At 45.9% G+C, this 71,311-nt stretch overlaps 3 protein-coding genes across 4 annotated transcripts in view; 2 read left to right on the top strand and 1 right to left on the bottom strand.

Moving 5' to 3' along the window:
* Positions 1-35,324: 35,324 nt before the first annotated feature.
* Positions 35,325-43,972, bottom strand: LOC108941987 (gliomedin-like). Its single transcript, XM_018764981.2, has 10 exons — positions 43,484-43,972; positions 42,114-42,165; positions 41,959-41,976; positions 40,176-40,274; positions 38,991-39,092; positions 38,608-38,739; positions 38,224-38,307; positions 38,014-38,139; positions 37,749-37,899; positions 35,325-37,117 (listed from the first exon to the last, which is right to left on the bottom strand). The coding sequence occupies exons 1-10, from the start codon at positions 43,814-43,816 to the stop codon at positions 36,652-36,654; spliced, it is 1,563 nt and encodes a 520-aa protein (XP_018620497.2). The 5' UTR covers positions 43,817-43,972; the 3' UTR covers positions 35,325-36,651.
* A 6,479-nt stretch (positions 43,973-50,451) lies between these two features.
* LOC108942040 (aromatase-like) lies at positions 50,452-55,373 on the top strand. 2 transcript variants are annotated; one of them, XM_029253336.1, is made up of 10 exons: positions 50,452-50,533; positions 51,182-51,368; positions 51,864-52,014; positions 52,144-52,298; positions 52,476-52,652; positions 53,339-53,453; positions 53,663-53,774; positions 53,871-54,033; positions 54,116-54,360; positions 54,610-55,373. In XM_029253336.1, exons 2-10 carry the CDS (start codon positions 51,206-51,208, stop codon positions 54,841-54,843), a joined length of 1,515 nt encoding a protein of 504 aa, XP_029109169.1. In that variant the 5' UTR covers positions 50,452-50,533; positions 51,182-51,205; the 3' UTR covers positions 54,844-55,373. The 2 variants fall into 2 exon arrangements, with proteins under 2 accessions (XP_029109169.1, XP_029109168.1); XM_029253335.1 differs by having other exon boundaries at positions 51,179-51,368.
* Positions 55,374-69,156: 13,783 nt separating this feature from the next.
* LOC108942057 (tumor necrosis factor alpha-induced protein 8-like protein 3) overlaps positions 69,157-71,311 on the top strand; it is a 15,304-nt gene continuing 13,149 nt past the window's right edge. Inside the window, exon 1 of the mRNA XM_018765111.1 lies at positions 69,157-69,409. Coding sequence (XP_018620627.1) covers positions 69,364-69,409 — 46 coding nt within the window. The 5' untranslated portion in view covers positions 69,157-69,363. The remainder of the gene's footprint in view (positions 69,410-71,311) is intronic.

Genomic DNA, 71,311 nt, shown 5'->3' with positions numbered 1-71,311 from the left:
GAAAAATGTGTTTTTATTGGAATGTTAATTAAAGGTCACCATCAAGTGCATATTTTTGTTTTACAGAACCGTCCTCATACCATAATAGAGAAGCACAGCACAGCCAGAAATAGCATAGCCTCTTTTTCAATTTATTTAATTAATTAGCAGATGGAAAAACAAACAGTGTGCCAAAATATTTAGAGAGTACTCAACTTTTGAACATATGTAATGAAAATCGGGCTCAGGGGGTCCAAATACCTGCTGAAGTGTGTTTAAAAACAAGTTAATGGCACCAGATGGAAAAGAGGATCTCCGGGCCGCTGGCAGAGAGGGGAGATGTTGTTGGTGGAGTCGTACCCTTGCGATGGGCAGACTACCAGCGCCGTGGATCACCTTCGGGGGGTTGGTCATCGCTTCGGTCGGTCACTTGCATAACTAGCCAGGGCCTCGCATCGGAGCAGATACAGCTTGTTCCTCAGGCGTCTCCTGGCTGCCTTAGCGTCCCCCGGCACCAAACGTGGCAAGTAGATGAGCTCACATTCAAGTCCCATTGCCAACACGGAATTAAAACATATTATAGCTGCTTTTCTGGTCTCTGTGGTGACAACTTTTTCGAAAACACAAAGAAAAACAAAGCGTCTTGCTCTTTACTCGACGTTTTATTAATCTTTCTAGGCACTTAAAAATCTAATTAGAGTTTAGTTGTTCTGACAATAAACACATCATTTTAAAAAAACAAGCATAAACAAAGTCCGATTCCAGATGCAACTCGGTAGCCTTCCCTACGAGTACACTGCTGCATAAATGTGTATTACGTCACGCTGAATTAAAAAAAAAAAACACGTAGCCGATGTAAAACACGTAGCCCTCATTAACCTAAAAATGACATGGTCCAAAAGGAAAGGAGGGCAGCTGATCTGCCTGTGCCGACAGGGTGAAGCTTTTTAATGCAGCCACTTATTAAATATAGATGGAGAGTATTGGTGGAAGCTGCTGGAGTGAGAAAACACTTCTCGTCTCGTCTTGATGCCCCACTAATGCAAAGTTCTCTAATGGCTCACGTGACCTCTGATGACCCCAATGACCAGCCCTAACTTACGTACTGTACTATTGTACAAGTCCGACAATGATCACACCTTCGATCCTGATCTCTTTCCTCTTTTTGGTTCCCGCTGTTATATAATCATCCTTGATGTTAAAATCTTTTTTTTTAAACCAACTAGACAAAAGCTTTCATTACCCTTTTATTACTTTTGTTCAGGGTTCTGCTGAGTAGGATCAATTTCATGGATTTGCGAATATGCTATTTTTCATTCTTTATGGAGAGAAAACCTTTCTAATCGCTAACCTTGAGAGGTAAAAATGATCAAATTAATATGGTACTCATTTTTGTCCGCTTAACTTTGTTCATTTTTCAGTTAATCTCCAGTGAGTACATTATACCGGATTCCTCAAAGACCTTAATTTATTATGGGCAATTAGTCCACTTTATCACAGGAAAACAATAGGGTATCTTTGTGCTGGATAAACTTCCCTGATTTATTGCCTTTTCAAACTGTTTACAGTCTTTTATCCGTGCAAGTCTACTCGTTTGTGTAAGGGAGCAGGGCACGTTCTTTCGCAAGTTAAACATCTTTAAAGCACCTGGAGTTCCAGCCCCACCTCTGTCAGGCCGTACCCCTGGGATTTTCAACACAGTGCCTCACTGGGTCACTTTTGAATGTTGAATTTTTGAAGCGGCTTTATAGTCTCTAAAGTCACCCTGGTGGGGCCCACCCCTGAAAAAAGAGATGGGAGTGAAAAAGTTGTAGTCCACCGTATTACATTTCATCTCTTTCAAAGTCCTTAGCTGGGAATAACCTAAGATGTGTGATTTTGTACCGTGGTGCTGGAATGGCTTCCCGAGATGCCTCTTGCCAAATAACGGCCAATAGCGTCCAGCCTTTTTTGGCCACGTCGCTCTGAAAAGTGTACATCAAGTATTGACGACTTTTCGTAAGACCGCTGGTTAAGAACCACTGATCTCGAGCTCCAGACGCATGTCCGGACCCCTTTCTTTTGTTTTCTGTCAATAGAAGCGATGGCAAAATTTGGGAAAAGAAATGCTTCCAGCGGTTAAGTGCCAGCTCCGAAAGGCAGATCGCATGGCGGCTTTGAGCAGAGCTCACGCTACCGGGTACCAGTGACCTTTGCGCTGGATCCAAGGTCAGCTGGAACAGTCGGTCAGTTGGAACGCGCACTTGCTGAAGTGCGTGCTGATTGTTGCAAGGAGCGCTCGCCCCTGGAGGACGGGGATGTGGGGGTGGGATGGAGGCCAGGGTTAGACGAGTGTATGAAACATTTGGTGCTCTTCAGGCCATAATGCAAGATGAGCTCCACCGACTTCCCGTGTGCTCCTCTGCACGCTGACATTGCCCGGGGTCAAGGAGATGAAACGGAAGCCATGGAACAGGGCAGCAAGCGGTAAGTGGAGGGGAAAATGCGTAAGGTGAAAGCCTCATTATGAATCAGCTCAGGCCCAGAGAAACGAAATGGCCCGGGTTTGGGCCGTGTGCTCCAGAGGTTATTGGAAACTGCTGCTGGTGGTTCAGCTCTGCTTTATATGTGGCACTAATTTTCAGGCAGACGCAGACAGTTTAAAGCTCGGGGACAACCCAAATGGGTGGGAAATGATTTCCGTATTGAGCGAGCGAAGATTTAATGCCCTCGGACAGCGGCGCTATGAGTCCTGTTAAAGGTAGACATTACGGCATAGACTTATTTTGCCCGTTGCGCTAATGGTAATGAACGCATCGGTAGGATAATTAGCCGGAGTCAGCGGTCCCCAGTCGAACACATTTATCATAGTGGCATTTCATAGTTTGACGCAATACGTTTTAATCTCATCCAGGGGACGTTAGCAGGGTCGGGTGTTCAGCGTGGCATAATGGCTTTTTCTCAGTTTTTAAAAACATGTTTAGTATTCTGCCCTCCTCTGCCACCTGGGCCACGTCGCTGCCGTACGGTGAGGTTTCGGACGACCACGCCCTCCGCTGGTGACCTGCTAGCCGTCGCGTAGATGCATGTACGGCCTGTGGGGGTGTGAGGCTTGGGGAGGAAGGGGAGACCGAGCTCTTGCCACGTGTGCATATCAGTACAGGGGGGTGTCCTGTGTCCCCAGGGCAAAGGTGGGACAGGTGGCTTTTTAGTGAGGATTCTGCACCATAGGGACACGAGTGTGCTTTCAGCAGGTAGGTCAAAGGCAATTGCACTGGAGAACAGCTTGACATAGTTATTATGTTGGATGCGGAGTAGCTGTTCAAAGCAGGTGTTCCATTCCTTAAAATAAATGTGTTAATGATTGGTATTTGGGTGCCTTTGTTTTCTTTTCCAGGAGATGTATTTAGTGCTCATTCTAATATTACTGTGATTATTCTTTGCATTTTTAGCTAATTCGGGAATATGAGGCCATTCTACTCCTGGCAGACTTTTTATCTCCGAAAGTCTGAGGTAAATCAGAGTAATTACCATTTTCCCGACCAGTGCGTCCACAGAAGGAAGTGGCCGAGAATTGTGGAATTGTGCCGAACTCATTTTCTTTACGATCAGTGTGACATTGCTTTGTGTTGCAAGAATGTCGGCTGCTCCCGACACAGCTGGATCAGGAGTGTTATTTACAGAGGGCCACCTTCAGCTTCCATTTACATTTATGTATTTAGCAGACAATTTTCTCCGAAGCAGCTTCCAATGAACTGTATGTAGTGTTATCAGCCCACACACCTTATTCACCGCGGTGACTTACACTGCTAGATACAACTACTTACACAGGGTCACTCATCCATACATCAGTGGAACACTCTCTCTGTTACTCACACACTATGGGTGAACCTGAACAACAGGTCTTTGGAGTGTGTGAGGAAACCAGAGCACCCAGAGGAAAAACTCACACAGACAACACGCAAACTCCACGCAGACTGAGCAGGGATCAAACCTAGGTTCTCCCGTATCACCCAGGTGCCGTGAGACTGCAGCACTACTTGCTGTGGCACCGTGCCACTCGCAGACACACCTTCACAGATTCATTTAACCTGATAACACACCCCAGCCCACAGCCTCTCGGTCCAAGAGCCCCTTCTGCGCATAACTATTACCCAAATATTAATGTCAGTCTTGAAGCAACAGACTTTTCTCTCGCCACTTTTTTCTCCAAACTCCGAAGTAATTTAAACATAGAAACAATATAATTGATTGTATACAGTGTACGGTCACTAATTCCGGAGGCTTTACTCATTTAAGGTAATTTCTACTTGGTTACATAAAAGTTACATAATTAAATAGTTTTAATACAAACATTTTCTCTTGTGTCTTTGCTTTGCAGCAAAGGGATTTGAAAAAGAAGTTGGAAGTGCTTTACAACTTCATGCTCTGGACCCATTCCAAAGTCTGCAAATTAATTTTACGCACCATGAGTTTAAAATTTAAATAAAATAGGACGAAAATGTTTTGAGTATAAGTACATATCTACGTTTAGACCTTTGTATGGTCAGAGAGCTACCAGTATCCCAGATTATGGCTTAGATGCAAGAAGAGAAAGTCCGAAAAAGAGAAGAAGGATGAAGATGGACCGGACGGGATGAACAATATGAGAGCCATTGTAAACTGGAGCGTAGTAAAGGAGCACAGTAAGGAGAACCTTGAGCTGTAATCGCGGACTGTCAATTTACAGGTATTTAGGGAAACATCAAAAGTCTCGTCAAGAGTAAACTTTGCGATGTGAGACAGACCGAAGGCAGACGTGGCACAGATGTGGAACCGTGTGGGACACGTACGGGGAATTGAGAACTTTGACAGGCGACGGACGGGTGATGGATAGGCATGTCGGGTTACAGACACTTGATTGACAGGTTAGAGGGAAGCATGTGTCAGGTGATGGACATGTGGCAGACAGTCGAATAACTTGTATTTATACGTCGGGTGAGGGACAGGCATATAAAGCATGGTGGGCAGGTGAAGGACAGGTGTGGGATAGGTGTGTAACCAGCATGGGACACTTTGTGAAATGGGGTGAAGTCCTTACTTTACATTTGCTTTTTTGGAGCTGGTTTTAGTATGGCAATTGTTCATTACTTATTTCTTTGCAATGTTTTGATGACCTTTACAGCACTAATGTGTTTCCCTGGCTTCAGTTCGTTGGGAGTGCTTCAAGTTTTTAATTGCATTTTGTCGCCGGGTTCTATCTTAGTAACACGGCCGAGCTTTTGCACCAGACACGCATAATTCATTTCTAATAATTTTTGGAGTGTAAAGTATAACTAACACTCTATTGCAGCATACTATTTACAGATTACTTCGTTGCAAGAGTTATATTTTACTATATGGGGACTAAATTTTTCCTTTTATTGCTCTAAGGAGATTGGCCTTCAGTAATGTATGGTCCTTCATTACTGCTCGCTATTTATGAAGGGGAAATCATTTAAAAAGACGTAATTGGTTGCACTTTAATATCAGAATTGAAGCTTGCCTCTGTAGTGAAGAGCAATTTCAGCATCTCATTTTCCACTACAGTGATTTCCACAACTCTTGCTGTCCCAAAGCAAATACTTAAAGCTAAATTTCAAGGCTTGGGAAATGATGCCTAAGACCATTATATTAAAGGCATTTTGTTCACAGTGGACCAGAGCTAATGAACAATTAAATCGGCCCTTCCTGGCTAGTCATTCATTGTGAATTCATCGTGAATTCAGTGACGGCAGATGCCTGTTAAAAGAAATATGTGTTTGGTTCTTAAAATCATTCTAAAACTATTGCGGACCGCTTTGAAAAGTATTTCGTGTCCGCGTTGCGTGGTCTTCTCGGACGTTCGTTTTGAGCACAAGCCTGCACACGCTCACGCGCAAATGCGTGCGGTCGTGTCACAGATGTTCAAGTTATGAATTTTCAAAGATATAGACCTTTCTCTGATTTTTTAATCGCTTTTCCTTTGCTCTTCCATTTCCAAAAATGTTTTGCAAAGTGAAGCCTGCCTTTCTCCAGGCAGATTAGACGGCGATTTGGCAGTACAATCACAAGAAGAGAATAGGAGTGTGAGCGAGCCTTAGTTCCGCTCTCGCCCGCGCTCCTCTCGCGTCTGGTGTTTGTGAGTGTCCATGATCCATTCCAAGAAGCTGAAAGTTGCACATTTTCAGGATGAATCCAACAAACGGGATCGAGTAAGGGTTTGCGGAGTGAGGGATTTCTTTTTTTTTAGTCATTTTAAATCATCCATCCCTTTTCTAGCCCGCTTGTCCTTCTTGGGTCGCGGTGGCAATAGGGAGAACAGAAAAGCCCAGACTTCCCTGTACCTTGCAACTTCCTCCAGCTCCACCCAGGGGATTCCTAGCCACTCCCAGGCCAACTGGGAGATATAATCCCTCCAGCGGGCCCTGGGCCGACCTCGGGGCCTCATCCCAGTGGGCTCTGCCTGGTATACCGCCAAAGGGAGGCACCCAGGGGGCATCCTTACCAGACGCCCGAACCACCTCAATTGGCTCCTCTCAATGCGGAGGAGTAGCGGCTCTACTCCAAGTTCCTCCCGGATGTCCGAACTCCTCACCCTGTCACGGAGAGTGAGTACCAGCACCCTGCGGAGAAAACTCATTTCGGCCGCTTGTATCCGCAATCTTATCCTTTCGGTCATTACCCAGAGTTCATGACCATAGGTGAAGGTAGGGACGTAGATTGACCAGTAAATGGGGAGCTTCGCCTTATGGCTCAGCTTCCCCTTCACCACTACAGTCCGGTACAGCGACCGCATTGCTGCTGCCGCTGCTCCCAGTCTGCGGCCGATCTCATGCTTCCTTCTCCCCTCGCTCGTGTACAAGACCCCAAGATACTTAAACTCCTCCACCTGGGGCAAGTTCTCTCCCCTTACCTAGAGGGGGCATGCCATCCTTTTCCGGGAGAAAGCCGTTTTAAATAAGTTTACATTTAAATTTGCATTTTTTCACGTGGCAGGCATTTTTCTCCAAAGTAACTTACAACTCAGCAAAAGCACATTTCACCAAGAGATGGAGAAACACAAATGCAGCCACCGATTCTCGAAGTACAGTCACTTTGTCAAGATGTCACATTTTAAACCAGTATGCAGCACTGAGTGACATTAGTTGTAAATTCACAAGATGACGTCTTTCGCTGTGCAAAGCATATCAACATTAGCTGAATTAATAAATAGTAATTATTGAATCTGCCGTTTGTTTTTAATATTGTGCTGGTGGCAGGAAGTGGGAGGTGACATATACCGCACACACATCCCTGACAACAGTATTCCGTTTATTGAGAATCTGCTACAAGAGCTTGTGATGATGCATGTTGCTTTCTTCTTTCTTTCTTCCACACCCTGTGCTTGTGAGGTGGACTCCAAATCATGGCGATACTGGATTAGACAACCAGTTATTGATAAGTGAGTGAATGAAAATAACATTAAAAGACAAGCAAGGAAGAAATAATATTTTGTTACAAATATATTAAAATGCAATATTAAAATAACATTGTCATTCATAAAATATATCTTTTTTGTTTTTAAACTGATTTTAGGTACACAGTTTTTCATCTTTTCAACTGATCATATTTTTTCCCTTGAGAAATAATGGCTATTTATTCCCTCATCACAGCAATTTGCCTAATGCGCTGATTTCAGCAAATTAACCTTGTTAAGCAAGGGATGAGCGCAATCGGTTTTGCCGTGCGACTTTGTGTTGCGCAGAGGCAAACACGTAGCAGGCAGTGAGCAAAATACCTCTTGCGGAAGTAAAATGGCGACGTATCCAAACAGAAATCCTTAATAATAACCCCAGTATATGAGAAAAGGACACTGCATTTTCATAGGCCTTTGTAGAGGTTTTTCATTGTATGGGACACCTTTGCCCGAAAGATGTTAATATGTAGCAGTGCTCATTTAAACTGAAACCCCCTGCTGCGGCAAATATATTAATAAAATTACACGTAATCATTTTTGCACAGCTCCCCAAAATATTAAAAATGCTTTAAAATATTTTTGGACATCTTGCCCAAAGAGAATAGCCTTGTACTTACAGTTGTTAGTCTAGTGGTTAGAGCTGTTTCCTGGGGTCGTGGGAGTTATAGGTTCAGATCCCACCTTGAGCAAGGTGCTTACTCTGAATTGCCCCACTGAAGTTATGCAGCTGTGTAAATAATTATAAGTCATTTTGGAGAAAAGCAGCAGATAAATGCTACCGTTTCGGGCCAAGCAGGAATGATCAGATTTTTGTTCATTCCTACTCCGTTAAAACAAAGTGCTAATTTAGCTCCAGAAAGGTCCTATGAAGTACAAGCACTACTGGTGCTGGTAAAGAATATGGAAAATATATTGAATTTTTCTAGTTAAAGGTGTGGTAGTGTGGCAGGTTTAGGCTGTACCTGCTGTGGGGGGGGTCTGGGGTTCGAGCCCTGCTTGGGGTGCCCTGTGGTAGACTGATGTCCTGCCCTGGGTGTGTCCCCTCCCCTTTTGGCCTTGCGCCCTGTGTTGCCACGTCAGGTCCCAGTTCATCGGGACATGCTGTTGTTTAGCTAAAAATGGGAATGTTCAATTTCAGGAAAGATTAATAACAGCTAGAAACATTCTTGTTTCTAAGCCTTCATCTAATCGCCTGATGAGTTTGAGTGTCGTTTCCATGCGAGATTCCGCGGCGTAACGGTGTCCTGCACTTCCACCGAGATTCGCAGCAGTGTGTCATGCATGTCGCACACACTCATGCTAGCTTCTAAGTGTTACAAGCCTGAGCAAAGCTGTTTAAGGCCCCGAAATGGAAAACAAATGAAAATGGCATTGCCAAAAGCTTGAGGGGGGATTTTATTAGTGTTGCCAAATTGCCTGCATGAGGTCCTGGCCTTCGAATGGGAGCTCCGACTTTCCCGTGGTCGGTCAGTGTGCTGAAAATGAATTTTCAAATTGCAACCCGTTGGGTCAACGACCCTTCTTCTGTGTCTGTGACAGGACCTCGATCTGACCCTGGCCTTACTCCAGCACAGCTCCCAGGCCGATACTGGCCATATGTTACACTCCACTTTCTGCTGGACGCTTTTACCGCTCGGTTCTAATTAAATGTGTTTGCGTGGCGGAGCACTCAGGAGCAAAGTTAGTGTATCACTAGGCTTTGCGTTGTCTTCGGGGGCAGCTGGTAGTGTAGTAGTTGGAGCTGCTGCCTCTGAGTCCTAGAGGTTGCAGGTTTGATTCCCACCTCCAGTTATAGTGTCCTTGAGCAATGTACTTACCCTGAAATTGCTTAGTAGCTTACCATTGTAAGTCTCTTTGGAGGAAAGCATCAGCTAAAGGAATAAATCCAAACCTTGCCCTATATTTTTTCCTTTTTTTAAAAAAAAGGACCTACCCCGGATGCTTTTTTTTAGAAGCCACGATTTGATCGTTATAAATGTGTCACGTAGATGTGTGAATTCCAGATTATTATGTACATGTGACTGCGATCAGATGGATAGGGTCAGGGTTTGGCACACGGGGGGCAGTTAAACACCCGGCGTGAGGGAGGACCGCACACGGTCTCCGTCCCACCATGCTTGCCATCAGCAGGCCGCAGCCCCCTGCGGCAGCTTAATCCTCTGGTCCGAAATGAGGGCTCGCGGCGACTGGGCTCGCAGCTCTCAGCTGAACCAGATGTCCAGCTCCTCTCTTGCCAGGTTCCAGGGTAAAAAAAAGAAACATTTAAAATCGCAATTAGTGCGCTGTCGTTGGGAACAGCTAAATCAATAGCCGGGTTTTACGTGACAGCTCTGACCTGGGATTGCCTCCAAATGCAGAGTATCTCTCTATGTGGAAAAGATGAGGTCAAAAGGTTGGAAGATGAGCCCTAATCCGCAAAGGTGACCGAGCAAATGTTTTTTTGTTTAGCCTACCGAAATTCTTTAATAAATCCTTTTTTAATCAGTTGTGGTGAAATTCAGCGAGCGCACAACTCAAACAAACGATTAAATCAATTAAATGCATGGCTCAACTTTAGGGAAACAAGCCCCCCCTCCCGTCCCCCACCTCCCGGCTCTGTGTCAGCAGAGATCACAGTCATTAATCTAAACAGGACAGGCTGTTCTCAGCGGAATTAATATGAAATATTTTTTTCCCTTCTCTGCACGGCTCTTATTTGGCGGGTTTCCATGGAGGCTAATGATGTGTCACCTGACAGGGTTTGCCGGTACCTGCTGCTGATTCTCCGCCGCACAGCGATTAAACTGGTCTCCCTCCCACAAAGATGCTATAGGAGTGTTTTCTCGGTCTTTTTCCCTGTTGATTGTACAGAGTTTCGACAATCAGTTGATTAGATGGAAATGCAAACAAGTTTGTGAATTACGGCGCGGTTATTTAAAGAAAAGTTATCAGATATACTTCCTGTGAAAAGCAGCATTCAGAAATAGAGCTTCCGAAATGAAACAGAACACGTAATTCATTATGCATTCTCTAGGACTCGGTGTTTGCAGTTGCCAGTAGAGAAGGAAAAAAGCAACGTCGCGTACGCTGCATACTTTGTAAATATTCTCCGCGATGTAATTACTGCTATTATTATTACCGTCATCATCATAATTTGCAAATAATAGCTTTCGGGCTCATTTCAAATTAGGAGACACAGAGTAAACTTGATTATCAGTGCAGAAAAGAAGGTGAGGAGATGTACATGGAGGGTTGCTAAGCAAGCAGGTAAACAAGCAAACCACAATTAGCAGAAAACGGAGACGCAGCGAGCGCTTTCCGTGTTTATAAAGTCTTTCTCATGCTATCATAGGTGAGAGCTGTGCTGGATAATGTATGGTGGTGCTTGAAAGTATGTGAAGCCCGAGTGCAATTATAGATTCCATTAGATTTACCACAAAATGGTTATTTAATGGGAAGCAGTCTTTCTCATGCGACATAATACGCTTAAATTCGACTCAAAGTCCACTATACTCCACTATACTCCACTATACTCCGCTTTAATTAGCCTTAATTGGCCTTAATTAGCCTTAATTGGCTCAGCTAACCCTAACCCTAACCCTAACCCCAAATTCGACTTAAATTCGACTCAAAGTTCACTATACTAGCCTTAATTGGCCTAATAGGTGTGTAACGACCAATTCCATATGTTGCTTCGGAGGAAATCAAGTGTGTCTTAGAACAACCAAAGTAGTGCAGGTGTAAAAATAAGCGAACCCCAAGTTGCATCGGTTACACCAAGTAGGTAAAAAGAATCCGGTGTGCAAATCACAACCATTTATCAGCTTATTTTAATATTTTATAGATGGGTAATGACCGTTCCGGTAGGGTTCGTATGCTTTCAAGCAGCACTCTATTTACTTTGTCCAATTTTTTCCAAACACTTACGGTTCCTGTATGGAATTAATCAATTTATGCTGAATAATGTATGAACCAGGGTGGGGCTACTTGCATTCCCTTAGGTCTGCTCTGAAAATAGGGTTCCGTTTATTTCGAGCGATCAGCATGTGACGAGACAGTTTAGGATTTCCTTGCCGATTTGTTCAAATGTTCGTTTGAGTTAGCGCGCCTCCGCATGCTGCGGGTAGCAAGTTGCCCTGCTTGACGCCAGGCGTGATTGGCAGGCGCAGGTTCCCACTCTGATGGGAGATGCACCACGGTAATGGGACACGTCGGCGGGCCTGCCTCCTTGCGACGCCCGCTTTCCTGTGCATATCCGATAAAGCTTTTAATTAGCGGGCATGGCGCCCTGCACCTTATCACCAAGCAGGGGCTGGCAGGGTGGCTTGCGTGCAGCCGGATCGTGGACCGGCACCGTTGCAAAGCTCTGCCCTCGTTTCGTTTTAATGCAAATCAGATTGGTCCACTGAGTGCAATTAACAGCTGGTTTGTAATTCGCCGTGTGAGGTTGGCGATGGTGTTGGTGGATGGGTGTGTGGGTGCACTAAGAAAGAAAGAGACATGTCCCTGCTGTCATCCGAGATGTGCGTCGTTGGGAAGCACAGACGTGAGGAAACGGAAAAGGTCAAGCGGACACGGCTGGAGGATTAGTGTGGTAATAACTAACGATCCTCCAGTAATAGCCTTGGTGAAGTCGGCATCCCACATGGAAACACGTGGAGCGCTGCCGGCGCACAGGGATCCCCTGGTCTAAAGCAGCATTTTCAACAAACAGGCTCAGGATTCGCGGATGGGAATTAGATTGCCGATGGATACCGAGTTAATTAGTTTGGCACAGTGGGCTCCCGCAGTTAATTGGGAATTAATTAGGTTGGGGTCCTAAAATTCGGGTAACCAGAAGAAGAAGAGAGAGACAGGAAACGGGAAGGTAACATAAGCTCTGCATGGATCACTTGTGATAGGCTGATCATCTGGCCGGGTGTCTGCTTCGTCCGCCTCCGAAACATCTGCTCTGGGGAGGTGTCATGTCTTCGCTCTAATTCCACAAAAAATTGAGCACCCGCCACTTGTCTTGATGGAGTCAGTTGCCCAAAAAGTGAAGCATCGCAGGGCCGCCCAGGGAGGAAGTGCCATTTTAACATGGCGCAGCATGGCCGCTGTCTCTTCTGAAAGTCCTGACACACTGTGTGATCTCCCCTTGTTCTTCCCAAACCCCTCATCCTCCGCCGCCTCCGTAGTTCAGCTCGTCGTGACCATGCCATCTTCGTAATGGGTGAACAACAAAGGAGTAATAAACGGAGTAGGGGGAAATCTTCCCTGCTGATATTTAAAAAGGCTCCACCAAAATAGTGCTAAAAACACTAAAACAAAATGTGTCTTTTGTAAATCCCTAACATCGTCCCAGCTATTCGGACCCCCTGTCAAAAAACATCAGAACCCATACAGGATTAAAGATTTAAAATCAAAAAGAAGTATTGTAATGACCCGCGTTACTGGTTTTGTGTAAATAGTTGCATTATGGGAAATTGTAAATAACATGTGTAACCACTGGGGGAACCTAGGGGGAAAATGATGGGAGTGACCGTGTTTCAGAATGTGTTGGGGGAAGGGTCTGGGGGTGCTAAGCGGGCTAGGAAGGCTGGTTGTAAGTGCAGGCCCTGGAAGAAATGGGGTTCTCAGACCGAGAGCATTATTTTCTTGGTGCTAGTGTTCTAATAAATCGTTTGTTGTGAATGCTGCTTCTGTGTCTTTCTTTGCTCCATCCAAACCCACGGTGCTATGTGCTACAGTATTAAGATGATTTCTGCAGTGTGGTGCAACCTTCTATTGCCTTTATTTCATACCAGCAGTGGCATTTGATCACATGCAGGGTAATTAGAAACAGGTCTTTTGTGGGTATCAGCAAAATAATAGCTGTATGGAATCGTGACTTCATGTGCCCCCAAACACAACTGTGAAAAGTTAGGGCAGTAGAATTGAAACAAGCCTCAGGTTGGATTAACACGTGCAAAATCAATTAGATTTCAGTAGTAAACGGAGTATGTCGCTCACAGATTAGTGCGCCCATGGTGTCAGCGAGGTGTTTCGGTGCTGTTTGAACTCTGTTCACATGCTGCTGGAGTCCTGGCCATGTGCAGCTCACATGCTGTTGAGTCGCTGTTCATGCAGTGTTATTATTATTAGTAGTATTTCTGTTGTTGTGTCGGGGCTTTCCTTCTCACCCGTGTTTTACTGGAGCCATCAATGTTAAGTACCGTGCCCGCATTACTGGGACTTTATAAGACTTTGTGCTCTTCGCGTCCTGCTTCGTGCACATGGCATGGGTTCGCGTGGTGTGGTCGCGGGAACTTAAATGAAGGTGCGATGGCTCGAGAATCTCAGATCTTGCTCAGGGTTTCATCCGCAGAACCCAGTGAGCCATCGCGTCCTCATTTGTACCGGGTGGGGCTCGGGCCGCCCTGTGATGACCAGCATCTTCCACCCTTTGATGTATCCGCATGACGCATCCAGTGTGAAAGCTCGTTTCCCCCCTTTCGTTTGCCAAGGTCGAGTGCCGCGGTCTGACTCACGCTGACAATTGGATTACAGATGGAAGCCCAGAGATTATTATTCCGGACAGCGGGCATAAGTTTGCATTTGTATTTGTGTTTCCGACAGATGCTGTTTATTTTTAGCCCTCTTTTGCCCTCACTGTTAAATAATTACTCCAGCAGATGTCTTTGAGGCTTTGTTAAAAATGGACATCCTATTTAAAAGAGTACTTCCTGTGTGTAATCCTGCATATTCGTAATAAAAAAAAAATCATCCATCTTTTTAGTGCAATTTGTTATAAGACATTTTGCAGTAAAGCAACACTGTACAGCGCAAACCAGTTTAGGCTGAAATAATTCACCATGCAAACACGAAAAGTGTATTCTTGGCCTCGGCTTGAACCATTTCGAAAGGAAGCCAGCAGTAGCCGTTAAATGTACTCCAGTAAAGTGACACACCACTGATTGTCTTCCAGAAGAATAAACCCAAGTGTTTGTTTGGATGCGCCAAGTGCTAAGCGGCCTTGGAAACCATTTAGCTATTGTCTCTTTTGTGTTTCCAAGCATGTAATTTCATTTTTAAATAATTACCGCCCTTCAGTTTTTCTTCATTTGTTTTAGCTGTTGAGTACAAGCTTTTGCTGAAATCGCTGGATGTCATCTCTCTGCCACACGCTTACGTTTACTGAACACGGGACACGTACGTGCTGTCTAGAGCTGTGATCCCTTCAGGATTACAAAGAGTGATCAGCATCCTTGATATGTCACACATTTGATCTGAGCGTCCCTCAAGACTCTCTGCTGTGTTAACATTTTTTTGCATGGTTTTTGCTTTCGACATCAAAACCAGCAAGCCTGGTTCTCTGGTGACTTGAGTGGCTGTCTTATGGCCAGAAATGTAATGCTTTGCATTCTTATTGTGGTTCCTTTGTCATGTCATGTTGAGCCACTGCATCGTGGATATTTAGGACGAGGTGAGTTGTTCATGCTAAAGGTCTGCCTGTCTTAACCAAGGTGTTATTTTACACGTTGTAATGATGACGTATTATGGTGGAGACTAAGGGGTTGCTCCTCCCCTCGCCCCTCTCTCCCGCGCGCGCGCAGGCTGATATACTTGGCCGTGTACACATTTTGTGCCTCGCACGTTTTGGAGTTTACTTTAATGTTGTTTATTTTATTGTAAAGACAGCTGTGTGAAATATGTCATCCATAGTTGCCTGCAAGATATTAAAAAGAAGAGCTTCCTTTTTTCCGTGTCCGACTGGGTTTATATAATTATACGCCTTTCTGGAATCCACGTGAGGATCTGGGCTAACTCATTAGCCAGATCATTACAACGTCTTAAGTCCAGGAGCAGAACTAAAATGTGCAGTTTCATGGCCTCAAGAAGGAAGCGGTGGAAGGAGGATGTAAAGCGTCGCCTGGTGCGAAAGCCAACGTAGGGTCTGAGAAGAAAGATCTGGAGACGTCAGCCGTGATGATCTGAGAATCATGACAGCATGAGGAGCGTGCAGCAACAAAACCCTTCCTGATATGGAACTGCGAGGAAAACTCCGAGCTATAGACGTGGTGCATTGTTGACGGGCAATCTCCATCAGAGCACAGAGCCCCCGCCACCCAGCAATCCCTTGCTTTTTTACACGGAAAATCAGTCCAAAAGCATGCTGGTCATTACTAAACATGTGTTGAAAACAAGAACACAAACCATGTGTACTAAATCTTCTTATGTCATCCCCAACCTCCCCTTCTTCGAAAGGTCAAAAAAGGTCAGTTTGCTTAATCTTCTTCGCCACAATCGCTGTTTCACGTATCTGCATGCGGCTCATGAATATGTAAGGGCACACCTATGTTCCGCTCGGGAGGCTCCGCCTTTGTACGGAAGGCATTAGGCATTCCGGCGTTTACCCAGCAGACTCGTTTGCTTGAAAGGGAGACAAATTGATGCGGAACCTGCTGAAAGGCCGTGCCGCTTCAAAATATGAATAACCGCGCATGGCGTGGCAATGTCCACTAATGAATCAGACCCCCTCGAAGTTCACGTCGGAAGCAAGTGTGAGCGATGGCTTTAATTTCACACGTTTCCTTGTCGTCTTGCTTCTGCGACAAGCACGGTCCTTTTCGTCACCAGGGCCCTGGCATTTACTGACGCGGGGTTGCAGAAGAGCTTAAAAGAAAGCGAAAAAAAATGGCTGTCACAGGAGAAGCAACGTGCCCATGCCACGGCGTTGGCCTGGTTCATCTCCCTGAGTGTGCTCCAGGCCGTCACCATCAGAGCACTGTTTGCTCTTTCAGTGACAGTCCATTCCTTCTCAAGTCCTTGGGTGGAGCTGTCACATCTGCATATGCGTTATGTTTCCACCGGGAGGGAAAGTGACAGGACTGGGAGAACGATGGAATCGCTGGGCTTTAGAAACTGCTGATAGTGTTTATCCTTCCACTTATTTATCTGTCCCCCTTCAGATGGGCAATTACCTGTGTGGCAGGAGAGGCCCGAGGGGCCGACACCAATCAGATGCTTGTCGAGCGCTTCCCCTCGAGGTAATAACATTTGTCTGCGTGGACGTAGGACGTCAATGAGGGACGCGCTCTGTCCACGGCGAAGGCCTCGTGGGCACGTTGTTTTCCCGCACAACCTCCATCCCATCGCAGGACACTGCAAACACCTCATCGTCCGGCGGACGCCGAAGCTGACGACCAGTCGGCGTTTTCTATTAGACAGCTTGCTGGTGAACGCATAACGCGGAAGAGACGGGCTCCTCCCGGCCGCGTGGAGCCGTTGAGTCACGGGGAATTACTTTCGGCTCATCGGCGCGCTGAGGCCCCTCTCTCGGAATCCCTCCATTCACAGAGTAAATTAAGGGGCGCTAAAATTAAAACTCTGCCACGTCAGCCTCGTGTTATGGCGATTCGGGGGCTATGAATAATTGACGAGCTGCTGTCCCTGACATCTCTTATTTATGAGACAAAACGACGGGCTGAATTTGACGCAGCACTCGCCGGGTGCCGCGTTTGCTCGGGGAGCCGTGCTCTGGCCCCGCGCGTGTCGTCCCGCCCGTGCTGAGCCTCCCATCCTGCACGCCCTGTTAAAATGCTCCAACACGACATCTCTGAATTCCGAAAGGCCCTTCCTGTCTTGTTCCCTGCCAGCATTTCCTCGTGATGCGCTAACTAGCCCTGATCTCGCGCACATGTGTTTAAAGCTGTTTCAGATGAATAATTCCAGGCAGCTTTTCCTCATTGTTTTCAACTCTTGTAGCTCACAGCTCGGCCGTCGCCGCACGTGTGTTTTCAATCTGTCCGTCCCGAGGTTTCGTTTCATGCCACATCCCCGGTAGAAACAAAGACTCCCAAAGACTCGTTGGATGGGCCGACAGAAATCCGCAAAATGTTGCTTTACTCATTCATTCAGCAAACGCTTTTTTCCGAAGCGATGCACAACTCAGAGTAAAACAGAAGCGCGTTCCATCAGCAGATGAAGAGACGGAGATGTAGGCATGTGATTCGCAAAGCACAGCCGATTAGTCCAACACCGCTGCTTTTGCCGGTTTACCTTACACTACAATACATGTTCATAGAGTTGATTGGAGATGAGATTTTTTTTGGACAGATGATGTGGTGAAAGATTACGGAGCAGATAGGAGATGAGGAGGAAAGTCGGTCTGAAAGAGATGTGTTTTGAGACCCTTCTTGACTGTCGATGAAGGATTTAGCACGGACTCCCCTTCTGTTTTGGGGCCAGTGTATAATTTACTGTATATTCTTCAAAGGTAGCTGTAGACCTACAGCTGTTTTAAATCCTAGATGTTGCGAGTGATCTGGACAAGTGGATTCAAATGCAGATTTTCTGAGTAACCCTCAAACCCAAAAAACACAACGGCAGTCATGTTTTTATTTTTTTGTAAAATACCCATCTGCAAATACCAGCCGAAGCACCGGGATGGATGACCTACGCCGAGCCCAGTCACTGATGATGCTTCTTCTGCTTTTCAGCCCAGCATCCTTGCTGCTTACCCTCAACCTCAGGCCTCTCAGTGTCTGACCGATGCCCGTCATAACCGTTTTCTTGGACCTCACAGATTCTGTCAATGCCTCTGCGCCCAAGTACCCTTCACAAGCCTGAGCATTTTTTTAAGTAACTCCAACTGTTTTATGCTTCTTTTGGGATCCTGTTTACATTTTTTACAGCAAATGTAAGTGCGGGTCCGATTTCGGCGTTGTTATTGGACAAGAGCGAGGGCAAAAGGACAATGGATGGGGAGCACCATGGTACAAGTTTGATGACTCTGTTTTGGGATGATGTGTTGGTACCATCAGCCCACCCCTGTATGCTGGAAGACACCTGTTGTCACGAGAAGGAAATATGGCTTATTGCATGATGGAGGCTCCCTCTGCGTTGACAGGTCATACCTGTTACTGGAGGGAAAACACATGCACGCATCATCTTAAACCACTTGTCCCGTATGGGGTCACAGGGAACTGGAGCTTAACCCAGCAACACAGGGCGAAGGGACACACCCAGGACGGGAGGCCAGTCCGCCACAAGGCACCCCCAGCGGAACTCAAACCCCAGATCCACCAGAGAGCAGGACCTGCTCCAACCCACTGTGCGACCGGACCCCCCAGAGGGAAAACACAGTGACCAAAACTTGACTATGATACTTGGAACATTTCTTGGCACCCAATGCTCTGCTTTAGCCGGAAGCTCTTACCATATTGACATCCGTCTTCTAGGTCTTAAAGTTGACCTTATACACCAGGTGACACGACCGCTCACTCACCCACAAACCAGGAAACGCTGGTACTTGCAGTCACACACACACCCATGCACCAGTACACACCGACCTAGTACACTCTCTCTTAGGCACACACTTAAGATCAGAAACTTTCACGCACTCGCTCATTCACAGACACACACACACGCATTTACTCACAGACACACAAATGCGCTCGCAAACACACTCAGCCGTCAGCTCTGCCCTCTTATGTGCCTGTGGCAGCTGAAGGCTTCTAGTTTCCACATAAATGGAGCCATTATGGGTAATTATCCCCTACTCTGAAAGGTCCTTCTTTCCTCTCTTGGATTTCTCCATGTACAATCAGTTTTCACTTTTAGCACAAAGAGAGAAATGCTGTAGCGTCGCTGAAGGAAGGGTTTTTGCCCCCACTCAAGTCTTTTTAGACCACAGGCGGTCTCGGATGATGCTAATTCAAAATATGAAGTATTTATAATCTTGGCCCAGATTTGCGAGAGGTCACATGCCGTACATACAGTATCCGATTCAGGGGAAAATCCTCATGTTGTGTTTTTGCTTATATTGCCTCAAAAATGTCATTTATCTGAATAAGGTAATTGTTTAAGCAATCTTAAACACTGACCCCAATGTAAAATATTTTTGTTGCCCGTTGTGTTGTTTTCTTTCTATTCTCCTTCCAGATGTTGCATCTAAAAATAGACCGTCGACAAAACCCAGGCATCACTGGCAAACAGCAGCGACCTCATTCGGATTAAAGGAATCTTCTCCAAAGCAAACGAAAGAACGTTCTTCTAACATCAATGTGCTGTAACACACACTGAAGGTAATTTGTAACGTAATGTAATGTTTATATGTATCTCGTAAAAAAATTATTGGTGATTAGAAATCGTCAGCATTCTGATAGTTTTATGCAGCTACTTGTGTGATGAACGTTGGTTCATATGGTGGAAAGAAACTAACTGTACTTAAGAATCATGCGGCTGCATCTAAGTCTCTCTGCTAATGTAATGAAAATGGTATTTTCTATGAGATGTACGTCACGTTGGAGAAAAGTGTCTGCTAAATGAATAAATGTAAATGTGATTTGGGAACAAGGTGCAATCGAACCCGACGCGCTGTGGGACCAACCATGGCTGTGATGACTGGGCAGTCCTGCCGTGGCCAGTGTGGCTAAGGATTACTGTGCAGATGTGTTTCTCCAGTTTTCTGTGTGCGGGATGGGGTGGCTATGTAGACCTGCTTCGTCCACCTTTCTACAAAGACATGTTAGCATGCCACCAGGGAGGAGAGGGACTATGTAGAAAAGCTGACAATTTTTTACTTATTCTTTCAGAAATGTTTTTTCCGCACTTGACAGCAAGGATAAAGGTTCTGGATGAAGTCCTTCAAAAGGTCCGAAAGGTTGAAGCTCATGCTGCAAAAATAAAAAAAAAATGTTCATATTTCATGGGGGGCGTGTAGTGGCACAGCAGGCTTGGCCAGGTCCTGCTCTCTGGTGGGTCTGGGGTTTGAGTCCTGCTTGGGGTGCCTTGTGATGGACTGGCGTCCTGTCCTGGGTGTGCTGGATTAGGGTCCGGCTCACCGCGACCCTGCTCAGGGCAAGCGGTTCCAGACAGTGTGTGTGTGTGTGTGTTGTTCATATTTCATGGGGGGAGCATAGTGGTGCAACAGGCTTGGCTGGGGCCTGCTCTCTGGTGGGTCTGAGGTTCAAGTTCTGCTTAGGGTGCCTTGTGATGGTGTCCTGTCCTGGGTGTGTCCCTTGGACCCTGTGTTGCTGGGTTAGGCTCTGGTTTGCCACAACCCTGCTTGGGACAAGTGGCTTCAGCCAGTGTGTGTGTGTGTGTGTGTTCATATTTCATGTCATAACACACTATATTCCCTTGTATAAGGAAAGGACTTGTGCCTTAAGACACTGGTTAGTACTGTGTGTTTGGTAATAGTTAATGAAAACCATTACCCCCCTGGCATCCCCTTTATCTTTGTCACCTCCAAGGCTTTTGACCAAAAGCCCAAACTGGCAGCTTTGGAAGCCCTCTTTGGAGATGGGTTTTAGCTGAGCTCTCATCTGAGACAAGGAGGTGATTGGCCACTTTCACAGACACAGAGTGTGTCAGAAAGAGTGCCCAATTATGGTGGATAAAAGGCTTTGTGCTGGTCCATGGAGAGCGGCAGGGAAGGGGGCCACTGCTCAGACACACGGAGTGGCTTGTGCAAGCTGGGGCGGTGTCGCTGCGGGAGGATACTGCGGAGCTCAGCGAGGTCCCTGTTGTGGCCTTTGCTTGGGTAACTTCAACTTCCTGCTGGGGGCAGGAGGGTGTCACAGTGGGTAGCGCTGGTGCCAGACATCATGTAGGCTGTGAGTTTAGATGTGGCCTTGAATCCATCTCGAGACATGGGAAGTTTGCATGTTTTTCCTGTATCTGCTTAGGGTTTCCTCCAGGTGCTCATGTTTCCTCTCATAGTCCAAAGAAGTGTGTTTCAGATGAATTAGTCCCTCGAAAATGCCCATATGCCCGTATGGATATGTCCGTGAATGAGTGCGTCGGTGTGATTGTACGGCAATAGGCGAGCATCTTGTTTAGGGTGTACTCTGCCTCACACCCTGTGATTCCAGGATAGGCTCCTGACCACTGCGACCGTCCAGTGCACAAGTCTTTATTCATGATGGATTGGTGAATGGGTGGATGGGTTGGTGGGTGAAAGAATGAGTGTATGAACTTTGAACTGTTGTAACTGCAATACTGAGATTGAGCAACCATTGATGTCAATGACCATGAAAAAATGATTTTGAAATGAACAATTTTACTGTAGTAAAGATAATGTTGATGATGACAGTGTTAACGCAGATGAGGCTTTTAAAAATTTTGACTTAAAAAACGCTGTCTGTTGCAGATGACAGTGGTAATAACTGCTGCTGAAAAATGTCAACGAAGCCATTTGCGTGTTTCCACCTTCTGGTCCCTCACATGCAGCACCCCAATTCATTATGGCTTTCAAACACCCTTAATGGGCCATTGCACTGCCATTATCTGTCAAAACCCATTGAAGTGATGCACATGGCAAGGGGCAAGTCTGTGCTCCTTCCTTCCCGTCCGCAAGCTGTGTTTACACAAGCAAAAAACATCTGGCATCCTGCAAGGGTCCAGTTACATGACCAAGCTGCCTGCCCCCTGCTTGTTCCCCTGCAGGTAGGCCGGGAGCCCATCAAAGGCACCCCTGCGTGAATAGAAGTGGCCCTGCCGACTATATTCTGTTACGGAATTGTTTATGGACACGAATCAGATGATTTGGGCCAAAATAATTTCTATATGTTTTTCCAGTTTTAGCCCTTTATAGGGGACAGCTGGTAGTGTAGTGGTTAGAGCTACTGCTTTCGGACCCAACGGTTACAGGTTCGCTCTCTGGCTGTAGTACCCTTGAGCAAGGTACTTGCTCTAGTAAAAAAAATTATCCAGCTGTATAAACGGGTAAGTGATTGTAAGTCTGTAGTAATTGTGATCTTAACATTGTAAGCTGCTTTGGGGAAAAGCATCAACTAAATGAATAAATATTATACAGCTGTGTGCTTACTGTTGGGTTCAGGCTAAGTAACATGAACTGCCACATGCAGGCATTCCTCTTTTTTCTGGTCACACGTCTATTTTCTCCATCACGTGCCACTTGCTGTCTACATCTGCTGCTTCGACTGGAATAGCACCATCCGAAACGTCCCCGTAGAAAGTGGAATTTTCTGAATTTGGCCGATCTCCGCCCATCGTAGCTGACCCATAACGCAGGGTAGCACAGATGTGTTCACGCGTGTGGGATCGCTTAAAGTGTAGATGGAGAAAACACACACTAGGAATATTTACTGCCACTGTAGCTCACAAGTTTGCAGGTTGGACTGAGTATGTTCCAGAAGTTTCCCTTCAGAGGTGCAATGAGAGACTGAGCTTTGCGGTCCAGCAGCAAAAGCACACGGTGGCCACCACACCAGGCCACGTGCCGTGTCCCAGAAGCCTGGGGTAAAGTGACCATCTCCATTGAGCCTCGATGGTTTTGATGTTCAGCTGAACCAGTTCCCAGGCTGTTCGGACCTTTATCTGTTCAACCGGGCGACATGTCGGTCTCTCGCATGACAAGTTTGAACAGACCAGAGATCAATGTGGTTTCTGCTTCTAACCCGGAGATTAAAGTTTCATGATGGCTTCAGAGCCAAAGTCGGGCAAGCAGAAATTGCATCAGGTTTCACTGATGAAAGAGAATTATTCAGGGGCAAAGAGAATAGACAAATACAGGTAGAATCGGTAACACTGGTGGATCTGGTGAAGAGGAATAGCGATTGAAAGGCGGCTAATGAGAGTCTTTCCTATGACAAAAATGCACAAGACGACTGTTGATCAAGGACTGTAAGTCAAAATGACAAGTTTTAAATGACTTTCCCCCCTGTACAAGATCCTAATGTAAATCACTTTGGTGAAATGTTTAACTCTTGAGTGAAACTGAAAGCCGCATGAATTGCTTAGGATAAATGCATCTGCCAAGCAGCTTAAATGAATGTGTAACATTCTGGATGTCCTCGGTAAGGCACGCGGCTGAATAAATTTACTTTTACCTGACACCTTCCTCCACTGCACCTAATAATGTTAATTGCTTTACAATTATTCACCTATTTAAATAGCTAGGTAGTTTCACTGGAGTAATTGAGGGTAAGTACCTTGCACAAGAGTGCTAGAGCTACAGGTGAGATTTGAACCTGTGACCCACTGCTCTAAAGGAAACAGCTCGAACCCCTCTACTAGCACCAGCCTGTCCCTATAGGCTCAGACTGACGCCAACTAGTGAACCTCAGAGAAGAAATGCTGATTTTGGCTCCCTGTGTGCAAGCAGTAACGCAGATGTGATAAACCGGAGAGCCCGAAATGCACACTTCGAGTTAGTCCCGACTGGGGGGTGCGGTGGCACAGTGGGTTGGACCGGGTCCTGCTCTCCAGTGGGTCTGGGGTTCGAGTCCCGCTTGGGGTGCCTTGCGATGGACTGGCGTTCCGTCCTGGGTGTGTCCCCTCCCCCTCTGGCCTTACGCCCTGTGTTGCCGGGTTAGGCTCCGGTTCCCCGTGACCCCGTATGGGACTAGCGGTTCTGAAAATGTGTGTGTGTGTGAGTTAGTCCCGCCGGGGAGTGCCGAGAAAGAGCGCCTGGACACCGCAGCGTCTGCCTTTTGAAATACAGCGAGGCCCCGGGAGCGCAGGCCGGCAGGCTGCTTGGGAAAGCGTCGGGGCCGTTTGTTCGTTAATGTGGCCATTAGGAGTCGAGCCTCACGTGTCACCCGGAGACCTCTGTGTGCCAGGCGCACAAACAGCGCGGCACGGCGCCGGCTCTGCTGCGCATTTGATCAATGCGCAAAGACGATGATGAACAACACCAAGAAAACCCATTTGGCCCGGCCTGCTCTCTGGTGCCGCGGTGCCTTGTTTCTCAAGGCGACGCCGGACGCATCGATTCCCGCGCATTCTTTCATTTGTAAATGCCAGGCAGTCCCTCCTAAACGTGGATTTATGAGAGCCATATTGCGGACGAAAGCAGCAGACGTACACGGCTGTCGCTGTGCCGATTTCCATGGATGAATTTGTATTGGCCGGAAACTCAATTTTCATCCTCATCTGTTTGTTGTTTGCAGCAGCGCTGCGCCTGACGGATCTTAATGTTTGCTTTGTAACATGGGTATGACCTTTTGCGCTGACAAAGCTGCTTTGCATGTGCTTGTGGAGAACCCCTCAGACGCTGATTTTTCACATGATTTTGCGATTCGGAATCAATAACCGCCCACGGAGCGAGGACCGGCGGAGCACGAGGAAAAAGGCAAAAGCAGATGCAGATGCAGATCTTTCACACAGATAGCCCCTGGGGGTGACATATTTTCCATGTCTGTGCTGCCTGCGCATGTTAGCAGTTGATGAATGCATCGAGTTCTCCTGCAGGCCTAATTACACCGAGCCAAGTCTCGACATGTGCTCTTTAGCCATGTGTTGAACACGGCGCTGGCCGTACCAAACCGGGCGCCCGCCCGAATCCCTGTCCCAGCAAGCCTGACGTCCACCCCACCCACGTTCGGGCCTCTCCCTTCAGTGTGTCCTCCAGCCCTCCACTCTACTCCACTCTACTCCCTTCCCCCCAGCCTGTGTGCGGACTAGTGCCCCCAAAGAGGTCAATGGCTGTGAGTGTTGTGCAGCGTGATTTAGATTACTTCTGAACGGCAATAGATGATGTAATTTAATGAAACAAACATGGGTGATGCTGATGCATCTTGTCCTCATTATCCATTAAGGAGACATGGGAGGGGGGTTAATAACTGAGCCGTAGCTCCAGCATCTTTTCTGGCCTAATTGCAATCAGCAGGCGCACGACAACCCAAGGAAATGTGCTTCCCACCAAGCATTTGATGCACAGTTGTTCCGCCCCTCTAGAAGCCGAAAATAAACTGATAGACAAACAGACAGATCCGGAAAGCGCGAGCACGAGCACTAACTAACAACGTGGATGTTCTCCACAGGTGGCATGCACGTGGAAAAAAATTAACAAATATGTGCCTTTCTCACCAGGACTGCCAAGGTGGTGCACTGGGTAACACAGAGCCTGGGCTGTGCAGCTGGGTGTAAGTTTGAGCCTCACTTCACTTTTTCCAGTTTCTCTCTCATGTTTGCATGGGTTTCCTCCAAGTGCTCTGGTTTCCTCCTGTAGGCCAAAGAGGTGTTTCAGGTGCACACTGGTGACTCTAAATGGTAGTGTGTGCGTCACCTTGCTGTGCTGTATGAAAAGGTGAATAACTGCAGTGTATCTGCAGAGATTTTAGTGTAGAGTAATACTAATGGTCGTTGTACGTCACTTCGGAGAAAAGCTAGAATCTGTTTAATGAATGCACGTAAATGTAAAAAAGAACGTAGAACGCTGGGCTCTGGGGCAAAGCCAAGAGTCCGTCTTCTGAAGGCAGGCAGGTGGAGATGCCGAATTCGCTTTGCCATACATAAAGTTATATCTTCTATCCAATGTGAAATTTCCATGCTTACATATGTGATAATAAATTAGTGCCTAAACATGCCTACTTAAGCAATATATATTAGCATATGAATATACAAATACTGGATCAAGTTTGCCAAATCAAGATTTCAGTTTCACATTCGTGAACGGCAGGAGAAAGAAATTCATACTGCGGACAAGACACAGGTCTTCCACAGGCTACTAACATATGCACACAATAACACGACAAAGAATTGCTAATAAATTAACCTGAAGCCGGATTCAAACCCGCAGCCCCGGGACAGTAAGCGAGCGGAACTCTCTCGTCCTTCTCAAGTTCTGTAGTTTTCTAAATAAACTCAGGGGGGTCCAAACTCTAGGTTCTCTGCAAGATTTTTCGCTGAGCTGTCCAAAGCTTTTCATTTTTTGTTATTATAATTTTAAGGGGGCGAGTGTAATTCTGTTACTTTTACGCAGAAAATAAAGGGTGACCTTGACGTGTGGTGATTTTCCGACCGACAGGATTATTCATGGTGGTCTTGGGTTTATCGCAGCTTTGCGTACTGCCTCAATAAACATGGACGAGGGGCCTTGTCCCAGTGAGAGGCTTTTCTAATGAGCTGTGAAAGGTATCTTCTGCCCTAAACGGACATCTGAGGCGCTGGAAGCGCAGGTCAAGAGCCAACCTGCTCCCCCCGCAGCATCACACACGTGTGGCCGAGAGAAGAGGCGCTGCTTCACTTCATAGCAGCTGAGCTCACCTGAGCAGAGTAAAGCTGCGGTAATGCCGCACTCGACACACAGCTCAAAGGACACCGGTCACTGTTCCCCCCCACCCACTAGTGACTCTTCACCGTTCTTTTGTGGTTATGCACAGGTACCTCGTGTAGTAATTGTAACCTTAATGTTGTAAGCCACTTTGTAAAAGAGTGTTCACTACATTTACATTGATTCATTTAGCTGACACTTTTCTCCAAAGTGACTTACGGTGTTAAGGTTACAATTTTTTACCCATTTATACAGCTGGGTAATTTTACTGGCACAGTTTAAGGTAAGTACCTTGCTCAGAGCTACTACAACCAGATTTGGGGAATTAAACCTACAACCTTTGGGTCTAAAGGCAGTAGGCTTAACCACTATGCAACCAACTGAACCCCACTAAATGAATAAATGTTAGATATAGACATTGGAAACTTGAAATTAAGAGGCAAACTCCTCATTTTAATGGAATAATGTAGAGACATTGTCTCCCGATGTGTATCGCTGTCACAGAGCTGACAGGTAGCTAACACCCCCAGTGTGTGTTGGTGCGGTGTCTCGTCCTGCTAAAGGATGCGCTTCTCCAGCACGGTGGCACAGCGAGGAGCACTGCTGGTGTGAGAGGACGTGGCTTTAATCCCCGCTCAGTCTGGGTAGAGTTTACATGTTTTCCTTGTGTCTGTGTGGGTTTCCTCCCACAGTCCAAAGACATGCTGTTCTGGGTCCCCCATAGTGTGTGAGTGACAGAGTGTGTGTGTGTGTGTTCCACTGATGTATGGATGAGTGACCCATTGTAAGTAGTGTATCAATAAGGTGTGTGGGCTGATAACACTACATAGAGTTCATTGGAAGTTGTTTTGGAGAAAAGGGTCTGCTAAATAAAATAATGTAAATGTTCAAGCGCTTGCAAAAAAATTTCACATTTTACATTTTCCACATTGTGATAAATGAGCCCAGTCCTGGTTGCTGGTTATCCTGACGCGATCCTCCGTTACACTTTTATTATCCATTTATTAGCATGTTACGTTTTTTTTTTTTTAAATTCATTACTGCTTTATCTTATGTTTTTTAGAGAAGCTGTCTCGTCAATAAACTGAGGGATGACTGTAATGAATTTGCATTGCGCTTTACTGTGTGGGAAGTAGTTGTGAAAAACGAACAGCTTGTTATGAACAAGGTTCCAGCTCCAAATGGGTTCGTAAATTCGGAAATTAAGTGTATTGGCTCATGAAGGGTCCGGCCCTTTTGTCTCGCGTCTGTTCCACTGAGGAAAAATGAGGAAAAATACAAAACAAGAAAGTTTCCACCTGCTGAGTGGTTAAGTGCTGGAAACCTCTAATAACACTCCACTCCTGAGGGGAAACTGCCGGCCGCGCGGGGCTGTCGCGCTCTTGTGTGAAGGGCCCGCGCGCACGGAGCTCGTCCTCCCGCGAGGGCGGCGTTCTCGAGACCGCGTTTCCGGCGAACAGGCTCGAGACGATTTACCGTGCGCTGTGAGACTGAGTTTCCGAAGCGCTGTGCGTAACGGAGCCCTTCCCGCAATTCACTTTAACAGCGCAATAAAAATATCATAACGAGCGTCCAGATTAATACGGTTGCAAAAATAGTGTTGAAAACGAATGGGAGGAATATGCAACGCAATACACAACACATGAATAAACCATGATGCTTTTTAAACACGAGTAACAATTTAATGTTTAATGCTAGAGTGTCTGAAGGCCACTTTCGCACACAGGCGTTCCGCCCCCGTCAGCACAGTTTTTCCTTAAGCGATTTAATTAATATCTCTCTGCAAACTCTTTGTTCGCGTCTCCATTAAAATTCGACCTTTATCGGCTGCTTCTCTGTAAACAAGTCTATTTTAACCCACTCTTTGGCGAGACTCGCTGATTTATGACGATGTTTAATATATTAAATTGAAATGTTTCCAAACTGACACTGAGCTCGTTCTGCATTTCGCACCGAAACAAGCAGAAACCCACCACAGGACTTCCATCCCGTTTCAGAGGACTCTTTCGTACGGTACTGTACAGCATATTACGAATTTGCGCCGCACGCGCCCTCATCGTTGGCTCATAGCGCCCCCTGTTGGCCGTGCCGCACTGTTACAACAGGACTCGCGGACACTACTACTGGTGACCCTCAGTGATTATTGGCCCCATTAACATTGAACTGTTGCCAGAATGTCATTAGGAGGTGCTGCTTCTAAAAGTTTCCCTCCTGCCTTAATCATACTTGTGGCTTTTCCCTTGTCGTTCCAACTATGAGTGTCCGGGGGGGCGACTAGCGGCATCGTGAGACGGCGCAGGAACAGGACGCATAGGGGCCCGTATTTTACAGTCTTTGAGGACGTGCTCCTTTTCAAAGAAGACGGCTGTGGTTTTATTTCAGGCCAGATCTGTGGTTTGCTCACTCACTCGGTGACCTGTCTGATGACAGGGCTCGAATCAGACGAAGGGAGCGTTAAGAAACTGGCGTGGTGAGCGGACGCAGCAAGCCGGAGGCGCGGTAACGCGTGGGGCAGAAATGCCTGTGTCCCCCACTGTTTCGCCGGACTCGGACTTGAAGATCTGAACACGTGTGATCAGAGAGCTCGGGACTGAAACTTGGAGGCACGTTTGAAAACGCGCCCCGCTTCACTTTGGCCATAGGTCATTTTTCTATGAGGATGCTACAAAATGAGCAGGCAGTTAATTTAGTTGTTTTCTCTCTTTTCCTGCTTTTGTTAGGGTCACTTGTGGACTTGCACTTGTTGCTGTGAGTGGCAAATGTTCTAATAGAAGGGATTTACACACACAGCCTGAAACTGCTTGTCCTGAGCAGGGTCACAGCAAACCAGACCCTAACCCAGCAACATAGGGCATAAAGCTGGAGGGGGAGGGGACACACCCAGGACGGGACGCCAGTCCATCACAAGACATCCCAAGTAGGACTTGAACCCCAGATCCACCAGAGAGCAGGACCTGGCTAAGCCCGCTGCGCCACCGTGCCCCCCTTAGAAAGCATTTATTGGCATACAATAAGAGCAGTGAATAATGCAGCAGTCAAGTGACGCCTCTCCAGGTGCTCCTTGGCCTGCGTCCTACATTGGGAACCTGTGTTCAAATCTTTGGCAAGTTGCAATGCCTTAACCATCCGTGGCAAGGAACCTCAGGTAAAACTGGTCTTTGGAAGGTGAGATTGCCTGGCTTTTCTCAGTCGACCAGGTGCAATCTGGGCAGCAGCGCTCTTCTTCCAACATGTTACATCTCCCAGCAGGGCCTGCAGGAGTGTAAGTGGGCGACTCACAGCACGAATGCTGGAGGAGGTGTGAGCCAATGTTTACGCTGCCCGTGTTGGTGTGGGTGTCCTGTGTAGTGAGGGAGCCATTGGGTTATTGAGCTAAAATTATGGAAAAAAGATGTGATTTTTTTTTTTTTTTAAAAGAAGCTTTGTCATGCATGATTTTTTTTTTTGCATTTGATAACATTTTGTTTTGAATCCTATTACGCGTATGATATGTATAGTACTCAGAGTTTTTAAAAATATTACTTTTCAGGATCTCCGCCAGCACTTAGAGTCCTTGGGCAGAACAGAGGCAGGACAGTATCATTTCCGGGTGAGTTCTGCTACAGGTTCAGCTCCTCACCCTACCTGTGTCCCTGCGTTACCTGGAGGATCCCTGAGGTGCAGTAGCTGCCGTCTGCCTTTTTATTGTAGGAGAAACATCGTCAGTGGCTCCAGGGTCCTGCTGAATGTACCTGGGCTGAATTCTGTGTATCAGAAATGTTTCCTGGAATACGGACTTTGTGACTTTAACCAAATCTGAATTGCATTGTTTGTCTTCTTGGATGTATACAGCAACCCCTCTGCCAGCTGAGCCAAGCCCGGACTGCCTCTTGTCCCATAAGAGTGTAAATTTCATTTATTTAGTCTTTTGGTAGGAAGCACAGAGCAGAGCTTAACAGATCGTTCCAGGTCTTTAAGTAAGCACTGATGTGAGTGTAGGAAGGGTCAGGGACGGTTCCTTGGGGGCTGCAAATGGCAAAGCGGCTCAGCTTCTCCCTCTCCCAGCCCTCGCACCTCCTCGTAGCTCCCTTTGACAGGTCACTCACCACTTGGCCAGCATTGCCTCACTGAGGACGAACGGGTCAAGGATGAGGATGGAGCGGGATGCTCGAGTGGGTCTGACTGCTGGGTTCCTGCGTGAAACAATAGCGCTTAACTGCAACATGACATGATTACAGCATAGATGATCAGAGTGACCCTTTAAATTCCGGTGCAGAGCAAGTCGTCGAAATAAGTGTCCTGGGTTGGAAGTAGGTCGTTCGAGGACTCTGTTTCATATGCTCCGACAACGGTTCATTGATCCAGAGTGTTTGTGGATCGAAGGCCACTCGACAAGAAGATTGATATTCCTGTTCCTCATATTCCATGTGAATTAGAGAAATGCAGAGACAGATTTATTCATCATATTTGAGTTTGGGTGTCCCACGTATGAGGCAGAGTGTGTCTCTACGTTCATGTGCCGTCCACCTGTCTGTCTGCCTCGTCTTTGCTTCATCCACTTTGCCCAGCCCTGGTTTCTGAGACAGCATGGATGGCATGGACACATGGCAGGAGGGGTCAAGAGCGCCAACGCCTTGGTGCCATACGCTATGAGAAGATGCTGTCCATGGGGTTACCTGTGTCCTGTCTCCGTTTTGCAACGGTACTTAGAACCATTAGAACATCTGTCCAAACAGACACCTGTCTGGAACGTTTGTGTAGAAACCAGAAAGGGAGATCTAGCCACGAAACGGCTCGGCTCGCTGCTTACGGCCCAGACGTGGACCGTCCAGGACTGTATTGCAGCCACAGTCTAAACGGTAAAGATAACCCGCCCGGCGCGTTACGTAAACGACCCTTTTAGATTCCCTTGAGCAGAATGTTCAACAGCGTGTAGAGTCACAACAGCAGAGATACGGTGAGGGAGAAGAAGCCCCAGGCTTCAGGTGCCGGTCCTGTGACCCTTCAGAACCGTGCAGGTTGCAGGAGGACAGAAGCAGGGGGACCTTGTCACGTCCGTCGTGTTTTTTGGGACCGCTGTTGGAGTTGTGGTAAATGGCACTGAGCTGTAAGATGATGATTGGAGGGGCTCTGGTTTTGTACCCTTGAGCAAAGCGCTTCCCTGGAATTATTCCAGGAAAATGAATACATCCAGCTGCATAATACAGTTGAACTGTATGCCACTTTGGACATTATTATTATTATTATTATTATTGGCACAATCTCAGCATTGTTTTCCAAGATTATACAGAATTAATGCACTATTTGCCCTGTTTATGGGAAGTATTTCCCACTAATGTTCCACCAGCAAGGGGGGCGCAGTGGCGCAGTGGGTTGGACCCGGTCCTGCTCTTCAGTGGGTCTGGGGTTCGAGTCCCGCTTGGGGTGCCTTGCGATGGACTGGCGTCCCGTCCTGGGTGTGTCCCTTCCCCCTCCAGCCTTATGCCCTGTGTTATCGGGTAGGCTCTGGTTCCCCGTGACCCCATATGGGACAAGCGGTTCTGAAAATGTGTGTGTGTGTGTGTTCCACCAGCACCGTTCCAAACCCTCCTGATACCACAGGTACGATTGTCTCACTCTTCTTTCACTTGGATTTACATTTTTATTCCTCTTAGAAACCTTGATATCTAGTGGAGCTTCTTTACCTGCTCTGTTTTTAAAGCACCTGTGTTCTCTGCCTGATGCACAGCTCTTCTTCAGCAACAATGCTTCTTTGCCTTTTTGCTTTTAGTGTTTTTATCTGGTTATGTAAAATATAAAGTGAACTACTTTTTGACATTTTAATGAGATGCATAAAATATTAATGGGTCTTATTTAATACCTGGTCATTTTCTTGGTCCTGTTATATTATAGCATTTCATCTTTTATTATTGTATGTGCAACATTCTGCACAAAAACTCGAGTCAGATTTTTTAAGCTTTATTAAGCAATATTTTCGTTGACATTTTGATATACAGATGTTATTGTATTGCATTTTTAAAAGGCCTATGCTGCTTTTTAGACCTCGTGCTTTTTTTGTTTTGCCTTTATGTTTTCATAACACAAGTTAATAAATGTTCATTGGCAGTTTTTTGCAAAGTGATTCAATAGTGTTGAAAGAAATTGCAAGTAGGACTAAAGCCTTAATATAAGAAAATATAAGAAAATTTTCCAAATGGTAGTATTAGAAATAACCTTAAAACTGCATATTCATCGTACCTGAAACCTTTGCAGGTCTGCCACTGTAAATCTAATCTATCTTGAGCCTATCTCTTAACATAAAGTTAAAAGTGCAGCTCTTTAGCTTAAGAAATGTATATATGTTATTAAGGGTGTCATGGTGGCCTTGCAGTGTGTGGGCTGTTTGGATGTAGGTTTGAACCCAGCTCAGTCTGTATGGAGTTTACACGTTATCCCCATGTCTGCATGGGTTTCCTCCAGATGCTCTGGTTTCCTCCCACTGATTCTGGGATGGGCTCTGGGCTGCCGTGACCGTGAACTGGGCAAGATGTTAACCTGAGTGAGTGAGCAAATTATGTTGAATGTGCTTTGTGCTCCAGTTTATTAAATGGCGCTATGGGTTTTAAAAATAGTAGTATTTTTGTGGTGGCATACCTGGGTTCCAGCTGGTAGTGTAGTGGTTACAGCTGTTGCCTTTGGACTCAAAGGGCACAGCTTCAATCCCCACCTCTGAGAAAAGTACTTATCCTAAAATTGTTCCAGTAACATTACCCAGCTGTGTAAATAATTGCAGGTACACTAATATTGTAAATCACTTTGGAGAAAAGTTTCAAATAAGTAAGTGTACATGTTCCAGATTCCAGGCTCCATACAGCCAGGTGGTGCAGTGTCAATTGTGACCAGCAGATGGAGACAGACTCTCTTCTGGTTAATGACTTGACCATTCATTTGAGATTTTTTTCCACAGTTATTAAAATTATGCTGCACCTAATTATTTTTGAATGTTGTCTTAAAATGTGCATCCCAGTGCTTTTTGAACCCTTCCATATGTGTATATTCTAATTGATTAATATGGGCAATATTTGGTCCCAAGTTGTTCTGCCCCTGCAATAAAACAGTGTAAGGGGCAGTTCTGTACAATTGCTACTGTGTTGAGAAAATTAAATTCATTTTTTTTCTTTTATCGTAATAATACAAACAAAGTATTCTGGACAAAACACACTTGAGTCTATTTTCATTATGATTACCAAGGTCTTTCTTTTTATATGAAAGCAAAAGATAATTGAAGCTACGGAAGGTTTTTCCCAAGGTGCAGCACTACGTCACCCAGGGATCCTGTCTTCACTGATGTGTCTTAAAGAATAAGATAAGCGTTCATATGAGAACCAGCCAAAAGCTAAAGAAATGTGATGTTCAGAAGCTGTCAGGACACCTTCCAAACTCTGTTCTTAATATCTATATTATCATGATACCTAACAAAGAAAGGTGATAGGTGATTCCTTCCCGAGATAATGCAACGTTTTTTCGTTTCTAAGAAATGTTTGGAAGCATGACCAATACAATGAAAGTCTAAACTAATAAGACAGTACCTACAAAAAACAATGACATTTTTAAAGTTTTCATTTTGAATTTTTTAAATCTATAATGAAGTTGTCTTTAAGCGTAGGAAATATATTACCTACCTTGTCACAAATTCAGAATGCACCCTTCGCTGTTAAATTAACATCCATCCATCCATCGAAAACAACTGTCTGTCCAAGCTGTGTCTCGGCAAGCCGGCCTACCCGGCGGCACAGGGCGCAGGGACACACACCCTGGATAGTACACCAATCCGTCGCAAGGCACCCCAAGCAGCGCTCCAGACCTGCTGCGCAGCAGGCACCTGGTGAACCCGCCGCTCCACCCCCTCTCCCCATTATATGAATGTTTATTTGTCTAAACCCCAAGAATATTAATCACAGAAGCCTGATATAAAGATACCATATTGAAAAAAAATGTGAACATATATATATGCCCCCCTATACACACATACATTCCTCGAACAGGCAAAAAAATAAGATATTCATAATTTGCCTTCTTATACTTTTACCCTGTAACTGAAAATTGTCATGAAACTTTCACTCAGCTGCTGGAGTATCTATATCCATATGGAGTATCTACATCTCCATTGCGTATCTACATTTTGTCCTTTCCATCGTGTCAGTCTATTCTGCCTTGTAAATGTTTATAATATAACCAACTAGTCTGCTAAGGAGGCATTAGAACTGTTATTAATAGATTAATAAATGTCTGTTATTAATGTTGCCAATGGATGTAAAAACAGCTTTAAAATCTTCCCATACAAAATGCTGCAAAGTCTCTGCAGGATCGGGACTCTTTTCTACTTTTTATTTCAGTGGGCCACTTGTTTTTCTGTTTGCGCTGTTTTTATTGACACGACAGAGTGTACTCCAAAACAAAGGCTTTTAATCTCCATAACTTTAATTTTTATGTTCGTAACATGAGAATCCAGCGCACTTCATTTTAAGATGCACAGCATGTTACTTCTGGCTCAGGTAACCCAGTAGATGTCTCCGTTGCCATAGTTGTTCAGTTGTCATGACATCTTTCTGTCTTAATCTTGTTAAAATGCAGTTATTCTGTACAAAATTTAATACAACCTCCTAATCCCCCACAACCAGCATGTGATTTTCTACTTCACTCCTAAAATTACATGCTCTAAAAAATAAGACATCGGTTCTGTCCTCATTAAATTCTTAGTTACTGCATAAGCTGGTCGTTTTATGTTTATTCTGACTTTTAAATGTAACCATATAAGTTCCATGTTTGTAAGACTGTAAAGGAGGTTCAAATATTGGAGACTCTGAATGCTTTGCCAAAACACTTTAAAACGGCACAGCTCACTTAACGGCGGGTCGTGACCCCTCTTCCTCCATCCATCACTGCTCATGAGTTTGGAAAAGGGAACATGGACCCGCTGATGCGGCCTTTGTACCCTCTGACATCTGATCCCCTCCAGGTCCGTGACAGTAAGTGACCACTCTGACACAATTCACTGTGATTCACTATGATTCTGAATGTGTCAGTCATTGACGGTGCTGTTAACCACATCTCTTAATGATTTTTTTCATAAGACGGACATTTGTCACGGCACATTGGAAAACAATTATACGTGTTAAAAGTACTTTTGAAACGATACATTTATTTTTATTGGCAAATAGGTTGGTGAATAGTTTTTGCACATTTTGGGTTTCTGTTGTGCCAACCACATTAGTAGAAAATGGAAAACAATTGACAAAGCTGTAAATTTAACTGTTTTACCCCACATTTAAATGAAATATTTCCACATACCCACTTTTCACAGATTTATAAATCCAATATTAGACAATACATCTGAAAGTTTTTAGATGTAATGTATGACCAAAATTTGAGTACTTATAGTAACACAGAAAAGAATAGATTTCTATTCATAGATTCTCTTCGTAGAATTACAACTGCACAGAAATTTTATTTAAACAGTCCATTACAAAAATGTATAAATATGAATAATATAAATATGGATTACCAAATGTAATATTTGCCTGAACCTCATACTTGTATAGTGAATAAATAAGAGACAAGACATGATAATGAAGCTCATCCACTGGCTGTTGTGAACTCAAACGCATTGCTTTTATGCTCAGCAAATATTATTCAAGACAGTGCTGGTTAAATACAGGCTGGTTTCCAATTTTACAGTTTTGGTCACAGTATTTTATTGAACAGGATTTTTAATTGTTTTCATCAACTTAATGTGTAATATGCATATTTTGCACTTAAATAGTTCATAAATTCAGTGTCTTATTAATACTTCATTAAGAATGCTACATGTACCATGTATATCTAAGTCTTAGTCAGATTCTTTTAAATCTGGCAAAAACAATTAATCTGGATCTGGATGTACACATTTATTAATCTGCAGAGATTTATATTAAGTGCAGAGGGAAATCATTTTTAAAATGTCCCCTTATATCTGAACTTTGTTTTGTCACCTGTTTGGAACAGTATTTAATAAATTGCCCTTTTACTCATTCTCAACACTTGCATTGTAACTTTCAACACATCTTTGTAGCGTGAAGCATGTTTGTACCATGTTAAGGACTTGAGCCTGAACCCTATAAAAATGGCAAAATATGAAAGAAATTAAATATAGAGGGAAAAATGCCTCCGTTTCACAATTTAGCAGCGTTTCAATACAACGCTGTTATAAGTGAACCACAGGCCTGTAATCATGCAAACCTGCATCTTTTCATGACGCTGGCCTCTCTGGTCGTGTTCATGCATCTGTCAAGAAACGTACCTCGTATTCCTTCACATAGCTGTTGTCCCACAGGTAGAGATGTCGATTCTTTGGGTTGTAGGACAGCATTGCCAGGACACCACTGGGTGCCCTGAATTCAAAGCTCACATTTACAGGTTTCTCCTTAAGCAGGTCAAAGGCGAAAGTGACTTCGGTGTCCTTTGTGTCAGTGACATACAGCACTCCGCAGGCTACAAATGCGTTCCCCGCTTTACTCCTGGGGTAAGTAGTGTTGACGTACGTACTGACTGAAAAGGTCTTTTCATCCAAGAGGGCCACTACCATACTCTCGTCGAAGCTTGAGGCAAACATGAGCCACAGTCCGTTTTCATCTGCTGCTAGTTTGAAATAGGTCTTGGAGTTGGGAAGGAGGTACCTGAGGTTGTGGTAGAGGGCATTCTCAATGGCCAGGGTGTTTAGCATATTTGACTGAAGGTCAAATCTGTAAAACAAATACATCATACAAGTCTACCATTCACTCATTTAGCTCATTTAACTGGCCCACTATTACCAAGGACAATTTGCAGTTTCATGAAAGTGGGTGGGAAAATGTAGAACAACACAGTGTTAACAGTTTTGATTGAAAAATAGTCTTGCAAAATATCATTAATATTTTCGGAGATGCTGAAAAAAGCAACCATGCTTCGACTGGACCAATTCAGGATTAGGAGAGTACATACAATGTGTGTATTTTTTTAAATAACTTTCGTAATTGTCAGTTTTCATTTTTGACTCTGACGGGGTGGAATGAATTCCCTCTCTCCCTCAGAACTGCTGAATCCCTTGCAACATTCAAGAAGGGTGACAAAACACATCTTCTTCAAACTTCTGTACTGAATCCAAAAACTTGGATTACCTCATGTGGTGCAAACATCTTTGTATTTCCCCTCAATTCTCTAGGCAGCTAACTACTCATGTAATGTGGGCCCACAAAAACACTGAGAAATAAAGGTAAATAAACGCAAATGTGGTAGCACTTATTGTAGCCACACATTAATAACATTTATACGATTGGAGAGACACATATTTTAATGTGCAGTAAGTGCACTTGTCCCTGCTGTTCCAGCACTTACTTGGCAATTTTCGAAGTCCCAGCAACATGATAATACATGGAGCCATTGTGTACAACATGGCCACAGCCCTGGAAGAACTTCTTCGTATCGATGGAGGTGCCGCTGTCATTCTGGAAGGCCGCTATGTCGCTATATTCCCTCACCACCCGGCCTGCGGTGGGGCAACAGGGGAAGAAGTCTCAGAGCGTCTGACTGGAGGAGCACACTTCCTACGACACGCAGGTAGGATGATTAGCAATGACAAATTACTGCAACCCCTCCCCACCTGAAAAATGCTCTGCCGCCCAGATTTTCTCGTCATCCTGAAGTGCTGCGTCCTGCATCCACGTTCCAAAAATGCTTTCCATTCTGGTGATGTTTCTGGGGTTGGTTATTGATTTGATGATGCATTCTGTCAGGATTTTTAGAAACAATATACACTATAAATAGAAGTTGGGTTTTTTTTTTTCCATGGTATGAACTGTTACTCAAATACCTGCTTTATTTTCAGGAGCTTCAGTAGTTCCTCCAGTCAATTTTTCAGATAACGAGTCATCGTTTGGGGCAGCATGTGACAGTCCTGGGAGGGAAAGCACTGTGTCATGTTGGGATGAAACTTCTGAGTCAACAGAAACTGAGTGAGAGCACTCTTGTCTCCAAGAACAACGGGACTTTGCAAAGAATTACAACTGGCTCATTCACACAGCACAGCAGACAGCTAGAGCACTACAGCATTTCCACACGTCTGCTACCTACCAGTTAACCAGTGATTGTTGCCCTGTGCAGTTTGTGGTATCCATCTAACACAATGTTGCATTAAATACTACATTGTATTAAATTTTATGCTGAGGCATGGAGCAAGACAGTAAAGGACACTCACTCAAAGTATGCACCTGTTGCAAGCTGCTGTGTCGGCTCTTGCTCCGGTTCTGGGGGGGTCCAGGTGATCCGGGGGGGCCCTGTGGGCCAGGGGGGCCAGTGGGTCCTGGAGGGCCAATCGGACCAGGGGGACCTTTCAAACACAGGCAATAACAGGGTGTGATACTGCATAGTGTTACCGTCTGCTGTGTCAACAACTCTGGACCACAGCACAACTCCAGAGGTTTGCCTTTAATTTAGTCTCTGTCACATTTAAAAAAAAAAAAAAAAAAAATCCATGATCCATGACTTTTCTTTACTGATATTAAAATGTGACACAGAGATTTGGTGAGGGAATCATTTTTTTATGATAAGAAAATTACTGTTATAACTTTATGTCCTCACCTTCTACGAAGACGTCACTGGAGATCTCACCCTTCTCTCCGGGAGGCCCACGATCGCCCCGCTCTCCCTTTTCTCCTGGATCGCCTTTCTCACCTGGGGGTCCTAGAGAACAAAGCATCCTCATGACAAAGGGATTAATGACACTGACATCATCCTCAATCAGAGAGTTTTTCTTGAAGAGGTTTAAACATTTTCCTTCGACACCAGTAACAACTACAGCTGTGTGAATTAGACTCATGTTCTTGACCAACTGTGTCTTTCACCCTACATCACACTTTGATGCTGCTCTCTTCCATAGTGTCTTTGTTCAGTGACAATCCTAACTCCAGCACGCATTAGACGTATGTCACGTACAACGACAACCTGAGTAAAACAAGCTGGGTGAAGCTTTTCCACGTTCATTCTCAGAAGAACAAAGCACCTCCTGTTTTCTTCAAAACATTTGTTTTCCTTTATCTTGTACAAAGCATTCCATTTCGTTCACTTTTCAAGTCTGGATTGTTCTCTTGCAGCAAGTTCTTGAAGAATGCATAAGGGCTGTGAGTGTCGCGGCTGTCCACGGAGGAATGTCTGCTTATTCATGTGTGTGAAGTTTTGAGACGCACTGTCGACGCGCACTGCAGTGTGACTCGGGTGACAGGGCAGCGGTGCCCACGTCTGACAGAACGCAGTGCGACAGGAGAGACGAGGGCCTGGGAACGCTGCACGCATTCTCGTATTGTTTGGGCTGGGAATGGTGGCAAAGAGCACCCTGGCAGCTTTAAACATGTTCGCTCCTAATGTGTACCAATCATGTGCATTAATACTTCAGCGCTGATCTACCGTTACGTTTCTTGTTCATCCCCCAGCTTACATTTACGTTTATTCATTTGTTAGATGCATTTCCCCAAAGTGACGTAAAACCCAGAGTAAATTTACTGACGTACACATGTAACAAGCCTGTACTTTCTTCCACTTATACATTAATACAACTGAAGTTGTGCTTTCTTAAGGGTACAGCAGCAGTTTCTTCATTTGGGAATTGTACCTGCAATGGCTGTTCCTTAACCGCTACAGTGACATGTATGTAAGCTGTTAGGGTACTGTGGTTTACCTACTTTTTCTTTTTAAAAACCATTTCAAATGTTAAAAACATTTAACAGTGATGGGACTGGGATCTGTTGTCTTCGGCGAGGAGCCACGTACCTCTCTTCCCTCGTCTGCCCTCTGGCCCTGTGTCACCCTTTGGGCCAGGCAGGCCGTCACTTCCGTTGAACCCAGGCATTCCATCGAGACCGGGAAGGCCTGCGACATGCGAACACGCACTCGCACGTTCAGACACAAGCACACAAACGCAGCCGTGGGTCTGTCACATTACATGCTCAGCATACTCAACAACCTCACACATACCACAGACCCCCAACTAAACACTGCACACTGACACCTTTCCAATTCCAATATTTTGTGGATAATAACATTTTCTAGTCTTTTTAAAAATGTGTGTTATTGCGCTTCCTCACCGCTCTATTTTCTAAGATTTCTACCACAGGGAAAGCAGACACTGAGACAGAACAGAAACAGAATTTGAGCATGGAACCACTTTCATTTAACTCACATCCAGTGTTTACCGTATGTGTCTGGTAGAATGTCTGCGGTCAATAAAAAGACAAGGAAAGCTGCATGTTTATGAGTGCTTTCATTAATATAGAGTGAGACGGTGGGGCAGTCCAATACAGGGCAGGAGCTGAAAGATGGACAGCTCTCGAGAACCCGTCCTAACCCTAAGACAATAATTATATCCAGCTTCACGCCCTTAAGACTAAGGAAGGAATAAAGTTAGCCACCCTGAGGACCTGGGGGTGGTGTTTGTGTGAACGACTCACTGGAGGGGTGGCCCTGGAGAAGAAGAGGTTTTTCGTTCTGTTCTCTTTCAGTTTTGTTTGGCTATTTTTGGTTTATAATAAAGCCTCTTTTTGGCTGAACAGTTCTGCTGTCCTATGCCTCACTCCTGCTCTGTCTCCACCTCCGCCCCACAACCAGCCACGGTATATATGTATATCCAAGATTTTTACATAACCTTAGCTGTAAATTTCAAGGGACATCTATTAAGCTTTTACTGATTGCGTAGATAAAGCTGAAAGTGGAGCGAAGCTGACAAACATTAGAAATGCTTATGTGATGATTCAGTAAACGGCACCGAATCGGAGGTCGTAGAGATGACGCATTTTTTTATATCTATACTTTTAAATAAGTTTTAATATTAATGTAATTAGAAAAGGGGGGGTGCGGTGGTGCAGCAAGTTTGGCTGGATCCCATTCTCTGGTGGATCTGGGGTTCAAGTCCTGCTTGGGGTGCCTTGGTGGTGGACTGGCGTCCCGTCCTGGGTGCGTCCCCTCCCCCTCCAGCCCTGTGCCCTGTGTTGCCGGGTTAGGCTCCGGCTCGCCGCGACCCCGCTCAGGACAAGCGGTTTCAGGCAATGTGTGTGCGTGTGTGTGTAATTTGAAAATTACTTTTAAAAAATTATAAAAATTATACAAAAAATTATTAACAAAAGCTTTACACTGCAACAGGCTTCACGGCTTCACGGCCAGGGTGTATCGTGCCTTATGCCTTGAGATGTGGACTAGGTTCCAGAAACCATGGCGCTGCACTGGACAAGTGGTTACAGATAACACGTCGATGATGGAAGCGTTACAGGGTAAATATACAGCTTTCCCTGAGGTCTTGTTACAGAAGCTCACCTGTTAATAAATGGAGGGACATCTGAATTATTTGGATTTTCATCGATCGCGACTTGCTGGTTAAATTGACATTGTAATTACGAACAGTTTGAGCTACAAACTCTTGACAACAGTCAGAGTTGTGTTTCTCAGCTGAGGACCCCGTGTACTCCACACCGATGACAGTGCCTGCAATATGGTTTTTAATTCCGCTGCTTAGTGTGACTGTCCTGCTCCTGAGACTACATCACATCACTTGATTCCTTACCTGGTAATCCTGGAGGGCCTGGAACAGAGGAGAACGGAGTCAAAAGCAAACCCAGTGCACTACACAAACTTCTTAGATGTGGCATTCGCTCTGCATCTTTACTAATGAATGTTGACACAACTCGTAATTTTGCAAAGACGGAGAACATACTGTACCTGTTAAACAAATTTCATGGCTACTGTTACAGAGATCCACCAGTACTTTCACCTGTGGTAGAAACAATGTGCAATATGTCAATTACAATACAAAAAAAAATTTATTTTGACATATTGATTTATTATATCAATACCATTCTAGTTCCTTAACTACTACACTGTTTCTCTATAAGCTGTTGACATATTTACATTATTTAATAACTTATTTCAATTCGGGGGCAGCTGAAAGCGTAGTGGTTTTGAATCTCACCTACTGCTGTAGTACTGTTGAGCAAGGTATTTACCCTAAACTACTGCAGTAAAAAATACCCAGCTGTATAAATGGGTAAATATTTGTCAGTAGCTTAAACCTGTGACCTGCTTTGGAGAAAAGGACCAAATGAATGAGTAAATGTAATTAAACTTACCAAAAGGAATTCCACCAAGGCCCAAAGCAGAATGCCTCTTGGTACATGCTACTTTGTTCCAACATACTGTATTCATAATATAGTTAAGGTCTCACTGTCCAAAGGCGCTTGTCCTGAACGGGGTTGCGGTGCCCGAAGCCTAACCCGGCAACACAGGGCACAAGGTTGGAGGGCGAGGGGACACACCCAGGACGGGACGCCAGTCCATCGCAAGGCACCCCAAGTGGGACTCGAACCCCAGACCCGGCCGCCAGAGAGCAGGACCCGGCCACACCCGCTGCGCCACCGGACCCCCCACAGTGATGAAATAAGGATTTTTAAAAAAGCCAGAAGGACCATGTAAATTTAAAGATGACTTTTTCTGTTTTGTTTTTCCTTTTAGAGCCTCTTTGGGAACTCACGTGAGTAGCAGTGGACTAGCACTTGGCCTACAGGCGAAACACTGGGCTCTGTCCCTACAGTCCTACACCCCTATAGTCAAACACCCCTCGCCTCTCTCCTCAACCGGAGACTCCCCACGGCACCCCCCCCCCACCTCCCCACCTCCCCACCTCCCCACCTCCCCACCTGAGCGCTTCAGCAGACACTTGGAACCAGAGCAGTTTTTTCCTGCCAATGAATTAACTAGTATGAAGCCCGAACTCAGTCCGCTGGGCTTTAGGGAACATTTTGTACAACCCGAACCATGAACAGGAACATGATGATGTAACGAGTTTCCTCGGTTATTCATCTAACGCGTTACTTACAATTAGTGCACGTTTCTTTTCCACTTTCTTACTGGAGGATTATGGGTAAACAAGTCAGTTAAAACTTTGACTTGCTTCAATTTACACACACACCGCCTCTTCGGCGCCGTTCATCCACTTTTTTACCCAAATTAGAACCAACGCGGTTAAAGTACCGCGTTATCATCATCATCATTTCTTCTGAGAAGAACACCCGATACTATGGTAAAAGCCTCACCGGTACCACGGAGTAAATCGTCATCATGTCCTGATGTTCGGCGTCCTGCGGTGCGCGCGGGCGACGTGCCTCGTGGCTACGCTTGTCGCGCGCGCTGCGCGGGTGGCCGTCGCGTGCCGCCTCGCTGAGGAACTCAACGACGGCGCGTTCGGAGAAGTCATGCACGCGGGCGTCCAGCTGCGCCAGGCGGGAGGACAGCTGCGCGTGCCGGAGCAGCTGCACGAGCAGCGCGGCAGAATTGAGCGCTGTGACGAGGCACAGCGCGAAGAGCAGAGCGCGTAACCGCCAGGACATGCCTGGGGCGCGTTTGTCTTCTCTGGTGTCTGGGGACATTTAACGTGAATAAGCGGCGGAAAATGTAAAAGTGGGGAAAAAAAACATCTATGTAAAGCAGGCTTATGAACGCTCCTTGTCCACGTCAGAGTCACAGCGAGCCGCACGCGCAACTCCGACCAGGCGCTCACTCCTCTCATTTATATATATATGCGCCGGTGCCCATCTGTGCTGCGCGTGCCGTGGGCTGTTTTTCGCAGAATTCACATTCATACAGCGAGCAATGAGGCAGAAGGAGCTGAAAGGGATGATCCCGGGGCAAAACTTGGCGATTCTTCTGGAACAATGAGCCGGACGGACAAAAGCACGAGCACAGACACCTCCTGGAGAGTGGAAGCGACAACCGCCACCAGCGCGTTTCCAACACACACCTCCAGCTCTGTCCTATTAAACGTGACATTTTATCCTCAAACACGTTCAGAACAGAAAATTCGATGGCAGCTTTTAATTAGCCATAACATATTACATTTACACTGAAAAATATGAGGCGTATATAACTGAGTGACTGGAATAATTACTGGAATACAAATGCATAGTCAAAACCTAGAACGCCATTAGAAATATGAAATAGGGACATCTAGTTATTCACCGACTTCCTCCCGTACCAGTGAAATGGATGATCAGATGAAAGATCATAACCATACGAAAGGTGATTTGCTTCAGTCAGTCCTCTAGATCTAAAATGCGGTACATAATGAAGTGGGCCATTTCGTGGCTGGTGGAGTAAAAGCCAGAGGCGATAAGTGACCCTTTTCACCAGACAGGAGCTGTTTGATATTCTATTCGCAGTTCTTTTATCACTAAGGATGGAAAATATGTCACCTTGGACCACCTAATACTGTATTAACACCTGCCATCTGTAAGGGCTACTGAACGTGTAAGCGCCATAACCCTACCGATTCTGATGAATTCTGCATGACCATAATTATAAGTTTCTGTGTTGCGGCCCAAAACAAAATAAATAAAATGTTAGCCAATGTATTTGCTATTTGTTGCACCCAAGTCAAGCGCAAGTTCATTTTCGGATGGCTGCGTAGCGATCTTCAAGCCATAGTTCGGAAAACGATGAGTTTTCAGGCAAACCATGACATGCTTCTGGAAGATTCTGTGGCGAGCTGCATTACAGTTCCTCTGCCTGTACGCATTTTCTTTTCATCGCTTCATTAAGCAATAAGTCCATCATGTGGCCCCTTGGATGGGGATGTGCAGGAAGACTCCCATCCAAGCGGGATGCTGAAGCATTCATCTGCCCAAAGGCTGTAGGTCAGTGGAATACAAAGTGTGGAGTCAGTGTTCAACACAGCAGACAGGGGCGAACACTACTTGGACTGACACCAACATGCACACGCGAGCACACACTCAAGCAACGCAGGGAAATTCTTAATGTGACACACACTCCGCTCCTTAAACAAGGGTAATGTGCCTTCGGGCCTCTGCACAGCTCTTCTGGTATTTTCGTATCACTGTATGGGGGTGCGCTGTTTTAAACTGACGAACCGTAAATCTCCGCTTCCCTACAATATTGTCCATATTATTCATTTATTAAACAAATGACTGATTTACTTTTTCCCATTGAATATTGCGAATATTCCTGACAGTCATCACAGCGACATTGTCCCGTGCACGTTAATGTACATTATGGAGGATAACAGCTAAAAAGACAAAAAAAAAAAAAAAAAAAAAAAAAAAAAAAGAAATTGAAGGAAAAAATCAAAAATCAATCAATTTTTTTGTCCCCCCCAACAGAAAGTAATGCATATCATATAAATTTTCACTTAATCATTATATTTTGGCATGTTACAGTCCTTTGAAAACGTGTCCCATAACACAAGATTTTTGGGAAAGATACTTAATAAGTGGGGGGCTGCGGTGGCGCAGTGGGTTGGACCACAGTCCTGCTCTCCGGTGGGTCTGGGGTTCGAGTCCCACTTGGGGTGCCTTGCGACGGACTGGCGTCCTGTCCTGGGTGTGTCCACTCCCCCTCCGGCCTTACGCCCTGTGTTACCGGGTTGGCTCCGGTTCCCTGTGACCCCGTATGGGACAAGCGGTTCTGAAAATGTGTGTGCGTACGTACTTAAGTTCCTTTTGATGTGAATACCTTTTAAAATAACCCCTAGTTGTACCGGCTGGAACTTCTCCACCACACTTACAGCACACCTGTCGTAAAATCGACGTGGACAACGGGCTCGGAACATCCGCCCTCCCGCCGTTCTGTCGGATCTGCCGCTGGCTCTGCAAAGCAACGCTGTGGCTACGGATCTAAGGAGACCTTAGGAGCAAGGTGCCACGGGGGCTACAGAACATTATTCTATCAAGACTGCAGAGGTGAAGTACAACCAGCACGCTGGCCAAGGCACCATCTTCTCCCCAAGCAGAGTGTGTCCTTGTGTTGATACATGACATAATCATGAATTGAAAGGCATTCACTGTGCACTATTCATTTTGGAATAGTTATCCTTTAATAGTCATTTAGTTATAACTTAATAATAGTTACTGTATTAATACTGTAATAATATTATTGTAGGGGGTGCTGTGGCGCAGTGGGTTGGACTACAGTCCTGCTTTCTGGTGGATCTGGGGTTCGAGTCCCGCTTGGGGTGCCTTGTGACGGACTGGCGTCCTGTCCTGGGTGTGTCCCCTCCCCCTCCGGCCTTACGCCCTGTGTTACCGGGTTAGGCTCCGGTTCCCTGCAACCCTGTATGGGACAAGCGGTTTTGAAAATGTGTGTGTGTGTGTGTGTGTAATATTATTGTATTCAAGAATATTATTTTATCCTAATATTTATAAATTTTTACTATGTATTCATTTTACCCCTTTAAAATAACACAAGTGGGTGCTGCGGTATGGCAATCAAAGGCTCATCATTTCTTTTTGAGGGTAAAATTTCAAAACTTTTTTCAAGGACCAAGAGTAAATTTGTATATGTGTGTATTTATTTATTTAGCGGACGCTTTTCTCCAAAGCAACTTCCAACGAACTCTATGTAGTGTTATCAGCCCACACACCTTATTCACCGAGGTGACTTACACTGCTAGATACACAACTTACACTGGGTCACATTTATTATTAATTTTGCTCAACCTGTGCGACTGACACCTTCGGTAAGCTCTTCACGATGCCTGAATTTGTCATAAAATAGTGTTCAGCTCAGCAGAAACAACAGTCAACTGCACCTGATGGCTGCCGAGCTGGAAAATGAGGAAAAAAGGCCTAATTGTCAGAGTGTTTCGGTTTCATTTTTTGCCATTATTTCAAGCAGACTGGTAACAATTGAGAAACAGAAGGACAATGATTTGGTTCCGGTGCTACAAAGACTCTCTATAGTGAGTCTTAATTAAAGATCAGATGTTTTGTTCTTGTCTTTCTGAGCTCAGCGATTTTTCCTGATGTTGCGAGGGTTAAAGGTTACGAAGAATACGTACACGGACTGTATGTTATTCCATTATGTGAATTGCCCAGTCGGTGGACCATTTTCCACAATTTGTTCAAAGACGTCTCCCAAAATACGTGTAACTATGGTTGTGTATTAAGGCCATTAAGTGTTTTGACCAAATAAGCTAGGCAACGCATGAGAGGGTACATTACCACAAAGTGTTTGCACAGTACAAACAAGGCAAGGTTCTTGCTGTTTTTACTTGGCATAGGAATAAACAGAGAGAGCTGCAACCTACTATATAGCGGAAACCCTGCAGAGACTGACTGTTAAGGCAAAAAAAAATAAAAAATCCCCACCCTCCGAGCTTTGCAGCAGACATCGGCTTGGCACAGTTTGGCACAGCTTGGCACAGCGGCCGACTGAACCCTGCAAATTCCTTAGCCAAAGACATGGGCGTTGGGAAATTCGGTTACAAGAAGTTCCTTTGGACACACAAAATTGCTTTTAGTGACAATTACAGTTGTAACAAATGAAAAAATATCCAGAAGAATAACTGTATCTATCTATGAAATGTATATTCAGATGGGGAGAGATATAACAGAATAACTGAGCTGCGAAGGGTGGGAGACACACATGGCGCTTGCGTGCACTTTATGTTTCAAGGAGTAAGGCCGCTGCGTAAGATGTGCTAGAATTTAAAGCGGGACAGGAAACGCATGGGTTCCTTCGAACTGGACTGCGTTGAAGAGACCTTTAAGGACATCACAGATGGGCAGGAAACCAACAGATGGATTTGGGATCAAAACTCAGATTGTTGTACTTTGGATATGTCATGCGAAAAAATGTCTTAATAATGCTGTGAAAAAGTCCGGGGGGAGGAGGATGACTGGCAACTAGATGGATGGACTCAGTCACAGCGACAATGGACACGCTCCTTTCAAACTCAAGGACACGAGTGGAGCACAGAACATTCTGGAAGCAATCCATTTGCATGGCCGCCAAAAGTCGACGTCGACTCGATGGCACTTAACATCCTCAACATACGTGTGCCTTCCGAATAAATTCTAAATATGATTAATTCCACATTAGTTCCTTTCTGTTTTCTAATGCCACGTGGCGCACTTACCCAAACACAGTATCTCCATCCACTGCCCAGAAATAAAAGTAAGAAAGGAGACATTTTGTTGAGCTCTGCCACCTACTGTCAAGTGGGAGAATGCACCAGCAACAAGGAGTGCAAATGAGATGAACTGGGAAAAATAACACATAAATCACCTGCTGATCAGTTAGCCAGTGATCAATGGTCAAGAAACACAAAAAAGGGCATTTATTAAAATCTCACCCTTACTTAGCCTGCAATGTTAAAACAGAAAGCCGGCTGTGTGAACGCGAGTAGCTTTGGATAAAAAAAAATATGTTTATTAAACAGGGTGCGGGCGCAGGGGCGCGGTGGGTTCGGCCTGTGTCTGCTCTCTGGTGGGTCAGGGGTTCAAGTCCCACTTGGAGTGCCTGGCATCCTGTCCTGGGTATGTCCCCTCCCCCTCCAGCCTTGTGCCATATGTTGCTGGGTTAGGCTCTGGTTTGCTGTGACCCCCGCCTGGGACAAGTGGTTTGAGACTGTGTGTGTTTATTAAACACCTTTACAAAATTTACATTTGTTTATTTAGCAGACACTTTTCTCCAAAGTGGCTTCCAACGAACTCTATGTAGTATTATCAGCCCACACACTTTACTCACCAAGGTGACTTACACTGCTAGATAGACTACTTACAATGGGTCACTCATCCATACATCAGTGGAACACACACACTCTCTGTCACTCACACACTGTGGGTGAACCTGAACAGCATGTCTTTGGAGTGTGGGAGGAAACCAGAGCACCCAGAGGAAACCCAGAGAACGTGCAAACTCCACACAGACCGAGTGGGGATTGAACCCACATCCTCTCACACCACGCGAGCGCTGCAAGACAGCAGCACCACCGTGGCGCCCAAAATTACACTGTCCGAATCAGCGTTTTCTGAAATAGCTCAGTGAAGTCCATATTCAGTGCTCCGCATTCACTGTAAACGGAACTGAATATACAGCACGGCATATTTTCACAACGCATAAAAGTTTTAACGTGACAAAAAAAAAAGACTGAAAAAATGCATTATCTGTGCACACACAAACTCGACCAGAACATAAAGCAGCACAGAACTAATCTCACTGTGTTTCCTGCCACATGCGTCCAGTCCAAACCAGGTGTGTCCCATTGTTCCCCGTAGCCGAGAGGACAGGGCATTAGTGCCTCATGAATGGCTAACGGCTCCGGGTCGCCGTTTCCTTGGCGACAGCGAGACTGTGCAGGTTTAGCTGCAATGTTTCCGTCTTCATCTTGGTCCCTTTTTTGTTGTCACAAAAACCAGAGCATCCATTAGTTCCTTGCCAGCTGCTTAGGGAGCCGTGACCTGAAGCGACCCCCAATGCTCGGCAGGGCCCATGCTGGTGGACCGGAGCTGCGCCTGCGTTCTGCCCGAAAAGCACGCAGGGGCTACGGCGCACATCTCCCCTCGGCGACGACACGGGATCGGAACGACACACCCGACATTTCCGAAGTGTCCGAAGCAGCAGGGCGAACACAAGCGCGCCGTGACGCTGCAGCCACCGCTTTAACGCGTTACACATCACGCTGGTTTACACGTATGCGGCACACCGTGGAAAACCATCCACATCTTTGCAGACATCCCCTTGTCATTAGTGCCTTCGAGCCACTCCAGGCCTCATGCTGTCGCCATTCACAGCCAGTGCCCATTCAAAACGATTCAGGTCACGCCGACCCGAGCCACTTGTTTGTTCCCGAGCAGGTTGATGGACAAGGCTACGTTTTGTACGAAGCCCAAAGAGGTAAGCTCACACGAAAAACTGGAATTGTCGTATTCAGGCCGTTGAAACGCTGGCATTCTAGAGGCTCCCTCTGAGAGCGAGGCTTTATTTTGAGGGGTGGGGTGAGGCTGGTGCACCCCCCACCCAGCACCACCACCCCCAGTGAGAAAGTTCTGCATCACTGCTTCACTGTCTTCACTGCGGTGGCTTTGCTCAAAAAAGATTAGGACATTTGATGGCACTCGAAACGTAAACTGAAGATGTATCCCGGCAACCGGTAAATTCAAAGCCGCTTTTACCGAAGCTGAAAGAATGGAGATTCAGAAAAGGAAAAGAGTCCCGACGCCCTTGAATATGAGCACAGGACTTAAATACCGAGGGTTCCGACCCGAAACGGGCTGAGACCTTTTCCGAGCGGAAGGCTGCAAAACGGCGAGCGTTTCCAGCTTGATCGTTAGGAAACCGCAGAACAACCTGTAAGTGGCATCACAGTAAACACGTGTAACTGTCTGGGACACACAGGCACGTGCTTCGCGTTCATTATGGTCCGATGGAGCTGTGCGGCTGTCAGGGAAGTTTCCTTTTTTTAACACACTGATTAATTTCTCAAAGGGATGTCCACTCAGCAGAGGAGCATATGCAAGCAAGCCTCTCCTCAGATTTATCTCGAGCAAATAAAAGCGTCTTGGAAAAGAAGTGGCTCGTAGCAGCAGGTGTTGGAACTTGGGAAGGGAAGAAAGGATCGCGCGCTGGCTCCACAGCTGCGGGTCAGGGGTCACGGCGGGGCGCTTTCATGCGCCTCTGTTTTGGTTTCGCGCGTCACGATTTGTACCGAGTTCATTTAAGACACCCAAGGACGCAGCGAGTTGAAGGGAGCTTCAAAAAACCAAGGCTACGTCGGGTTTGTTTAAAAGTCCGCTTTCTTGTTTTGACTTTTGCTTCACCCTGACCTGTCTATTCGCCAAACCTGAGTGAATATAAGCGCGCGAGCCGCTCGATCCGGTTACGACTCCGTTCAAAGACGTAGTGATTGAAGGAGGGAAATTGGCGGCTGCAGCGATCCGAGCGCGGGAATCATCATGTCAGCGGATCTCTTCTCCCGGGGTGCGGGTTCTCTGCAGCAGCAGGTGCGCGGTCCCGAGGCCTCCATGGAGCTCCTGATGGCGGCTTCGCGCAACGCTACCGGCGGCGGCGGCGACCACGACGCCAGCGCCGCCGACGGGAGCCCCGCGGCCACCGCCACGCTGCTGCTCGCGCTCTGCGTTCTCGCGGCCGCCCGGAGCCTCGCGCGCAACAAGTGCCTCGTGCCAGGTGAGTGACGTGAGCGGCAGCAGCGCGGGCGCAGCGTTCTGCCGACGTCTACGCCCCTCACTTCACACCATGCTGCCACAGTCCTAACAACATGCGATGTGTCCACGATGGATTTCGAAATAATTCTAAGAGTACAAAGAAGCAACAGAAAAAAAAATGAAGGTGTGGTGGCGAACTGCGATTCTTACGCGGTATTTTTAGTGAAGAGTTTTGGGCTACTCTGCACGTTCGGCTAAGTTTGTCGTGTCCCATCCTTCCCGCGCTTAATTCATACACCTGATGATGGAAGGAGACATTTAAAAAGCAATTCAAGCGTACATGCATTGACGTTGACCTCTTCACCTCACGTTTTTCTCCAAAACGACAAAAGCCACTTACGGGGATGTAGCCATTGGTACAGCTGCGCAGCCTTGCGCTACGCACTACGCCTCCTGCTGCCCGTTCAACAGATCACGTGACGTGCACGGGTGACCCGCGCGCTGCCTCCCCCCGCAGGTCCGTCCTTCTGCCTGGGCATCGGGCCGCTGCTCTCCTATGGCCGCTTCATGTGGACGGGCATCGGCACGGCGAGCAACTACTACAACGAGCGGTACGGCGACATCGTGAGGGTGTGGATCGACGGAGAGGAGACGGTCATCCTGAGCAGGCGAGTACACCGCTGACATCACTACCGCGCACGCTGTCGCGGGTGCTCCTCACTTACTTTGAAGTGGCGCGTCGCTGGCGCGATGATGAGTGTGCTCTCTCTAACTGTGCGCGCGCGCGTCTCGCGCAGGCCCTCCGCCGTGCACCACGTGCTGAAGAACGCGCAGTACACCTCGCGCTTCGGCAGCGAGGAGGGGCTGCGGTGCATCGGCATGCATGAGAAGGGCATCATCTTCAACTGCAACGTGGCTCTCTGGAAAAGGTTCCGCGCCTACTTTGCCAAAGGTACTGATACTCACAGGCGAGGCGTCTTTACCTTAATGAAGCGCAGATGACCCGGATACAAGAATAAAATTAAAGACTAAGCGGTGATGAGCAGCAGATCTGTGATCTATCGATGGGGAGCTGTTACTCGTATTATTGCCGCGACTCAAACGTGTGATGTGCATGTTGTTGCGGAAGCTCTGACAGGTCCAGGCCTGCAGCAAACCTTGGGCGTCTGTGCTGCGTCTACCTGCAGCCACCTGGAGCTCGTGCAGGACATGAGGGACGCCGACGGCCACGTGGACGTGCTCAACCTGCTGCGCTGCATCGTGGTGGACATCTCCAACAAGCTCTTTCTGAGGGTCCCGCTGGACGGTAAGGCGGTCGAGCAGAACAACTCCAGACCAGTGTACATCACTGCGTTTTACCCTTTCGTGCGTTGTAACGTAGTACCAGATGTCAGCGTCTCATTGGCTGTGTTCATTTTTAGGGAATGCTATTATTGAAAGGGTTTGTATCAGGATTGGGCTAGGTGGGTGGGCGGTGTAGTGGTTAATGCTGCTGCCCTTGGACCCAAAGGTTGTAGGTTCAAATCCTAGCTCTAGTTCCCTTGAGTAAGGTACTTACCTTAGATTGCTCTGGGGAAATTGCCTTGCTGTGTAACTTGGCAAATAATTGCAAGTATCTAACTATAAGTCACTTTGGAGAAAAGCATGAGATGTAAAATAATTGCACAGTTGTTCTGGCTGAAAATAAGACAGTAAACCCAATACTAATTACAGTAGACTTGAATGGGGAAGGAAGATCATTGCAACTGGTGCACCGGATTCTGTGTTTTTTCTCGGTTTTAAGTATCAAGGGAAGGTCCAACTGAATTTAGAGTTGCAGTTTCAGTGACAACCCACAGCAGTTTGTCTTAAATCAAAACTCCTGACTTTATTTTTTCCCCCCATTGTTTCCACAGAAATTTAATGACTAAATCATATACTGAAGCTGTCCCAATTAATGTCATATTTTTTATATATCACCTTTATTTGGATCTTTTTCTTTATTGGCTTCAGGAAAGGAGCTGCTACTGAAGATTCAGAAGTACTTTGACACCTGGCAGACAGTACTGATTAAACCTGCCATTTTCTTCAAGTTCGGCTGGATCTGTAAAAAACACAAAGATGCTGCGTGAGTCTCTACACGGCAAAAATGAGCAAGTTCTGTAGATATTCTATGTCAAAGTGTAAAACAGAAATGGTGAACAAAAACGTTGCCTAGAATATCGGTACATTTTATGGTCAGCTGTGCAGACAGTTTAATTTGAATGATACTTAACATGTAGAAGGCCTCAACGCCAGTAGCACTTTTTAAATTATGACCAGAAGTTGTTCCTTCAGCCAGGAGCTTCAGGATGCCATGGAAGCCCTGATTGAGAAGAAGCGGAAAGCACTCCATCAGGCAGAAAAGTTGGACGACCTTGACTTCACAGCTGATTTGATATTCGCCCAGGTGAACAAACACTGACCATCACCTTCTGCCACTCAAGCGTCATACAAAGTCACCGAGTGACTTGACCCCCTGACCAGTAGTGTGTCCTCACTGCAGAGCCATGGCGAGATGTCAGCGGATGATGTCAGGCAGTGTGTGTTGGAGATGGTGATCGCAGCGCCGGACACCTTGTCTATCAGTCTGTTCTTCATGCTCATGCTGCTGAAGCAGAAGCCCGAAGTAGAGGAGAAGATCCTCGAGGAGATAGACACCTTCATAGGTAACAACAGACCATACTGTGAATCGTCAACACGTTTTTGAGCAGAACGAAGTGTTCAGAGGTGCTTCACCTTCATTGACAGGTGACAAGGAGATACAGAATGCTGACTTGCACAACCTGAAGATCCTTGAGAGCTTCATCAACGAGTCTCTGAGGTTTCATCCCGTGGTGGATTTCACCATGCGGAAGGCGCTGGCCGACGATGTCATCGACGGCTACAAGGTGGCGAAGGGCACCAACATCATTCTCAATGTGGGACGCATGCACAGGGCACAAGAGTTCTTCCCCAAACCACACGAATTCAGCTTGGAAAACTTTGAGAAAACTGTAAGTAATTTTTCTTTTTTTTTTCTCTGTCATTTCATACACAAGAAGGCTGAAGTAAATCTTTTTCAGTTGATTTTTCTTGCACCATGTCAGTAACGAGTAAAACTGCCCCCTCTCTTATACTGCGGTGTATTGTACGTACCATGTTGTTTGTGCACGAGGTGGCTCGCTGTCCAGCGGTGTTGGATCCTCTCAAAGAGCGTCGCCCTACGTGACTCTGCGCTAACTCTTGACTGCCGATCCTGTCAGGTCCCCAGTCGATACTTCCAGCCGTTCGGCTCGGGGCCGCGCTCCTGTGTGGGGAAGCACATCGCCATGGTGATGATGAAGGCCATCCTGGCAACGCTGCTGGGCCGGTACACGGTGTGCCCACGTGATGGCTGTACGCTGGGCACCATCCGCCAGACAAACAACCTCTCCCAACAGCCAGTGGAGGGGGACGACCACAGCCTGACTATGACGTTCACACCGCGCCGCAAGTAGCCGGACCACCACCGAGAAGCGCCCACTTAGGTCCTCCTCGCATTTGTATCTGCCTTTGTGTATTGTACAGTGCCTTTCATAATCTGTGACTCATTACAGACTGGTCTTGTATATTATTTCTTTTTCAACTTTGAGGTTTTGTATTTTTAAGAAGATGATATAACTAGCTGTAATATCTTAAGTGCATTCTAACTAATCTGTCTGGGGGGGCTTTTATATTAAATGGGAAACTTTCTAAATTTGTGCTTCCACATAGAGTAGTTTCAGGGAGTCTCTATTGACATTATGCTTTCAGTAATGTAGTGCACTAAAGGTAATTTTCCTCCGCAGAATTACAACAGCAGCATAGTGGTGAAATAAAAGGATATCTTAAGGTTGCTGCTTCAGCTTCCAAAAAACACTTCTGCTGTAGTACCTGTCAGTAAGAAACTTACCCTGAATTTCTCCAGTAAAACTCTGTAGTTGAAAATTAATCGACACTAAGTCGCTTTGCAATAACAGCACCAGCTAAGAGACTAAATAAACCCATTAATGACTCTGTGTTTGTTTCCCATTTCCTTCTTTCCTACACACATGGCAGCAGGTGCCTTAGGGGTTCAAGCCCCTGCCTCCACTCAAAGTACTTTGAGTCACATTTGAATCCCACTTCCTGCAGTAGAACTCTCGAGCAAGGCATCCACCTTGAATTATTGCATTAAAATTTAAGGTGTATAAAGGGGCAAGTCAATGTAAGTCACGGTGGTGCAGCCAGTAGAGCTGCTGTCTCATAGTGCCCGGGTGGTGTGAGAGGACATGGGTTTGATCCCTGCTCAGTCTGTGTGGAGTTTGCATGTTCTCCCTGTGTCTGTGTGGGTTTCCTCTGGATGCTCTGGTTTCCTCCCACAGTCCAAAGACATGCTGTTCAGGTTTACCCACAGTGTGTAACAGAGTGTGTTTCACAGATGCAAAAATACATACAGTAACTCGTCCCAAACAAGGTAAATGGTTGCAGTTCCCTGAGTATTGAGCAGATGGCGCAGTAACACAAATGGCCAAGCCCCTGGTCCAGGACAAAACAGGTGATGGACAATAACTAACTGCATAATAGCAATGGTAATAATTTATATAAGGTGACATTTGATGATATTTTAAACATGCTTTTCTGATAATTTCTGACAGAGTTTCTATGTGTTACACACCCACAATGGCACTTTTTGTGATGCTGGCACAGTCACTTTTCTGGAAGAGGGCAATCTGAAATCAGTAGGCACCATGATGGCCTGCGCTGATGGACATTTTTAAACAACATTACTGGAGAGACATCACTGTCTCACAACCAAGTAGTGCCATGGCTGTGTCTGCAGCTAGGAACTCTTATGGTCTTGGGCTAAAATCTCATTTGCTGTAGTACCCTCTATCAAGGTACTTAACCTGGATTGATACGGTAAGAATTCTCTGCTGTATAAATAAGGAAATAATTGAAAGCTGCCTTGGACAAAGGTGTTCTATAAATAGGAGTTAATAATAACCAGCACATGTGGTTTTTTAAATTGAATTTTCACAGTTTACGATTTGATAATTTTCTACATCAATGAGCTAATGACAAAATAAGTCCACAAATTGTGACTGCTGAGGGTATGGGCTGAATTAATGTGGACGAATGCTCCGATTTCCTGGAGCGATAAAACAACCACTTATGTTCATGGTGGAAGAGGGAGGACAAGGAGAAGGAAGGAAAAGTTGAAGAAGACAACGTGGTTAGAAATCAGTGTACTTGTACTGCAATGCATTCGTTAACTGAAATGGCATTTTCAAAAAAGCTGGGTTCATGTAAATTAGAGTTAATTTGATATTCTGGTCTTGGAAGAATTTTTGGCCACCTCGAAAATGCACGTTTGGCTCCCGTGGAGCACTTTGTGTTCAGTCGCACTTTCCAAAGGATAGTGGAGCACGAACTGAAATGTCCCACACCCCCTACCCACACAAAAAGTTAACGGCAAATTATATAACCTCAAACTGTGACACAATTGTGGAATCTCAGGCTAAACAAAATTCTTGCTCGAACAGCAGAATAACTGCACTGAGAAAACACAACAAGACACATTTACAAAAGTGTGCAATGAAGTTAATGCTAATAGGAGGCAGCTGGTGGTGTACTGGTTAGAGCTGCTGCCTTTAGGTCCAGAGGTTATAGGTTTGAATCTCACTCCCAGCTATAGTACCCTTGAGAAAGGTACTTACCCTAAATCATTTTAGTGAAAAAAATTGTAAATACTTTAACTCTGGAGAAAAGTGTCAGCTAAATAACGAAATATAATTGTACAGAGCGTATTGTTATAATCCCACTGACATTAATGAGAGCATGTTCCAGAGCTCAATGACCACCAGAAAAGCTGCAGTATTTATGTAGTTGACACTGCTCACCAAAATGACCTGGAGTATCGGGCTATTTATTGTGATTTACTCATTCATACAGCTTGATAATTTTTCACTGGAGCAATTTTAGGGCAAGCACCTTCACAAGGGGTTCAGCAGTAGAAGGGGGGTTTGAAATTGGGTCAGTCAGGTGGAACCACTAACCAGCTAAGCACAGTGCACCTGTGTATTGCTTAGAACTCCCTTTACCATGTAATCCTCTGAGTTCCTCCAGTCCTTCTCCTTCCTCTTAGTGACAGGGCACAAGTTAGATGAACACTTCTTAGAAACACACCTCTCTGCAAACAAGAAAACAACCTTTCTTTTTTTTTCCTCAGCTTTCATAGACTTATAACACATAGGTACAAATGTACACCAATCAGCCGCAATATTAAAACCACTGACAGGTGAAGAGAATAACATTGATTATCTTGGTACAATGGTACATGTCAAGGGGTGGGATAGATTAGGCAGCAAGTGAACAGTCAGTTCTTGAACTTCGTGTGTTGGACACAGGAAAAACGGGCAAGTGTAAGGATCTGAGTAACTGTGATAAGGGCCAAATTGTGATGACTGGGTCAGAGCATCTCCAAAACGACAAGTCTTGTACGGTGTTCCCGGTATGCAGTGGTTAGTATCTACCAAAAGTGGGTCAAGGAAGAACAACCAGTGAACTGGCGACAGGGTCATGGACGCCCAAGGCTTATTGATGTGCGTGGAGAGTGAAGACTAGTCCGTCTGGTTCAATCACACAGAAGAGCTACTGTAGCACAAATTGCTGAAAACCTTAATACTGGCCATGATAGAAAGGTGTCGGAACACATGTTTGCTGCATATGGGGCTGAGTAGCTGCAGACTGGTCAGAGTGTCCATGCTGACCCCTGTCCACCGCTGAAAGTGCCTACAATGGGCATGTGAGCGTCAGAACTGGACAGTGGAGCAATGAAAGAAGGTGGCCTGGTCTGATTAATCAAATTTTCTATTAGATTATGTGGAAGGCCGGCTGCATGCGCGTCATTTACCTGGGGGAGAGATGACAGCAGGATGCACTATGAGAAGAAGGCAAGCTGGCAGAGGCAGTGTGATGCTCTGGGCAATGTTCTGCTGGGAAACATTGGGTCCTGGCATTCATGTAAATTTTACTTTGACACGTACCACCTACCTAAAGATTGCTACAAACCCTGTACACCCCTTCATGGCAACGGTGTTCCTTGATGGCAGTGGCCTCTTTCAGCAGGATAATATGCCCTACTACACTGCAAAAATTGTGAAAAAGTTTAAGGTGTTGGCTTGGCCTCCAAATTCTCCAGATCTCAGTCCAATGGAGCATCGGTGGGATGTGCTGGAAAAACAAGTCCGATCCATGGAGGCTCCACCTCGTAACTTACAGGACTTAAAGGATCTGCTGCTAACGTCTTGGTGCCAGATACCACAGGAGATCTTCAGATATCTTGTGGAGTTCATGCCTCGATGGGTCTGAGCTGTTTTGGAGGCATGAGGGGTACCTACATAATATTAGGCAGGTGGTTTTAATTTTCTGGCTGATTGGTGTATTTTGAATGGTCTTGTGTTTGAAGAACGTTCAGTCCCGAAAAGGGCTGAAAGAAAATGGTCAAGCACCAAAAGTGGTCTAGAGAGTCAACGCTAGTGGACACGTGGGATTTCCAAGCTCTGTGTTTTAGATGTGAGCCCGAGCACTTGGCCCTGTGCGCTGGTGAGCTCGTGGATGGGCTTCACCTTAGTGGAAGATCTCAGAGTAGGAGTCCAGCACCTGGGTGCAGGCCCGAAAGGTTCTTGGTTCAAGTGCCAGAAGGCCTGCGCTCTTGTACATGGCTGGGCAACACATCAGATCTGAACTTCTTTGCTAGTTTTTACCTTTGGCATGGCCACCACTGAGTCCTGTGCAGAACTCCATTCTGAAAAGTGCAGGAAATTGACCTGAATTTACCTGTATACCCATAACTGTCTGTAAGATGCAAAGTACTTATGTAAAGAGTCACCTGTAAGTCACATGACCAACTGGTGTATTTGTGTTGCATTTATATTTGCATACAGAGATTTCCATATAAATACCAGCCAAAGGAGAAGGGACAGTATCTATAACAGGCCACCAAGAAACACCCTGAACTGCATGACTTGGGAGGGTAAAAAGTATTTTGTTTCTGCACAAACCCGGGTGCGATGCTTTTCAGGCAGCAGGAGTGGGCAGGGTGGCGCGTGGCATCACGGCCCCTCGCAACAGAAAGTGGCTCTTGGCACATGGAATGTAACCTCACTGGGGGAGAAAGAGCCGGAACTGGTGCGGGAGGTTGAGAAATACCAACTAGATATAGTTGGGCTCACCTCCACTCACAGTGTTGGCTCTGGAACCAAACTTCTCGATAGGGGGTGGTTGCTCTCCTACTCAGGAGTTGCACAGGGTGAAAGGCGTCGGGCGGGTGTGGAGCTCACAAGCCCCTAGCTGGTTGCCATACAGTTGGAATTTACTCCGATGGATGAGATGATTGCCTCAATGCAACTTAAGGTTGCACAGAGGAAAACTTTGACTGTTGTGTGCGCTTATGCACCAAACAGCAGTTGAGAATATTCGATCTTCTTGGAGAGAGTGGGTGGGGTTCTGGACAGAGCCCCATCTACAGACTCCATAGTCCTGCTGGGGGACTTCAATGCTCACGTTGGCAATGACTGGGAAATCTGGTGGGGGGTTATTTGGAAGAAGGGCTTGCCCGATCTGAAACCGAATGGTGAAATGTTATTGGACTCCTGTGCAAGTCATGGTTTGTCCATAACAAACACCTTGTTCGAACACAAGGATGCTCATAAGTGTACTTGATACCAGAGCTCCTGGGGCCAAAGGTCAATGATTGATTTTGTAGTCATTTCATCTGACTTGAGGACACTCGGGTGAAGAGAGGTGCTGAGCTGTCAACCGATCACCATCTGGTGGTGAGTTGGATCAGATGGCGGGGAAAACTGATGGATAGACGCGGTAGACTCAAGTGTTGAGGGTGTGCTAGGAATGACTGTCAGAGGACCCTGTCCGGAATGATTTTAACTCACACCTCCGGGAGAGCTTCTCCCATGTCCCGGAGGAGGTAGGGGACATGGAGTTTGAATGGACCCTGTTCAAAACCTCCCTTGTGGAAGCAGCCATGCACAGCTGTAGCCAAAAGCTTGTTGGTGCCAGCCAGGGCGGCAACCCGAGAACCCGCTGGTTGACACTGGTGGTGAGGGAAGCTGTTAAGCTGAAGAAGGAGGCCTTTAGGGCCTGGTTGGCTCTGGGGACTTCGGACTCAGCAGACAGGTACCGGCAGGCAAAAAAGGCAGCAGCGGCTGCAGCAGTGGTGGATTTAGACATGGGCAACTTGGGCAGCTGCCCAGGGCGGCATCTTACCGGGGGCGGCACAGGGTGCCCGCGCAAAAAAAAAAAAAAAAAAGTGCGATCAGGTTTTTACTGCTTATTTGCACGTCACGTCTGTGCAGACCGTTCAGAGTATGACATCAAAGTACTGTGGGAGCATCTTTCGAGTAGACTGCACCTCCATGTGCTTTTGAATCGCTCTTGCAGTACTTTGATGTCATACGCGGCTCTGACTGCGCAGCACAGGCAGTCTATGAAGTCGAACACACACCTGTACTCTTACTAAGAAATACGAGAAGGAGGGGCAGGGTTAGTTGACATCACCTCAGGGCATCCAATGGCGACACCTGAGGTAACATCTGCAAGGAGAGCAGGAGGGGAGGGGGAGCGAGCAAGAAAGGTTTTTTTGGGGGGAGTCGGGGGGCGCTGAGCGGGGGGTTTGCCCAGGGCACCATACAAGGTAGAACCGCCACTGGGCTGCGGTTGCAGAAGCAAAATCCAGAGCATTGGAGGAGTTTAGAGAGGCTATGGAAAATGACTTTTGGTCGGCCTCATATTGTTGGGAGGTGCAAGGAGCACTTTGAGGAACTCTTAAACCCGAGAGATATGCCTCCCTTATAGGAGTCAGGGCCAGAGGCTTCCAGGCTGTCAGAGTCCATTTCCCTGGTGGAAGTCACTGAGGTAGTTGCTAAGCTCCACAGTGGCAAAGCACCGGGGGTGGATGAGATTTGCCCGGAACTGCTCAAGGCCCTGAATGTTGTAGGGCTGTCATGGCTGACACGCCTCTGCAATGTTGCATGGACCTCGGGGACAGTGCCTTAGGATTGAGAAACTTGGGTGGTGGTCCGTATCTTTAAGAAAGGAGACCGGGGAGTGTGTGCCAACTGTCGGGGTATCGCACTTCTCAGCCTCCCTGGGAAAGTCTTTGCCAGGGTGCTGGAAAGGAGGCTCTGGCAGATAGTTGAACCTCGGATTGAAGAGGAACAATGCGGATTCTGTCCTGGGTGTTGAACAGTGGACCAGCTTTTTACCCTCTCATAGATAACTGAGGGGGCGTGGAAGTTCGCTAATCCAGTCTACATGTGTTTTTTGCGGACTTGGAGAAGGCCTATGACCATGTTCCCTGGGAAATTCTGTGGGAGGTGCTTAGGGAGTATGGGGTGCTGGGGCCACTACTGTGGGCCATTCGGTCTCTGTACACACGGAGTGAGAGCTGTGTCCGCATACTCGGCATTCAGTGTGGGTGTTGGACTCCGCCAAGGTTGTACCTTGTCTCCACTCCTGTTTGTGGTCTTCATGGACAGGATATCAAGGCACAGCCAAGGTCAGGAGGGCATTCTATGTGGAAGTCGGAAGGTAATGTCTTTGCTTTTTGTGGATGATCTTGTCCTTTTGGCACCGTCACATGGTTCCCTCCAACATGCACTTGAACGGTTTGCAGCCGAGTGTAAAGCGGTTGGGATGAGGATCAGCACCTCCAAGTCTGAGTCCATGGTTCTCTCACGGAAAAGGATAGCATGCCCCCTCCAGGTAAGGGGAGAGAATTTGTCCCCAGTGGAGGAGTTTAAGTATCTTGGGGTCTTGCTCACGAGTGAGGGGAGAAGGGAGCCTGAGATCGGCTGTAGACTGGGAGCAGCAGCAGCAGTAATCTGGTTGCTGTACTGGACTGTAGTGGTGAAGGGGGAGCTGAGCCATAAGGCAAAGCTCTCTATTTACCGGTCTATCTACGTCCCTACCCTTACCTATGGTCATGAACTCTGGGTAATGATCGAAAGAATAAGATTGCGGATACAAACGGCTGAAATGAGTTTTCTCCGCAGGGTGTTGGGACTCACTCTTCGTGATAGGATGAGGAGTTCGGACATCTGGGAGGAACTCAGAATAGAGCCGCTACTCCTCCACATTGAGAGGAGCGAGTTGAGGTGGTTCGGGCATCTGATAAGGATGCCCCCTGGGCACCTGCCTTTGGAGGTATACCAGGCCCGGCCAACTGAGACGAGGCCCCAAGGTCAGCCCAGGACCTGTTGGAGGGATTATATCTCACAGTGGGCCTGGGAACGGCTGGGGATCCCCCAGGCTGAGCTGGAGGAAGTTGCGGGGGACAGGGGCAGCTGGGCCTCTCTGCTCTCCCTGCTGCCACCGCGACCCTTTTAGGACAAGCAGGCAAGAAAATGGATGGATGGATGGACAAACCCAAAAAGATATTGTTGCAAGACAAAAAAAACAGCTTCAGACCGATAATAATGCTGGTGACTGTGGAACAGGCAGGACTGTTAGCTGCTTTAACCAGTTCTTTACCTACCGAAATGAGCCATACCTCCATGCGGCATAGTGAAAAAGTGTCCCTTGTTTCAATAACCAAATGAGCCTGGGTTTTTATCTGCATGGTGCCACAACAAGACCCAAAACACCCTCTGTTTATGTTCCAGTCCTCCTGCTCTTTTCCAAGAAGTCCCTGGTATTGTTCCCTGTAAACAGTAATAAAACCAGTACGGATGAAAAAGGTTCATCACTCTGAAACACCAAACAGATACTAATATTCAAAGTAGCCTAAAAATGTCCACTGATTTTTATCAATTTACACTTAGTTAGGTATCAGCCTTCATTGTTCAGCAGAACTACCTCTTGGGGTGTAAAACATACTGGACAAGCCAGACGAGTGAACAAGGAAAGTAGTGTGCAATTTGCATAAAATTACATGTGGTTTTGCAAAGTTCTGTCTCATGTGACAGCACGGTGACGCTACAATGCAAAGTCATGAAAATGTCATGTGAAATGTATTTGTCTTTTATTTTGGGAAAAGTATTCTAAGCTGAAAATAGTGTAAACTGGACAACAGAAGTGTAGGCAACAGAGTAAACCTGTCAGTATGTTTCAGGAGTTACGCTTTGTCAATCCATTGAAGCCTGCATCAACATCATCATCATAACTGCACAATCTACACGATGCAGAACTTAATTGTAGGTTGGGAAGCTCCACGTAACCACCTTTATGAGTTTATAAAGCTGTTCCTCACCTAGTTTACCTCCTCGCTGCAGTGACAAGGCTCCTTTGTAGGGTACTTGAACTGGCCTAGAAACAGAACGCATTTTCTTTCATTTAAAACACAAGAATAATTACCTCTGATTTTGGCTGTTTCCAGGAGAACCATTAGACCCGGTTAACTGAATAACAGCCCTCATAAATGACAACATATTCAACACAAGGACGCAGAAAGTTCAGAAATGGAGCCTTTTACAGCTGGGGACGCAATTGGCCATTACAGTAATGAAAACCCAGGCATCTGGGCAACTGATCAAAAATAACCACAATGGACTGTGGAGGAGATTATGTGATACTTCATATGAAGATGTAATAACTTCCTACAGTGCAATGAATGTTTTTTATGTCCTGCATTATAATTAGAAACCCCATTATAATGCAACATAACTCCATTATATTTGTTATTTTTGTTATTGTTGTTATTCATTTCCTCTCCTTCCCTTGTTTTAATTTCTGTCATAACGATTTGGTCACTTATGAAATTTGGCAGAACGGATGCAAAGTAAAAATATTGATGATTAGACTCAAGGGGGCAATATACCAATGTTCTAATTTTTTATTTTTTGTAATCAGCGATGGAATAGAACAGAACAGAACTGAACTGGGACATAACAGCGTAGAGACAGAAACAGTACATGAATAAAATGCAACTACAAGCAAATATGTAATACAACACAAGGGCAAGAGGTGACAGTATTTAACAGGGGTGGTAATGTTGTGTTCTATGAATTTCCAAAATGGTGACGAGATATTTTAAATACCATACAGTTCAAATGTTAATTGTTATTGTGGTAGAAATATAAACACTTGAGTGAACCACATTTGTGGATAGAGCATCTGGTATGAACTGCAGGAAAAAATAAATTTCCTTGCTAAGTAAGACTAATCAACTCACTTTCCATAGCTTCATCAAAAAGGAATCTGTGTTGTCGTGTAAAAAGAATATAGAGGTAGAGAAGTAAAAATTTTTACTGTAACAACTTGTGAAGAGTTGAATGAGCACCGTCCCAGTAAACTTCCTATTTTATAGTTACAGTAGAATATGAAAGAGGGTGCAGAGGTGCGAGGCGGAATAGGAGTGTTGGCGGAAGGCTGGGAGATGAAGAAATAATGAGATGTATGAAAGATGAAGTAGCAGAGAGGATTGGAAATTCTAATAAATTGCAGTAAAAGACATCATTCCATCGTTTCTGGCCTGGTGAGCAGCAGAGGATTGTGAAACAGGAACGGTCAAAGGACAGTACATGGCAAAAAGGCCAGTTGCTTAAATGTCCTGAAGATGTAAAGCCACTCAGAGGAATCAGTCAAGTGCTTTCCATTGAGAGGGATTTCAACAGAATGTGAGGGTCATCCAAGATGCAGCCAAGGGGTCCAGGAGTGCGGTAAAAATCAACCACAGAGAGTTCAGCTGAGGCAGTAATAGAGACAGTGTGGAAGTCAAACACGGACGAAGAAGGTGGAAAGGGGCAACTGGATGTTCCCATCGATGAGAGACAAGCAAGCCTGTACCTCCACCTGTATCAGAAGGGCCAGGGGTGCGGAAGAAGGAATAGCTTGTGGAGAAGGCCTCAGGTCTGGCCATTGTGAAGGTGAGGGTGAGGAGCTTGAGTGAGAAGTGGGAGGCATACAACATGTTAAAAGATGGAAAATTGTACGGGTCTCTGCATCCCAAGTCTTGGAACCATGAGCCTGCTGCTAATGCTGTGCCTCCACTCGTGGCACAACATGGAACTGATTGATGCACCTCAGCCGAGAACCAAAACGAAGGGTCTATGTGCTTGTGCTAAAACCCAGCTGAAATGTCACACCACCCCAAAAAAAAATTTTTTTTTTTAAAGTTGTAATAAGTCAGTATGGGGAACTCAAAAACCAATAATCTAGTTCTACATGCAGTTTGCATGGAAGCAAGACCTGCGGGACGATGCAAATAGTAAAAAAAAATCTCCAGGTAAACTGATTATTACCCAGTCTTATGTATGATAGGTGGCATGGTGGCACAGCCAGTAGCGCTGCTGTCTCACAGCAGCTGGGTGGTGCAAGGGGACATGGGTTTGATCCCCATCCACTCTGTGTGGGTTTCCTCCCACAATCCAAAGACATGCTGTTCTGGTTCACTCATAGTGTTGTATGGATGAGTGACCCATTGTAAGTAGTATATCTAGCAGTGTAAGTCACCACAGTGAATAAGAAGTGTGGGCTGGTAACACTACATAGAGTTCATTGGAAGTGGCTTTGGAGAAAAGTCTTTGCTAAATACATAAATGTAATTGCTGTGACCCCCTCCAGTGTGAAGTGATGTGAAAAATAAGAGGTTGATGTCATCCTGCCACGTCTCCCTGAGTGCATCATAAGAACAGGTGGCAGCACCCTGGTAAAATAGTGAGTTATTTAGAGACTGTTGCCCTGAACTATCTCACTATCATGAGCTGTTTGTCCCCTACAGATGACCTTGAGTACAGGCTCAGTTCTCTTTTTATAGGGATAAAATTGAATGCTGCAACTCTAACTTTTCATGGAAATCTTATTAAATAGACCAAAGTAATTTCTCAGACAGGTGAAACTTACCACAACTACTAAATATACAGTATTTACACCATAAGCTTAGACATTCAGTCGTGGTCGGTCAAGGGAAACTCTTGCTTCAAATGGTAATGTTTAAACCCAAAAAAGTTACCCTCTCTGGTTGTGTTCTAGAAGAGTCTGTGATTCCTAATAGTTTTCTTCCAAGCCATTAGTGCGATCGGCACGTTGTTTGGTTCAAACTGATCTTTGGACAAAGCTCTAATGTGCCTGACTTTTTCGTGCATTAAATATTCTCATTAGACGGTCAGTTTAGAGGTAGCTGGGGGAGTGTCATGGAGTCAAAGTTGACTCTTATTGATCAGTTTTGTGGTTTTCAAGGGAAGGGAGGATATGGACTTCCATTGCCGCTTTCTGTACACATTGCAGACAGAAGGAGAACATGCAAACTCCATGCAGACTGGGCCTCTGGGAACTGAAGGTCAGATCTAAAACCACCATCCCAGGTATTGCCATATTATTATATGGCCAGAATTTAGAAAGTTTAAATAGTCAAGACAATCCAGTTATTAGATACGTTATGGGGCAAATTATATTCAAAACAACGGATCATGCAGATTTAATAATAATTAAAAAATGTGTACTTTGCAAGTTTGGGTAGCAAACTTTACGTCTAAAATTATAAACAAATAAAGAAAAAAAAAAACAGCTCCGCATAGAGAAACCCTACACTGGCAGTTTTGAAAAGCACACATAATGTTCTCACAAACCAAAAGTCATCCTCACCCAGAACTTGAATAGAAAAACTTTGCAACAGATCCTGCCTAAAATGCACATGACACTTTTTAATTAGGACCATCTTCGCTATGCACCGGAAGATATAGCAAGAAGCAACTCAAATTGCATCATTTTTTGTAAAATGCCTCTGTTCTTAATGACCATATTTCTTTCCCCTTGTTTATCTGCTGTTCCAAGATTTGAAATAATACCTGCAACAGCAAAAGAGACAATGGCACTCATCACTGTCATGGTTCATATTTAATCATGAATATGGAACGTAACTGTAGTCATCTAGGAAATGTTCAATCGACATCTGTTTGTAGACCCTCAGGTATGTCAGCGTGCATCTTTAATGAAACCGTTCTTTGTTGGTCATCTCAGCCAAAGTTCTCAAACCTAAATCGATACATGATGTAACAGCTGCCTTGGATTTTTTGAAAAGACAATGTTTCTTTTACCATTACCGCAATCAATAACACATTCTTCGCAATAGGGTATGGAAACCCCACACCTACCTGAACAAATATTGCCACTACATAAAAATCAGATTAGAATTTAATGAAAGTGCTCAATGAAGCCTTGCAGAAAGAGGGATCTGTGTCAATAGGGACACAAAAGTTCTTACTTTTCACTTACATTTACTATTTATTATTATTTGTGAGCTATTCTACTCTCAGATTATTGCATTTAAATGATTTTATTTGGCAGAAACTTTTTCCCCAAAGCAACGTACAACTCTCATTATTGACTTATCTGCAATTGTTTTATACTTCCGCAGCGGCCTACCAAGTCAATATATTTTCGAGTGCGTGTGGCCTATATGTAATATGTTGTTAAACCAGCAGCAGCATTTCATAGTAATGTTAAAGAAACCAATTTGAGACAAGACATTTTGGCCCTACACAGTCCAACAGGACGGTACTGAAAGAGACTGGTATAAAGCTGGAGCTGATCAGTGTGGGAGCTGAACAAACTTGACAATAAAAAAAAAAAGTCGCCACTCAGTCTGGGCTTTGTTCGGTATGTTGAAACCACAAGGCCGGTGTCGATGTCTAACATCATGCGAGACAATGCGATGAGTAATTAACTCCCATTAAAATGTGGTTTGGACATCCTCTCCATGCAAGCTAAACGCAAATAACAGGAGCAGATGTTACATCTATAGGCTATTCATATCCTCCAGCAAAAAAAAAAAAAAAGGTGCTTTAGAACGAAAGGCCTTGAGCGGCACTTTGGTGAAAACGCAAGCCTTCTATTTAATCACTGGCAACGGTTGTTTCCGCACTTTCATTGAATTTATACAATTCCCAGGCTCCCCTTGACGGACGTCCTCAACGATCCTGCCTGCGGGTGCTGGGGGGCAACATGAGGGATATTAGAGGCGGTGCCTACAGCAAACAGCTGCCACCGGCGAAGGGCAGCTGTTGGGAACACCTGTATGGTCACAGTTGAAATGAAGGACCGAGTGGCGCTTCACAGCGAAGTATACAATTGAGAAAATATTCTAGCAGGGGGAAGTCAGCTGCTGTTGACACATAGCATGTAAATATCCATAAGGCTACTGATGTTCATCCTCAAAGAGCGAGTGCTTTGTTCTCTCCAAGCAGAACACACACACACACACACACCTCATATTTTGCTTATCGATCAATGCAATGCGCCTACTAACTGGGCACCTATGCAAAATCTACACAAAGAAATCCTTTATGCTACAATTTTGAGCATGTGAATCATCACCGTACCTGAATGGAGCATTGATACCCAGAATGCTCTGGTCTGGTGGTGCTACCAGCACCCACTGAGACACCACACATTTGGATCCATGCCTAGAATTGAAACCACCTTAATATTCCTCCCCTGTTAAGCAGCACCCACAAACGCAAACTCCGTGCGACGCTGAGCCCCAGCTGTTTGTTGGGCTCCCGAGTACCCAGGAGTCCCAGTTGCTGTTGCCAGTTCATCGGTGCCTATTCCAAAACTGGTTAGATGAGGGAAGACAGAGGGATTGAAAACGGAAAGAAAGAGATGGGATGAGGAAGAGAGAAAATCATAACAGAAAGAGACAGAAGGAGATGAAACGAGAAAGCAAGGGAGAGCGAGGCGGGGTAAAAATGGGATATACAGTGGAGAGCGGAGTGTGAGCAAAGAGGGAGGGAGGCAGTGAAAAAGGAGGGATCGAGACAGAGAGGGAGGAGGGAGAGAGAGAGAGAGGGAGAGGGAGAGGGAGAGAGGGAGGAAAGCAGTCTGAGAGAGAGGGGGGGAATGAAAGCCTACTCAGCGGCACACAGCCACTCTGCCAGGCTGATTGTGAACCCAGCTCCCACTTCAGAGCCAAAAAAGAGAAAGAAAAGAAGGAGAAAATAGACTTTGGTCATCCTGGCCAAAGAGTGTGTCTCCGGAAAGAAGAAGGCGCTGTTGGGACCATGGATTCGGACTCTGGAGAGCTTAGCGAAGGCGAGTTTTCTCCAGGTAAGAGGGCTTTCAATAAGGGGAACCGAACAGGAGCCGGGTCTTTACCGTACTGCTCTGTTTATGCCGCTCGAAGGCGAATGCTCGCGTGCGGATCTGTCCAACACACTCGTGTTCTCTGCGGTTCTTCATCGATGCGATCTGTTCCCGAGGACGTCACGTTCCTGCCTTCACGCCACACTTTGCATGCTGGCAGGTATCCACAGCGCTTTACGGTGCCTTCAGAACATCCGTGGTACTTGTGTAAATAATAACCATGGCGAGAGAAGCATGAGGCTTGCAGGTTGTGGATCCACCGAGATTGATCACAAGGCCCTTTTAATCACTATCCTCAAGCCTAAAGAAAGCTCTGGGATGGTAAAGAAAGGTGTGAGAACTTTCAGAGGCGACGGATGTGCTCGTGATACGAAAAGGAGAACGGGTCAGAAAAATAGCGGACAGGAACAAACGTCTCGCCAGGAATTCAACTCCAGAGCTGTCAGTGCAGGGATAGGGACAGATAAGCTGAGATTGTGGGACGAGCTGGGCTCAACAGCATGGTTTGCCGCATTTCCTGAAACTGGTGAGGATTCTCTGAGCGCTTGGAAACAGACAGAGGGGTGACGGAGGTCAGGCAGGCAGGAACTGGTCACACAGCTTGCTCTTGCCGTCTTTGTGTTATTCTAGATGGAATGAAGTCATGTGTTCTAGGAATTCGAGTTATGGTCTGGCACTGACTTCTGGCTCTGAAGAGTTTGCCGAGCCAGCAGGGAAGTATGGGGATGAGCGCTCGGGATAGTAGCTCACTGCTCAAAATGTGATCTGTCGGCATATAGAGGGAATTGTCGCCAGCCCAGGGCAAGATCACTTGGAAGCGCGGAATGCTTAAACATCCTCTATGTCTGGCATTTTACAGCAGCTAACGTAGCCGGCACTGTTGCGCTGAGAATCAAGTTGAGGGTTGAAGACAGAGGGCATCTTGGCTGACGCCGCGCGGGAACCTCCTCGGGGCGCACGGGGCACCTGCTTGCGGCCGAGTGCTCGCAGTAACGGACACGCCGCTCCTCCAGCCAGCTTCCTTCCTTGCGCTGAAGATGTTCTCTAAATCGCTGCGTCGGAAGTGACAAATGGCCACTGGCTCTCAGGGCTGTCCGCCAGAGGTGCGCGACTTCTCCGCTGCAACGCTTTCAGTTACAGGGAGCCGCTGCCAGCGACAAAAGACAGCGAACCTGAAAAGAGAAAATCGGGGGGAAAGATTCCCACAGACTAAACCACGAAGACATGGCTGGGTGCTTTGGGGAGCAGCTAAACTTTGCGTAAACATTGCCAGCTGGTTGATCTTTGTGGCTTGATGACTGTAAACAATAAGTTTTTCCAGCAAAAGTGAACCATCTATTTATAACCACTTCTACACTAGGCTCAACCAAAGCCCTCTGCCACGTGCTTTGCTCTCGTACACGTTTCTTTTAGCTATCTAAGAAGAGGCAGTTCTTTGAAGGATGTTGTGCTTTTGGCAACACACAGGCCCCTCCTGGAGGGTTAGTGGTGTGGGAAGGAGGTTGGGGTGGGGTTCGGGAGCCCCCATCACAGTCATTGGGGATATCAAATAGACGCGTTAGCTCCTCCAGCTCAGCCACTTCCGCAGAAGCGTGTCATTGGGCCTCTCTCCCTAGTCGGGAATGCTCCGTTAGGCGGAAACCGGTTGCCAAAATTTGATCTGATGGGCACTTCAAAGAAATTATCGTCAAAGACATCACAGTAGTTGCGGATGATGCCTTTAAGAAAAACGGAGTGCTGCTGATCTGGTGGTAAAACATGTTCCACAAGCCCAGCTAAGAACAAATCCTTAGATTTTCCCCCCACATACTACAAAACGAAATGTTTTCTGATGTGTGCAGTCGAGAGCATCTTAAAACGTTGCCC

The sequence above is a fragment of the Scleropages formosus genome, chromosome 7 (genome assembly GCF_900964775.1).
Source record: "Scleropages formosus chromosome 7, fSclFor1.1, whole genome shotgun sequence".
NCBI lineage: Eukaryota > Metazoa > Chordata > Actinopteri > Osteoglossiformes > Osteoglossidae > Scleropages > Scleropages formosus.
The sequence above is the reverse complement of the archived record's forward strand: the minus strand, read 5'-3'. Positions and strand labels throughout refer to the sequence as shown.

Bases quoted from the DNA above. Each gene is read 5' to 3' on its own strand.
- LOC108941987 (XM_018764981.2), bottom strand. From the start codon at position 43,816: ATGTCCCCAGACACCAGAGAAGACAAACGCGCCCCAGGCATGTCCTGG. The intron at 38,308-38,607 runs GTGAGTGTCCTT...TTTCCCTCCCAG, and splicing joins GCAACAGGTGCATACTTTGA to GACTGTCACATGCTGCCCCA. The intron at 38,140-38,223 runs GTATTTGAGTAA...AAATCCTGACAG, and splicing joins AGCTCCTGAAAATAAAGCAG to AATGCATCATCAAATCAATA.
- LOC108942040 (XM_029253336.1), top strand. From the start codon at position 51,206: ATGGAGCTCCTGATGGCGGCTTCGCGCAACGCTACCGGCGGCGGCGGC. The intron at 52,299-52,475 runs GTACTGATACTC...TTGTTGCGGAAG, and splicing joins CCGCGCCTACTTTGCCAAAG to CTCTGACAGGTCCAGGCCTG. The intron at 53,775-53,870 runs GTGAACAAACAC...TCCTCACTGCAG, and splicing joins CTGATTTGATATTCGCCCAG to AGCCATGGCGAGATGTCAGC.